Raw genomic sequence first — 58,151 nt, forward strand, 5'->3', positions numbered from 1 at the left:
AGAGCCCATTTACTGCTGCACTGCACTGCACTCTCTCTTTCTGCATTTAGAGAGACCTCTCTATCTTCTTCATTCAGAGAAGGAGCATTAACATTGTCCTGCTGGCAACGTTCAGAGAAAATTCGAAACCCTTCTCTCACCACAGTGTTTATAGCAGCTTCCTAACACTGTGTCCTAACACTGTTGATCCAGTCGAAACACAAAGTGCTTTCTGTAAACACACAGCAGTATTCATTTTTGCGTTTCCATTTCTGCAAATTAAACTACTATACTTAACACACTAGCTGGGGTGAATGCATGGTGCAAAGTCATGCATGTAGCCCAGCAAGTGGCGTCCTCTTTTTCTACAAAGTGAGTGGGAACACAACCCAGACACCTTGGGCACGTGCTGCAAGTCACACAAGGAGCAGTGTAGGGTTAGCAGCATGTAAAGCGGTATGTGCGTAGCACAGCAGATCGGAGCTTGCTCTGCATCCAAAACTATCCCCCTCTATATATTACAATAAAAAGTTTGTGAATGTTTATTCAAAACTTGCCAAAAAAGTCCAGTTCATTTTGTTGCTTCTTCAAATATTTCATAAAAGGTTCCCATTCGTCTTTGAAGTCACAGTTATCCTTATCACGTAGTTTGTGTGTCAGTTTTGCCAATTCTGCATAGTCCATCAGTTTTTCTTGCCACAGTTCTTTCGTCAGGATTTCCTCATTCTTCCATCCTTGTGCTATTAAGACTCTTGCTGCCGTTGTCGCATACATAAAAATATTTTTTAATTTCTTTGGCAGGTCTTTCCCCACTATCCCTAATAAGAAAGCTTCAGGCTTTTTCACAAATGTTAAATGGAACATTTTCTTTAGCTCATTGTATATCATTTCCCAAAACATGTTGATTTTACTGCAACCCCACCACATATGGTAAAAAGTCCCTTCTTTTTCCTTGCATTTCCAGCATAAGTTTGAGCCAGTTTTGTACATTTTCCTTAATTGTACTGGTGTTATGTACCATCTATACATCATTTTCATGTAATTTTCTCTCAATAGAGAACAATCTGTAAATTTTAAATCAATTTTCCATAACCTTTCCCAATCTTCCAGCAAAATATTGTGCCAGCCTTAACAATCTTGATAGCAGATTCACCAGTGTGCTGGGGACGGCGGTTCGCTGTTTTATGAAACTCAAACAGCCTTTGAGGTTCCAATTTCTGCTTCTGTCCCCATGATGCAGCTTTTTATTGGAGACATGTGTGAGCTGGATGGAAGCTGTAAAGCTGACTGTGCAGGTCGGTCCAGCCCCCTGCTCTGCTGTGTGGGGCAATGAACTTGCATTTAGGGTGCTTAATTCTCTTCCACTAAAATAAGTGTGACTTCAAAGCCTCAACTGTATCACACTCAGCGAAATTATAAAATGATTGGGATTTAAGCGGTTTAAGGGAAAGGACCTGCCTACTATCTTCATTCAGTAAAAAGGTAAAAGTAAAGGACCACTGACAGTTAAGTCCAGTTGCGAATGACTCTGGGGTTGTGGCGCTCATCCCCATGGCCGAGGGAGCTGATGTTTGTCCACAGACAGTTTTTCTGGGTCGTGTGGCCAGCATGACTAAGCCGCTTCTGGCGAAACCAGAGCAGTGCACGGAAACGCTGTTTACCTTCCCGCCGGAGCGGTACCTATTTATCTACTTGCACTTTGACGTGCTTTCGAACTGCTAGGTTGGCAGGAGCAGGGACTGAGCAATGGGAGCTCACCCCATCGTGGGGATTTGAACTGCCGACCTTCCGATTGGCAAGCCCAAGGCTCAGTGGTATAGACCACAGCACCACCTGCATCCCTCTTCATTCAGTATTTGGTGCTTAATGCTTTGATTCCATTCCAGCAAGGGGGAAGGTGGATCCATGTGGGGCTTGCATGGATGCATCCCATCTGAATAGGGACCCCCACAGCACTGGTGGAGGAAGGGGGTGCGGTGAGTGTGAACCGCCCCAGGTGTCATCCTTGAGGGGGGTGACATCGCCGTCCTGCCCCTGGGACGCTTACCCTGCCCCCGGGTGCACAGCATGTGCACCGCTCCGGGTGCCAGAGCAGCTAGCTCCACCTCTGCCCCACAGGTACCAATGGGTACAAGTGGGGTTCCCTTCTCCAACTCTGCAGCCAGATCTGTGCAACCCCACATTTTAAAAAAGAAAGAAAGCTAGTCTCCTGCTTTTGAAGGAGAGCTGGGAGTACAGATCTAATCCCCATTCCCCACCAGTTGCCTGACTGGTAGGATTTTCCCTGTCGCGTATGAGCATGTCTCCAGGCTTTCTCTGCAGCCTGCCAGTTTGAGCAGATATGAGGCCATTCCTTTTGCGGCCGCTAAGCTGTGCTATTCCTCACCCACAGAGTTGACCTGGCACCGTCACTGTACAATGGAACCTCTACTTACAGACGTAATCCATTCCGGAGGTCCGTCCGTAAGTTGATCCGGGTTGCTGGTAGAAGCGTCGTTGTGCGCAGGCACATTCGTTGGCAGCGCGCTTCTGCGCATGTGCGCAAATGGCAGAAGCTGCTTCTGCGCGTGCGTGAATCATGGCAAACCCTGCGTTTACTTCTGGGTTGGCCACGGTCGCAACTTGGATCGGGCCCAAGTAGAGGTGCTCGTAAGTAGAGGTTCTACTGTATAGCTTTTATCTTATGCTGAAGACACACCTCAGATAAGATATATTTTAGGACCCACACTATTCTTCCGATTGTAAATTGTTTAAACCTATTTTAGTATGTACTGTGTTTTTTACACACGGGTGGTGCTGTGGTCTAAACCACAGAGCCTAGGGCTTGCCGATCAGAAGGTTGGCAGTTCGAATCCCCCGTGATGGGGTGAGCTCCCGTTGCTTGGCCCCTGCTCCTGCCCACCTAGCAGTTCAAAAGCACGTCAAAGTGCAAGTAGATAAATACCTTCCTCTGGCGGGAAGGTAAACAGTGTTTCCATGCACTGCTCTGGTTCGCCAAAAGCGGCTTAGTCATGCTGGCCACATGACCCAGAAGCTGTACGCCTGCTTCCTCGGCCAGTAAAGCGAGATGAGCGCAGCAACCCCAGAGTCGGCCACGACTGGGACCTAAGGATCAGGGGTCCTTTACCTTTACCTTTAACCTGCCCTGGGACCTTACAGCTAAGAGTGGGAAATAAATCTTATAAATAGTAGTGGTAGTAGTAGTAACAATGTATTCTCTCTCTCTCTTGTTTACTTTGAAAAGACGTGGAGTGAGAAGGCTGCTGCTAGTGCTAAAAAATACGCTTCGAAATGTCAATTTAGAAACAGTCCCCAAGAGGACCGAAAATTGGGTGGTAAGTCAACTAGACATCTCTTTTATACTTTCTAAATAAAAAGTCTATGGAGTTTTCTTGGCAGGGATCCTGGAGTGGCTTGCCGGTTCCTGTTCCAGGTGGATCACGTTTAGTCAAAACTCTCCACTATGACCTGTCCGTTTTGGGTGGCGCTTCATGGCCTAGCTCATAGCTTCTCTGAGTTATTCAAGCCCCTTTGCCACAACAAGGCAGTGATCCATGAAGGAGTGCTCTGGTCCATGGGGTCACGAAGAGCTGGACACGACTAAACAACAAATAAAAAGTGTGCTAGCCACCAAGGGGAAACAGTTCTTTGGAGGGGGGGATTTTGAGCAGAAAATGGCCTGAGGGAGAAAGGGGAAGCAACCCCCTCACAATAGCTCTTCAATGGCAGGCAGTTACATATCTCCTCACAAGTCACATAGAGTTTCATCCTATGTTCAGGAGGGAGACAAGGGCTGTGTCCCCACTGGGTGTTAATGCATACTGGGCAGGGGACAGATCTGGTTTTTGCACGATTTTGTGCACCTCCCTCCACACATGAGCATTTTCAGTGTTATGCCTCTAAAATAAATCCCAGTGTTCGATCTCCTCAATTCCAGTGACTACTCCCTGCCCCCCAGAAGTTCCAGAAATCTGGATCCAAACATAGGCATGTTTGCTAATGAGACATTTGGACTTCTAGTTTGGTCCTCAGTAGCAAAGAAATGAGCTTCTAGCTTCTGGTGTTCTGATCAATGGATGCCGAGACATTGGAAAGATTGAGAAGAACTTGGGTAATGGCATCCCCTCCCACACATAATTGTATTTTTAATGGCATTTAATCAAACATGTGGCCGCAGTTTAAATACATTGGGTTACTATTTATTAGGTGTGTACACAGGGGGAAAAATCAGTTTGGTTCCAGTCTCAGTACTTTAGAAAGGAGTCCAATTCCTCTTAGATGGATTCAGGGAACAATTTCGGATTGAGTCAAAGGCTTGCTTTGGTGAAACTTTGGGGCAGCTATCAAGTGGCCGGGAAACAATCAAGACAACATGATATCCCATTAAATAGCTAGAGAGACTCCAAGTTTGCTCAGCTTGGGTGGGTGCACTCTCCTCCCATCAGCTGCTCTGATGGTGCAACCTTGACTTTTGAATCTCTGAAACACTCTCAAGCTGTGTGTCCAGCCAGCTCCACTTTGGATCATTTTGGGGAGGACCAGCACCATTTGGGGGGAGGTTCAAATACCGCCAAAGCAGGCGGCTGCAATTTGGTATTTGGGCTTTATCCAAAGTGGATGCATATCTCTACAACAAACTTAGTTGGTCTCTAAGGTGCTACTGGACAATTTTTTATTATTATTTTGTCTACAATATATGTAACTTTTGGCTATGGTCTATGGCTGTGTGTGCATTGAAACACAGCTAGCTCATTCTTTCAGTTCAGATTGAAGTCAGTTGGGGGGGGGGACACACATCAAAATGCAGTATTTCATAAATGCAGCAGGATAAATATGGATTGCAGTCATGTGTATAAAGGTAAAGGTAAAGGTACCCCTGACCATTAGTCCAGTCGTGACTGACTCTGGGGTTGCGGCGCTCATCTCGCTTTATTGGCTGAGGGAGCCGGCGTACAGCTTCTGGGTCATGTGGCCAGCATGACTAAGCCGCTTCTGGCAAACCAGAGCAGCGCACAGAAACGCTGTTTACCTTCCCGCTGGAGCGGTACCTATTTATCTACTTGCACTTTGACGTGCTTTCGAACTGCTAGGTTGGCAGGAGCAGGGACCGAGCAACGGGAGCTCACCCTGTCATGGGGATTCGAACCGCCAACCTTCTGATCAGCAAGTCCTAGGCTCTGTGGTTTAACCCACAGCGCCACCCGCATCCCAGTCATGTGTATACCCCTTCCCAAACCAGGGATGCAAATGCACTGGAATCAGAGTAAACGGTGGGTGGGTGGATGGGTGTGCGTGCGCGTGTGCACACACACACAACCAAAATGTCTGTACATGTCCAAATTCTAGGGTCAGTTTTGTGGCTAATCTTAACGAATCTGCGCCAAGCAAAACAGAGGGCTCACCCAGACTTGGGCTTATCATGTGCCTAGAAAGCTGGATCCAAGCATTTTCCTGCTTGTCCTTTCTAAGCATGGGCTCAAGCGGTTTTGCCATTGCCCCAGGAAAACTCCCACTTTAGCAATAAATAAGAGAAAATCCGATTGATGTTTGCTCTGATTCAGCGGTAAAGATCAGGTGAGGGGCGGGGTGGGGGTGCACGGGCAAGCCTGGATGAGCCCAGAGTTTGCAACGACATTCCTTCTTCTTGCAGATGTGACCTGCAGTGAGACTCTGTCGCAAACAGAGACCGCCATGCCCTGGGGAGACATGATTGAAGCCTGGGCCAGCACACAGCAGTACTTCAAGTTCGGCAGTTTGCCAACTGATAGGGAAGGAATCATTCGTAGCTATACTCAGGTACAAACAGAAACACCCAATGAATCTAGGATGCAAGACGGTCTTTTGGGAATAAAAATAATGTACAGAATATTTGTTGTTTGAGTAATGATTCTGTTATTCTACCTGTGTGAAGCTTTGGTAATATGCGTAGGCTGTGAACTATGTTCTGTTCGTGCTGTGCCATTCGGCCCTCTCTGTGGGGGGCACAGGGGGGCAGGAGGGCTCTGAGAGCCAGGCCACCAGCAGAAGCAGCAGGCTGATTTCCTACACTTTGCTTCATAATAATAATAATAATAATTTATTTATACCCCACGCATCTGGCTGAGTTTCTCAAGCCACTCTGGGCGGCTCCCAATCAAGTGTTAAAAACAATACAGCATTAAATATAAAAAGTTTCCCTGAACAGGGCTGCCTTCAGATGTCTTTTGAAGATAGGATAGCTGCTTATTTCCTTCACATCTGAAGGGAGGGTGTTCCACAGGGTGGGCGCCACTACCGAGAAGGCCCTCTGTCTGGTTCCCTGTAACCTCACTTCTCGCAATGAGGGAACTGCCAGAAGGCCCTCGGCGCTGGACCTCCGTGTCCAGGCAGAACGACGGGGGTGGAGATGCTCCTTCAGGTATACAGGACTGAGGCCATTTAGGGCTTTAAAGGTCAGCACCAACACTTTGAACTGTGCTTGGAAACGTACTGGGAGCCAGTGTAGGTCTTTCAGGACTGGTGTCTTCTCCCCTGAGACTAATACATTTTTAAAGTTTTGCTTTACATGCTCTTCCATATCAGTGATTGGGTGACCTTGTTCCATTTCCCCCTCTTCTGTGTTTGATGCAGTTCCCTGCTTTGTTCTAGCTCTGCTCTTTCTGCCTAGGGTATATCATTATTCTGCCCTTTACCGACAATCGTGGTGTTCCCATCCACGTTCACCCAGCCACCACTGCTTAAGCACGCTGCATGCTTCTCCCTCCCCTTTTATGTGTCCTCACAGAATTGTAGAGTTGGAAGGGACACTGAGGGTCATCTAGTCAATCTCAACAAAAGCACCCATGGCAGATGGCCATTCAACCTTGCCTTATGCAAGATTTATTTTTAGTCATGATTTATTCATTTTTCCAAATCTTTGGTCTTTTCTCTCAAACTGCAACATATCACAGTTACGGCATGTTGGATTTTTCATCTTTCAAATTCCAAAAATGAGGTGTGCTAAAAAGTTGTATCGTGACTTGGGAATTCAAAAGATATTTGGGTTAAATTAAGATAATTTAGTTTTGATTGGGAAGTAAAATGTGTGTGAAATTGCATAGAAATTGTTAAAAAAAAGATTGCCTGCTTGCAGTTATTATTCCTATATTCTCTCTCTCATTCATAGATAGATAGATAGATAGATAGATAGATACACACACACACACACACACACACTTATTTTTATTATTTAGCATTACTTGACATTTTCAGAACATAAAATTAAAATCTCTTGGTTTTTCAAAAACAATTTATGTGCTTCTTCATCAAATGTAGACTTACCAAGCTAAATGTTGTCCAATAAGAAAAATAATAGCAACTTTGAATTCCTCACACCCAAAAACATATTTTTAAGATCCCTCACTGAATAAATTTGCAAAAAGTAAGTTTCATCCCATAAAACAAGGCACCCTAAATTTTCATATGACTGCCAACTCCCATCAAATCACCACCTTTCCTTCCTTCCTTCCTTCCTTTTTGTCTCAACAAGGAAACATTACTTAATATTTTAAACCCTATATATCCGAGACTTTAATGGCAAGGGTATTTTCTTCCTTGCAGAATGGATTTGGCAGTTGAGAATCAGATGTGTTGCTCTGTTGTGTATCTAAAGAAGTGTGATAGTTTTATATGTACGCAGAGATGGAAACAGTGTAAATGTTTAGGGCTGAAAATGCATATTTTCTAGGGCTGCCAAATTTGCTGCAATTTTACTCTAGAAAATGGTCTCCGGGCAGAAAAAATGGCTCCCTTTGTAAACATCCGGGAAAACCCGGGCGTATGGAACCCATATTGGAAATGGGGTTTTTTGCCTTTTCTTTTTAAGTGCAGAAAGTTAATCTTTTCATATCTTAAAGTGCTCAGTGTTCAAATGTAATTCTATATGGTTTCCTGGTTTGATGTGTTTCCCCTCTTATGCCCATAGCTCATTTGGTACAGCTCACATGAAGTTGGATGTGCCCTTGTTCACTGCCCAGAAAGTGCCTCCCCTTATTTCTACCTGTGCCATTTCTGCCCTGGGTAACTATTAGTTTTGAATACAGTGTTCTTAATTTTCCCTCCATGAGAGCCCACATTTCATGCTCTGACTATGGCTCTGTGATTTCAGAGGGAACATAGAAGGCAAACTAGCAGAACCCTACAAAGAAGGCCCATCGTGCGAAGCGTGCCCTGGCAACTGTGAGGATAAACTGTGCAGTAAGTTACTTATATAAAGCAATTTCTCTGGACCCTGAAATTTGTGTTAGATATAGTTAAGTGCTCCAAAAACTTTTGTGAATGGGATGCTAGTGGTCTTTCTAAGAGGCATCTATAGCTGTCTCACCACCCGGTGCTGAGAGCTGCCCTGGGGAGTGAATCCCAGCATTTATTTACTGCCACAAATAAGGCTTTATTCGGAATAGACTTTGCAGGGGAGCAGAACTCTAAGCAAGGCCCTTTGGGAGATCATTGCAAATGACCAAATTTCCTAAAATAAACTGGGCCTCTTGACCAGTTAATAAAATAATAATAATAATAATAATAATAATAATAATAATAATAATAATAAAAAATAACAATAATTTATACCCCGCCCATCTGTCTGGGTTTCCCCACCCACTCTAGGCAGCTTCCAGCAGAATATTAAAATACAATGATTCATCAAATATTAAAAGTTTCCCTAAACAGGGCTGCCTTCAGATGTCTTTTAAAAATAGGATATTTGCCTATTTCCTTGACATCTGATGGGAGGGCGTTCCACAGGGCCGGCACCACTACCAAGAAGGCCCTCTGTCTGGTTCCCTGTAACCTCACTCCTCGCAGTGAGGGAACCAGCAGAAGACCCTCAGCGCTGGACCTCAGTGTCCGGGCTGAACGATGGAGGTTAAGACTTCTTTAGGTAATTAGTGACCGTCAGTGCTAACGCTGACATAAAATAGTTTGCATGAAAAAACGATAAATCACTTGGACTGTTGCAAGACTGAAGTCACAGAGTCAAGAGATAGGTAAATGGCAGATAAAAGGAGGTGTGTTTTGCTTTCTGTTTCTCCTTTTGCATCTAACTTTTCTTTCTGTTTGATCTATTTCAGCCAACCCATGAAGGCATGTTGATTTTTACGACCGCTGTAAGGAAATGCTAAAACACTTCAAATGTAGTGGGGGAATATTGGCTGAATATTGCCAAGCTAGTTGTCACTGCCAGACAGAAATTATTTAACATGTGCACATGAGTACCACAAGGTTAATTTTCAGAGGGTCATTCTTTCATTCTTCACCGAAAAGCATGAAAACTCAGCATTAAAAAGAAACTCTCCCCTCTAAAACTGGTGCATTTGCATGCTATTGATTTTTTTAAAAGAGCATTTGCAAGAATTGTTTGCAAAAAGAGTGACGGAAATATGTCCACCTCTGTGTCCACTTTGGGTTTAGCTTTATTTTATTTTTTAAAAAAACTATTATTATGTTTTAGAGAATGCTTCAAATACTTCAAAGCTAAATGTTTAAATATTGCAAATATTGCAAATATTGCACATATATCTCTACCCATCACATTCTAACATTGCTTTATATTTCAGTTCCACACAAACCACTGTTTAGAATATTGTTCAGTAAGCTAGAAATTTGTTGTATAACTGCTTCAGATTGTGATTGTAATCATCAGGTGGTATGTTGTGGAACTCAACTTAAGTATAGCATTCCTATTTATTTTATGTTTAAAATTAGAAAGTGGCTGCAATAAACTTTTAAACAAACTATTAGACATTCATTATTAAGTTTAATTTCCTTCTATCATAGCTTTTCATCGGCTGTAAAAAATGATAGTAATCTTGCAAAATAAATGCATTCTCAAACTTCACTAATGGCTGTCAATGATCACTCTTAATTCCCTACTTTTTAAGAACAAAGAATCAAGCATGGGTAAAATCCTGCAGCTAATTAAATGCCAAGCGATGGTATGAGTTATTAGGAGCATAGGGTAAAGGTAAAGGGACCCCTGACCATTAGGTCCAGTCGTAGCCGACTCTGGGGTTGAGGTGCTCATCTTGCTTTACTGGCCGAGGGAGCTGGCGTTCAGCTTCCGGGTCATGTGGCCAGCATGACTAAGCCGCTTGTGGTGAACCAGATCAGCGCACGGAAACACCGTTTACCTTCCCGCCGGAGTGGTACCTATTTATCTAATTGTACTTTGATGTGCTTTTGAACTGCTAGGTTGGCAGGAGCGGGGACCAAGCAACGGGAGCTCACCCCATCGCGGGGATTTGAACCGCTGACCTTCTGATCAGCAAGTCCTAGGCTCTGTGGTTTAACCCACAGCGTCACCCGCATCCCTTATTAGGAGCATGCTGAGTGCCAAATCAAAGAAAAATGGGCCAGAATGGGGCACCATTGCAGCATTTCTTTAGGGGCTAGGACTTACTGTCAATGGCTTGGTGCTTATGACCCCAGGCTCAACTGGAACTCAGACAGGAAGAAAGAAACCACATGAAACTCATGGTGGGATGCAAACAAGCCATAAATATTATTGGCTACAACTTCCTAACTGACAAATTACAAACACAAATCATCAGGTCCAGATTGCATTGACCTGAGAACTCAGGTTTGAAATGGTTGATCGTCTAACAAAAATATGTAACTGGTCCCTAACATCCATCTCCGTACCTGAGGATTGGAAAGTGGTCAATGTAACACCAATTATTAGAGCAAATGTGGGACGTGTGTGGATCCTGGAAATCATGGCAGTTAGCCATGTCCTGTGGAAACTAGTGGAGAGTATTGTTAAGAACAAAAGAACCCAAGCATATAGAAGAGCAAGCCTTGCTGAAGTAGAACCAAGGTCTTACTGACCTTTTAGAGTTGTTTGAGAGTGTCAAGACAGAGGTGATCCACTTAGCATTGTGTATTTAGCCTTCAAAAAAGCTTTCAACAAAAGTACCTCACCAAAGACTCCTGAGTAAGCTTAGCAGTCATGGGATAAGAGGCAAAGTGGCCCAGGAACGTCCTAAGTAACATGAAGCAGAGAGCAGGAACAATGGCACATGTCTCCCAGGGAAGGGATGTGGAAAGCAGAGCCCTCCAAAAGTTGGCACTGGGACCTGTGCTTCTTAACTTGTTTGTTAATGTTCTTGAATTAGAACAGGCATCCCCAACCTGCTGCCCTCCAGATGTTCTTGCCTACAACTCCCATGATCCCTAGCTAACAGGTCCAGTGGTCAGGGATGATGGGAATTATAGTCCAAAACATCTGGAGGGCCAAAGGTTGGGGATGCCTGAGTTACAAGTTACCAGTGAGGTGGACAACTTTGCTTTCCAGTTTAGAAAAATGTAAGGAAGGTAGTGGCTGATAACATTTTGGCTTGGTAGGGTTGCAGTTTTTAACCTTGATTTTTTCATTACAAAAGGATTTGTGTACCCAGGCACAGAAATCTCCACACAACCTGACTTTATTATTAAGGAATACACAAAACCCAAAACTGTTGGCCAAATGTTATACCATAATGTTATTGATTACAGATGCAAGAGGTTTGGCATGGGCATTGGGTACAATCATTAATGGCCAACCTGTCTGCTGGCAGTGCCTGAAGTGCTTGACCTTTTGTGAGGAGGTCCTATGACATACAGTGGTACCTCTGGATACACACAGCTCTGTTGCGTATCCTTCGGTTTACGCATGTGGCAAACCCAGAGGTATTTTTCTGGGTTTCGCTGCGCGCGCATGCACAGAAGCACTCTATCGCGCCATGCGCATGTGCAGAACAGGCACCTCTGGTTGCGAATCCCTTGGGATCTGACCGGAGCTCCGGAATGGATCCCGTGCACAACTGGAGGTACCAATGTATATCAAATAGGATCGTCCTGATGGGATTGCTGATGTGAGACCATTGGCCCAGCCCCCACCTGGGTGTCCAGACAGAAGCCCCTCCTCCCAGACACTTAACAGGATACACCTTTCTTTGGAGGGGCAGGCAGAGTCCACAGTCTCCCTTCCAACCAACCAACCAACCAACCAACCAACCCACCCACCCTAAGGTCAACCTAATGCCAAAGCTGAAACAATTGCTATGAGGTTGGCAAAATCCCCAGGTTGGGCCAATTTAGTCTAGTCCTGTGACCAATGACGTCACTAGCAAAGTCAACTCAATACAAGCAAGGCAATATGGAAAGAAAGGGAGATTTGACAAGGAACTGCTGCAGAGGGTGGAGGGGGCTGGGGGGGGATGGCCCTGGGCACATTTTTTGAGAGGGCTCAACGAGGGCGCCCACAACAGGCTCCCTCATCAAGGCCAGAGCTGCAGGGAGGGAAGCCGTGCCTGAGCTGAGCCTTTGGGGCCTAGCGCCAGCATGCGAAGGAGCCATGAAGGCCTCTTCCTCACCCAACACTGCCAGCTGGCTGCAGTGCCAGTCCCAGGTCAGGCCATCATTTTGACATCACACAAATATTGACTAAAACACACTTGTGAGAGATTAAAAATGCCTTATCCAGAAAGCAACATTTCGGCAGGACAGGGGAATCTCCTGATTATGCAGAGACTTTTCTTTTCTCTTTGTGAACCGGCTTTGTTTCCATAATTGTGTGCCCAGGCAGAGACCCCCCCCCCCGGCCCCAAGAGACCACCAGAAGGAATAATGACTCGTAACAGTGTGTTATGGAATTAAAAATTGGCCACAACTTTATTAAACCTTTCAGATGTAGGAAGACCTTGGCTTAGGCATTGGGTATGTATCCCTCCCAGCCCCCCAGCCGGGGGAACTGGGGCTCCTCAGGGTGAATGGGATATGGGAGGGTGCACAGCAAGACGCTTGTGTATGCTGGCAGCCCACCCCATATTCCTGCAACGCAGGGGAGTTCACTGACAACCTTTCAGTATATGGCCAGTAACTCCCATATACAAACCCCTTTAAGAGGGGACCCTGGAATCGCCACCACGTGGGGGTGGGGTGAGTCACCACTTCACGCTCCTCCCCTATTTAGGGAAGATAGACTAAAGGATTCCACCCAAGGCCTAAAACCGCCACCCGAGACCGCAAAATCAGCGTCTCGCCACCAAGACTACCTACATCTGAAAAAAGAAAAGAAAACCCTCTAGCAAACCAACAACCAATCCTGTAGGTCACGCCTGATGTTGTCCAGCCAATGTTTATTTCCCAGAGTGGTGTGGTGCACTCCATCAGGTCTGAAAAGTTCCAGTCTATTGGTTTTAATGTCCAGATGCTTCACAACGTGGCCTCTGAGGCGCAAGATTGCCGAGTGAATGGCCCTGTTAAGTTTTTCCACTGCATAATTCAGTCTGGATAAAGGCCAATGCAAACGTGGAAGGAGTTCCAACGATAGGATGGTGATGTTAGGGTGCATGGCATGGAGTTGTTCCAAGTCCACGATTGCTGATTTTACCAGCACAATACCCTTGCACATGACCAAGTCGCTTTCACCCAGGTGGAACAAGACGGCATCTGGCAGACCATGCAACGCAAATTCCTGAAGCAATCTTGGTAGGACGGCATCCCATCACATTCCACAGTGGCCAAACCAGGTGATGTGAACCTTTGGTTGGAGGCCCAAATGTTCTCCCAAGGAACTGGTGGCTGCCTGAGCAGCTGCCCAATTATTGATACTGCGGCCGAAAATCCACATCCACTTGGGGGTGGTACCTAGGAGACAATTATTACAGAGAATCAGTTAGTGCTTGCTGACCCTGTTGAATGTATCCCTTATATGCAGTAGAATGCCATCAACCCATTGCATTAATGCACTCAGGAGGGAGACCACCCACTGCCACTGAGGTTGCAGCACCAATGCGGAAGGAGCGCCCAGCAAAATGGGTTGGGCTGCCCCCACATGCCTCAATGGCTTTATGCAACACAGCTGTGAACTGGCGTTTAGTCAAGGGGCGGCTGGACGCATAAATAAAAAGTTGTCTAGACCCCCCAAGGCAGACTCTCATGAATTTACGTGTGTCTGAAACAGGGCAAGGTCCAGGTTAAGAGAAGGGAACAGAAAGTAAAGAGGTGCTCTTGCGTACCTGATCAGTTTTAGATGCATGAACTCGATGAGTTGCAAGTTGCAATCAGAAAAGCTTAAATCCGTGACCGCAAAGGCCTTGACACACTAACCAATCCAAAGTGCCCCCAAGAAGGCTAACGACATGGTTGCTGCTGGCTCCGCCTCCTATTTAAGCAGCTGGCCCCACCTCCCTGTAGGGCTGATTGGCTAACTGAGGTTTGGCGGGAACCTCCAATGACTAGCACAGGGAGGCAGGCCAGTCCTATGGGGCCACGGTGCTGTGCGCGGTCCCGCAAAGGGCGCCCACAAGGAAGGTGTGAGCGCTCATTGCCGCCATAATTAATTCCATAATAACTGCGTATCAGAGGCCATGGCAGGGATCTACACTAAAGTTACCAGATTTTTTTCCAGTGAATCCAGGGACGCTTTTCAACTTCCTACTAAATAGATGGATTTTGTCAGGGGACTGATTTGTAAATCCTGGGACTGTTCCCAGGAAACGGGGACGTCTGGTAACCTTTTTCTACACAGAGCATATAAGGGTAGAATAAAGTTTTATTTCTAGACAGGGGAGGATACCAGCTAGTCATGAGTTTCTAAGATTGCAGTTAAAATTTCCTACTGTAACCATTATCTGAAACAAATGGAGTATGCATTGAACAAAGCACTTGTTATCTTTCTACTTCAGATTATGTATTTACTACCATTGTTCGCTTACCTTTCTAGGATGTGGATGCCTTAACTGACAAAATAAAACTACCTCAGAAAAACCCCTTTGGTGCCCCATGGCCTGACTCAGTAGAAGGCAGCTTATGTTGCCCGTGTGCTGCTGCCCTGGGAGCCATGAAGGGCAGTCAGGCAAGCCTCTCATTGCTTCTTAATACATCCTTTGTACGTCCAGTACATCCAGCAAATCCACCAACATTGGGAATGGAATGTTCAACTGAGCAACCATTTGCTGTTGATTTGTATTTAAAAAACAGCTTCAGCTTATCTTTCAAGGGCAATGGTGCCCAACCACAAATATTAAAAGTACTCTGCATGTCAGCCTTATACGTAGAGATTTATAAGACTGCACATGGTTTAGAGCAAGTAGATAGTGACAAGTTTTTCTCCCTTTCTCATAATACTGGAAGTGTCCAATGAAACTCCACACAGAGCACAGCTAAGCTAGGGGATACAGTGGTGCCCCGCAAGACGAATGCCTCGCAAGACGGAAAACTCGCTAGACGAAAGGGTTTTCCGTTTTTTGAGCTGCTTCGTAAGAGGAATTTCCCTATGGGCTGAAAGAGCAACCCAGTCTATCAGACAGGTTATTTACTGAGGGAGGCAAAAGCTGATTGCTTAGACCTGCCTTTGGTGTTGCAGCAAAATGTCAGTTAGTTCCACTGGCTCAATGTTAATGGGCAGGATGTGCAAGAGTAAGCTTCCAATAATGACTAACTTATTACTCCCTAATATACCTACTAATATACATAAGGAACTTCAGATAATTTGGGACAGACTAAAACATTTGTATGTTTGTGCAGCAAAGTCACTCAAGGCCCTGGCAAAAAACGAAATTTCGTACGGATGGATTCTAATGATTCTTTTTCTTTTGATTTGCAAACTAGCGTCTTCATTACTGGGGTGGAAACAACTACCATGTCTTGGTTCATGGCTCTGTGGGTTTGTGCACAGGGCTACTAAAATTACTAAAATCAGAGGGAACGATAGGGATCTAAATGGTGATGTATATGAGCAGGATGAGGCTTTATTACGGAAGAAGGAAGATCACGACTTAATTCTAGTAATGAATGTCTAAGATAGCATTTCTAATAACCTACTATAGCAGGAACAAATGATGGAGCTTTGGTTGAACAAAGTTACTAAAAGTTATGCGCTTTCCAACATGGTACACAGTGCTTTTTCCCCATGTACCCACTTTATAAACTTCTTTCATTTCTGCGTAACAAATGTGAACAACCTGAATGACAAAAAGAGCACCATGAACCATAAAGAGCATACAATGTTGTCAGGAAATGTTTTCAAGTGTTGTGTTACTCACTAAGTATTACTTTATGTACCCAGTTTGTCCAATAAATTACCAACATGGAAAACTAAATGTCCAACTTTCACCTATGTTTCTTTTCCTTATCAAATTTGGGCTTTACCAAACCTTCCAAGGCTGGACATCAACACCTGGGAAAATTCAAACGATACAGCATCTGGCAAAGCAGAACTAAATATGCTTTCTTACAGTAATCAAGCATCGCAACTCCAGTTCTACGAAGGTGACATGTACCATTGATCCACAGAGAGGTGCGTAAGTGGAAGGTTCAAGCTGACTTCATAGTGGCCTTTGGGTTGTGTGTGTGTGCGCGTGCACGCACCTGTGCATGTGTTTCCATTTCCTGGGAATTGTTCTGACAGCAAATCTTTTCATTGTGTTAAATAGCTGTAAACTAGCTCAAGTCACTTTCAGGAGAATGGAAAGGTAGCACAATCAGAATTGTGATGCCTCCCGGTCAGACTAATCAGCAATCCGTCATTCTGACCTTGAACCTAAGGCACTGTAGAACTCTTGAAATTGTTTCATGATTGTACAAGAATACATTCATGTTGTAAGAATGTATTAAAAGGAATATAAAGAATAACTCAATAATAACTTATTCATTACTAGAATAAGGCTATATACTGGGAAATGATAGGAAGTCCAACTATACATTTTTCTTTTTTCGCCTGGTTTTTTCTTTCTTTAACTCATGTTAATAAATAGATAAAACAACAAAAGATAGTAAAAATATGAATCAGTTTAATTTATGTAAGTAAACAGGATACTACTTGTATATGGTTTTTGCGTACACGGATTATATATATGTTTACTCAAGAAGATGTATATGTATATGTTATATGAGATATGCTATATGAAATGTGTCATATGATATAAGAGACTGTTAATAAAGCAAAAAAAGGGGGGAGATCTCAGGACCCCTTGTTCCCAGAGGGAGTGAGAGGCTTAGAACCATTTTATAACATATTACTTTCCTCCCAAACTGAGTTGCCACTCTGGTAGGCAAGCTAGAAAATATTTGTCCAAGCTGGCCTCCCACTAAAAAAAGAAGAGATCTTGGTTTAACCTTCCAAATACAGCTGTTCTTAAATCTTTCACGTAAGATAGGTATTGAAGGCTGGACCACTCACAAGACTGGGATACATATGGATATCTGCTGTAAGATGCATTTAAATAATCAATTTATGGTGAAGAAGAAGAAGAAGAAGAGTTTGGATTTGATATCCCGCCTTTCACTCCCTTTAAGGAGTCTCAAAGCGGCTAGCATTCTCCTTTCCCTTCCTCCCCCACAACAAACACTCTGTGAGGTGAGTGGGGCTGAGAGACTTCAAAGAAGTGTGACTAGCCCAAGGTCACCCAGCAGCTGCATGTAGAGGAGCGGGGAAGCGAACCCGGTACACCAGATTACGAGACTACCGCTCTTAACCACTACACCACACTGGCTACTGGCGGGAAAAGTGCTTGTGTAAATCAAGTGCTTGTGTAACCCTGAATTCGAGATGCTAGAACATTGTCCAGTGGCACCTTAGAGACCAACTAAGTTTGTTATGGTGCATATGTGCTGCAGTTCTGGAATTTGTGGTTTAGGAATTATTCCGGTTCACCCAGAATTCAGGAAGAGTGGGATGTAGGAATGCTCTGGCACCAACCAGAAGAACAGCTGTATATAGCTTTGGGACTTCCTTAGTGGGAAGCAATGCACAAATCTAACAAACCTATACAATGAAAAGCTGTAATGGCCTCCCTAAACTAACCATTTCTCTTTACCTGTCGCCTCTTTTCAAATGAAACCTATCTATTCCAGATTCTCAATATAGTGTGTCTAACAAAATGATTTTTAAAGTCCACATTCACTTCGACCTTGTCATACGACATATATCCATGTCATCCAAACCTCAAATCATGACATTCTAGTTCCAAAACCCTCCTGTTTCTTAAGATCAACCAGTACTTCCTCCACGCTCAGCAACAGGCTGCAAAATACAGTTTCAAATCAGGCAGTTCCTTCACATCTCGCAGTACTTTCATTTTAACTCATGGTTTTTTACATTGCCACAAAACTTAGATGAATCCTTTTTGCCATTCTCTAAACAGTAAATCAGTCATAATAGCTATTGTTTGAAATAAAGAGATGGTTCTAGGCAAAACATTCATTTTTATTACTGAAATTTTGACATAATTATTTGACAACATCATGTCATCAGCAAATGCTCTTAGCTTGTATTTTTTCTTTTTAAATCTTTCTTCCCATAATTCTTTCCTTTAATATCTCACAGCAACACTTCTAGGACCAGAATAAAAAGTAACAGGGATAGCGGACATCTTTGCCTTGTCCCCTTCTGTATATCACGGGGTTTAGTCATACCTCCATCAACCACCATCTGTGTGACCTTTTGAAGGGCATATTCTCAGTGTATTTATCTGCAAACCATAGGAGCCGACTCCTAGGGGCTGAGGGGTCTTCAGCGTCCACTAAAACCTTTGAGGGGGCTCCCCCCCCCAGTTTGTGGGCATTGCAATTCAAATGGTGTGTGTGGACCACATCACGTGTTCTATTATGCAGGCCAGGCCTTACCTGCCGCCCCCCCATTTTGTTCAAGTTGGCACCCCCGCTGCCAAAACTTTCAACTCCCTCTCCTCTGCTGTTTGGTTGCTCAGATACAGGTTCAAGCCAGGGGTGTCAGCTCACATCACAATCCTACATGAAGGGATTTTGGTTGATGTGAATCAACAGGAAAAGGGGTAAGATGCTAGGTGAACAAATTGGATGTTATGTGATTTAATTTAGGCCACAACTTTATTGATTCCAGGTGTAGGTTGGATTTGGCTTGGGCCATGCAAGACCCAGGCCATGTTTTAATACAGCATCTCTCCTTCCCCCACCCAATTTAGGTGATGCTACAGGAGGACAGAAAGACTGAAGATGGCACCTACGTGTGTGCCATCTTTGAATCCATTGCTGGCAGAAGCACCACTGGCCAATCCACCAGTTACGTGGGCTTTTTGGAGATCAGTTCTCATTTCCCCCAGATCAAGAAGGGCACAGTTGTGCTTTGCCGGCACATCACCTAAATGATTGGGGACACATGTCTGCGCTGTCTAATGAAAAAGTGCGGCTACAGCCAACACCCCTATTTTAAAAAAGGACTTTATTGATTCCAGGTGTAGGTTGGATTTGGCTTGGGCCACAATTCAAAGAAAGAGATGGTGGGAAAGCTGGCTACTCCAAGTGGCTGGCACCGGAATTCCCCAGCTGCCGGCCGCCTAGTCGCAGCCTTCTTTCCTGGGGGTCAGAGCCTGGCACGATGGGTAAGCTGTGTCTGGGTAAGCTGCCATTCTCTCTGGCCACCTCCTTGTTAATGTTTTGTGGGAGGGAGATTTAGGTGGGTGGAGTTAAAGTGGATGAAAGTGCTCTGTCATCCAGCATTCTCAATCTTCATCTGCTCTTTTTTTAAAATAGATGACGGTGTGCAGTCTGCAGATGATGCTGTGGCTGCAGGGTCTGTTTCTACTGGCCACGGAGTGGACCAAAGCCAGGGAAAGAAATGGATCCCACCACAATCTGACAAAGAACAACCAGTTTCCGGAAAGAGGTCTGTTTAAACACATATACTTATGCAAATTTAAACAATTGGCTTTTTTATGCATCATGAACATCATATCTCCAGTATGGGCACTGAATTGTTTTGTAATAGGTCCCAGAGCTTAAGAAAGGAGCTGATCATCCTGAACACCAGGGATGGGGAACTCCAGCTCCCATAAGCCCCAAGCAGAAGGACCTGGGATTATTTAGGCAGTTATTTAATTTATACCCCACCCTTCAACCTGAAGGATCCCAGGGTTGTATGCAACAATTCATAAAACTGTGCATGCCTCTGCTTAAAGACCTCCAAAGAAGCAGACTCCACCACACTCCTTGGCAGCAAATTCCACTGTCAAACAGCTCTTACTGTCAGGAAGTTCTTCCTAATGTTTAGGTGGAATCTTCTTTCTTGTAGTTTGGATCCATTGCTCCGTGTCCGCTTCTCTGGAGCAGCAGAAAACAACCTTTCTCCCTCCTCTATGTGACATCCTTTTATATATTTGAACATGGCTATCATATCACCCCTTAACCTCCTCTTCTCCAGGCTAAACATGCCCAGCTCCCTTAGCTGTTCCTCATAAGGCATCGTTTCCAGGCCTTTGACCATTTTGGTTGCCCTCCTCTGGACACGTTCCAGTTTGTCAATGTCCTTCTTGAACTGTGGTGCCCAGAACTGGACACAGTACTCCAGGTGAGGTCTGACCAGAGCAGAATACAGTGGCACTATTACTTCCCTTGATCTAGATGCTATACTCCTATTGATGCAGCCCAGAATTGCATTGGCTTTTTTAGCTGCTGCGTCACACTGTTGGCTCATGTCAAGTTTGTGGTCAACCAAGACTCCTAGATCCTTTTCACATGTACTGCTCTCAAGCCAGGTGTCACCCATCTTGTATTTGTGCCTCTCATTTTTTTTGCCCAAGTGCAATACTTTACATTTCTCCCTGTTAAAATTCATCTTGTTTGTTTTGGCCCAGTTCTCTAATCTGTCAAGGTCGTTTTGAAGTGTGATCCTGTCCTCTGGGGTGTTAGCCACCCCTCCCAATTTGGTGTCATCTGCAAATTTGATCAGGATGCCCTTGAGTCCATCATCCAAGTCGTTGATAAAGATGTTGAATAAGACCGGGCCCAAGACAGAACCCTGTGGCACCCCACTAGTCACTCTTCTCCAGGATGAAGAGGAACCATTGATGACCACCCTTTGGGTTCGGTCAGTCAGCCAGTTACAAATCCACTGAGTGGTAGCATAGTCAAGACCACATTTTACCAGCTTCTTTACAAGAATATCATGAGGCACCTTGTCAAATGCCTTGCTGAAATCAAGGTAGGCTACATCCACTGCGTTCCCTTCATCTACCAGGCTTGTAATTCTGTCAAAAAACGAGATCAGGTTAGTCTGACATGACTTATTTTTCAGAAATCCATGCTGACTATTGGTGATCACAGCATTCCTTTCTAGGTGCTCACAGACTGTTTGCTTAATGATCTGCTCCAGAATCTTCCCTGGTATTGATGTCAGACTGACTGGGCGGTAATTATTTGGGTCCTCTCTTTTCCCCTTTTTGAAAATAGGGACAACATTTGCCCTCCTCCAGTCTGCCGGGACTTCGCCCGTTCTCCAGGAATTCTCAAAGATGACTGCCAGTGGTTCTGAGATCACATCTGCCAGTTCTTTTAATACTCTTGGATGCAGTTCATCTGGCCCTGGAGACTTGAATATATCTAAACTAGCCAAGTATTCTTGTACTATCTCCTTAGTTATTCTGGGCTGTGTTTCCTTTGCTGAATCATTTGCTCCAAATTCTTCAGGTCGGGCATTGTTTTCTTTATCGGAGAAGACTGAGGCAAAGAAGGCATTGAGGAGTTCAGCCCTTTCTGTGTCCCCTGTTTGCATTTCACCATCTTCTCCTCTGAGTGACCCCACTGTTTCTTTGTTCTTCCTTTTGCTACTGACATACCCATAAAAGCCTTTTTTGTTGCTTTTAACCTCTCTAGCAAGCCTGAGTTCATTCTGTGCTTTAGCTTTTCTGACTTTGTGTCTACACGTGCTGGCTATTTGTTTGAATTCCTCTTTGGTGGTTTCCCCCCTTTTCCATTTTTTGTACACATCCTTTTTAAATCTTAACTCAGTTAAAAGTTCTTTAGATAGCCACCCTGGCTTCTTTAGGCACCTTCCATGTTTCTGTCTCATTGGTATTGCCTGACGTTGTGCTTTTAGTATCTCCCTCTTAACAAACTCCCAGCCATCATGAACTCCCTTTCTTTTTAGTATTACTGTCCATGGGATCTCACCCAGCACTTCCCTAAGTTTTATGAAGTCAGCTTTCTTAAAGTCAAGAAATTGAGTCCTAGTATGCTTGGCTGCTCCTTTCCGCTGTATAGTAAACTTCAGAAGAGCATGATCACTCGCGCCTAATGATCCTTCCACTTCTACCCCACTAACCAGGTCATCAACATTGGTTAGGACCAGATCTAAAATGGCTGTTCCTCTTGTTGCTTCTCCCACTTTCTGGACAATGAAGTTGTCTGCAAGGCCAGTGAGGAATCTGTTTGACCTTATGCTCTTGGCTGAGTTTGACATCCAACAAATATCCGGGTAATTGAAGTCCCCCATTACTACTATCTCCCTTCCTTTTGCATGCTTGGCCATCTGTTCCAGGAAGGCATCATCTATGTCCTCCGTTTGGCTTGGGGATCTATAGTAAACTCCCACAATGAGGTCACTGTTATTCTTCTCTCCCTTAATTTTGACCCAAATGCTCTCACTTTGGCTTTGAGGTTCTAAATCTTGGATCTCTTCACAGGTATACACATCCCTGACATATAACGCCACTCCTCCTCCTTTCTTGTCTGGTCTGTTTCTCTGAAATAGATTGTATCCCCCCATTATTACATTCCAATCGTGGGACTTATCCCACCAGGTTTCAGTGATGCCTATTATGTCATATTTAGTTTGCTGTACCAAGAGCTCAAGCTCATCTTGTTTATTTCCCATGCTTTGCGCATTAGTGTACAGACATTGAAGTCCATTAATCATTCCCCCGTGTCTCTTATTTAAGGATTTTTTCCTCCCACCATTAGGTCTGTGTGCTGTTTGCTCCATTTGGTCTATGACATTTGGATGATCATCTTCATCAATTGATAGACTCCTACCTTCAGGAGCACTGTCTCCCTCCCCCACATTAGTCAGTTTAAAGCCCTCCTGATGAGGTTTCTGAGATTTTTGGCAAAAACATTTCTCCCAACCGTTGTGAGGTGCAGCCCATCGCTTGCCAGAAGTCCATCTTCAAGAAACTGCAGTCCGTGATCTAAGAATCCAAACCTTTCCTGTTTACACCATTTGCGAAGCCAGCTGTTCACTTCCACTATTTTCCCCTCTCTCCCTGGGCCACGTTGTTCAACTGGGAGGACAGATGAGATCACAATTTGTGCATTTAATTGCTTCAATTTCCTGCCCAGAGCCTCGTAGTCTCTTTTGATCTTCTGGAGGCTATTGCTTGCAGTGTCATTGGTTCCCACATGAACCAAGAGGAAGGGGTATTTGTCAGTGGGTTTTATGATTCCTTGCAGTCGTTCAGTTACATCTTGGATCTTAGCCCCGGGGAGACAGCACACTTCCCGAGACATCTTGTCAGGCCCACAGATCACTGCTTCTGTTCCCCTCAGTAGGGAATCCCCTATCACCACTACACGCCTCCTCTTAGGTTTGGTCGGGGTTCTTCCGTGAGCTGTCCGCTCCAAGGTCGCCTGCACATTCCCTGAGGACTGACTTTGCTGCTCGTCTTCATATACCTGATCGACTGTAGTGCAGTGATGCAGATTTTTCTACTTTCAAATGTGCAAGATGTGCTTGATTTGAATTGAGAAACCGAGAGAAATCAAACTTGCCAGAGTCATCCCAATCCTATGCAGGGCCTTCTCAGTGGTTGCGCCCAGACTCTCTCTAGAGAAGTTACATTGGCTCCCTTCTTACTGTCCTTCCACAGTCAGGTGAACACCTTTTTGTTCCAATCTGCTTTGGGCAACTGACTGCTTTTAATGAAAGGGCTGGTGCCATGCTGTTTTTACTGTAATGATTTGTATGGGTTTAAAAGATATTTGTGTGTGTGTGTGTGTGTGTGCAAGACCCAGGCCATGTTTTAATACAGCATCTCTCCTTCCCCCACCCAATTTAGGTGATGCTACTGGAGGACAGCAAGACTGAAGATGGAGCCTATGTGTGTGCCATCTTTGAATCCATTGCTGGCAGAGGCACCACTGGCCAATCCACCAGTTACGTGGTCTCCTTGGAGATCAGTTCTCATTTCCTCCAGATCAAGAAGGGCACAGTTGCGCTTTGCCGCCGCATCACCTAAGTTGGGGGACACATGCCTGCGATGTCCGATCAAAAAGCTCAGCTACAGCCAACACCCCTATTTAAAAAAAGGAAGCCTTAAGGCCTGGACTACAATCATCGCCTTCAAAAATAAAATAAACCTTAAGGCTTGAGCAACTTGTTTTACTGCACATTCATTCTGATTTGTTTCCAGGGAGGTTAGATGGCAGTTGCATCTACACCATATATTGATGCATGCATGTATGCATTTCATACAAGTTTATATGCTGTTTGATTCTTAAAAAAACACAAAAACCCTCAAAGGGGTTTATACAAAGAATACAACAATAAAGTTATTAGTAAAAACAATTAAAACATTCAGAAAAGTGTGGGAGGGGTCAGAGGTCTTAAATACAGGGCTTGCAGCCTGGGGCTTTCTCTTGGGCTGCGTGCACCAGATCACCCGCCCACCCTCCCTGAAGGGGGGGGGGTTCGTTGTCCTCTGACCTTGCTATGCCTGTCATGGTGTCGTCTGCTTTTGGGGCAGGGGCCTGGTAGGAATTTTGTCCATTTGGCTGATTGGCTGGTGCCATTTGGTTTTTGCCTACTGCATAGTAAATCGTCACAACTTGCAAGGTTGGCGGTTAGGCATTGGTTAAAATTGGTTGGTGGAGGGGTAAGTGCCTACCCCTCCAATGGTGGTGCGGAAAGGGAATTCTGTTAAAGGAATCCAGGGGCTTGCCATTGTTTTTGTCCTTGTTCCTGGCATCAGACTTGTGCCGTGCAAGCCACCAGGAGCATGAGGGTGAGAAGTGAGGGACTGAGGCCCAGCTTCATTTTCTCCCCAAAATTGTTTCCCTCACTGGCTTCCGCTGGAATCCGGAAGTCAGTTCTGTCCCTGGGGCAAGGACAGATAATCGTAACCAATGCCTAAGCAACCACTCACGTGTGTGTATTTAAATAAATCAAGGTAATCGTCACCAGTGCTACTGGTTCCACAACCAGATTCTGTCCAAACTCCAATCCTAGAATGATGACTTTCTGATTTAGAAACTGCTGGGGGTTATCCACAATATCCAGCATCAGAGTTGAAACTTGAAAAAAGAAAGATGCAGCCTTGCATCCCAGCTAACTAAAGTTGCAATCCTCAAGCCAGTGAGGTCTCTGCCATGTGTTTGCTCCCCTCCAGTATTTTCCTCACTTCAATCCTGGCATAGACAATATGTTTGGAAACATTCACCAGTGCCTTTTATTTAAAACAAAGCTGTTAACATTCATCCAAATGGACGGAAGTATAATGGCAGCCATGTTCTGGCAGCCAAATTAGAAGCTCTTTACCTGCTGTCAGATGAACTTCTCTGACCTGAATATTTGTTTTAAATGTAATTTTTAACGTTTCTCTCCTCCCTCTGCCCCCGCAATCTCCATAGCCCATTTGGTATAATTCATACAAGGTTGGATGTGGATTTGCCTACTGCCCAGAGTTAGTTTGGCCTTACAATCATGTCTGCCATTATTGCCCTGTGTAAGTATCAGTTTTGAGTACAGTGGTGCCTCGCAAGACGAAATTAATTCGTTCTGCGAGTTTTTTCGTCTTGCGAATTTTTCGTCTTCCGTAGCACGGTTTTAACGGTATTAACGGTTTTAAGAAAAAGGAAACAAACTCGCAAGATGTTTTCATCTTGCGAAGCAAGCCCATAGGGAAATTCGTCTTGCGAAGCAACTCAAAAAACGAAAAACTCTTTCGTCTTGCGAGTTTTTCGTCTTGCGAGGCATTCGTCTTGCGAGGTACCACTGTACCGTGTTCTAAACTCACACTGGTTGATCCAAATGTTTTGTCCCCCTGAATTACTCCACATTTGGGAGCTTTGGAGTAGAGTGAGGAAGCCCTCCAAAGATTGGGAACAGGAGCAGACCATTGAGTGGGAGGGGGCAAATACCGGGTGGGGGGAAAGCTTTTGAAGTGGTACTTATTTAAAGTCCAAGGAACAAGATGACTAGAGAGGTTCTTTATCTGCCCCCGTTTCCTAACATTTAATAGCAGAGCGTGTGTGCTGCAATATGACTGAGCACTGTAGCCCTAACATGTTTGAAAGAGAGACTGCAGAGGCCCCAGGGAGGTGGCTCAGAGATGGTTTTGCATAGTTCCCAGGGAATTGCACACACACAGAAAATCTGGTTCTTCCAACCTCCCCTCTTCCCACAACTGGGCTAAAATTCCTGACTTTCTGCTCTAGCCAGCTACCCAGCCAGGCATGAGCTCAAGGCAGATTTGAGGATGTTATATCCTATAGCCTGCAGTGTCCTCTATATGGCAATACTAGGCTGATATTCTTCAGGTTTCTCCTTTACATATGAGATGGTTCGCTGGAGGAAGAAGTAATTTCTAGCCTGCTTGCTGATAGCCAGTGTGGTGTAGGGGCTAGAGTGCAGGGAGACTGGGGTTCAAATCTCCACTCAGCCGTGTACCTCACTGGGTGACCTTGGACGAGTCACTGCCTCTCAGCCTACCCTACCTCAAAGGGTTGTTGTGGGGATAAAATTGGGGAGAGAGAGAACCATGTAACCACTTCAAGTTTGTTGGAAGAAACATGGAATATAAATATACAGTGGTACCTCGGGTTAAGAACTTAATACGTTCTGGAGGTCAGTTCTTAACCAGAGGTACCACTTTAGTTAATGGGGCCTCCCGCTGCCACCGCCACGTGATTTCTGTTATCAACCTGAAGCAAAGTTCTTAACCAGAGGTACTATTTCTGGGTTAGCGGAGTCTGTAACCTGAAGCGTCTGTAACCCAAGGTACCACTGTAATACATAATCACAATAAATGACACACCAAAGATACATTAGGGGGCATATTTTGCCATAGCTGCTAGAAAGCTGTGCTAATACTATGTGTTTGAGCCAGCAATTAATTGCGTAGTGGGCGATTTGTTTTAAACATTTGTTTGTCTGAAATTTTATGAATATATTTTTAGTTCTTCTGTCTTATGTGTGTAATTTGTCATGGCATGCGCTGTATACAATAAATCTTTGAGTGAGTCAATAACCAACCGCCATCAGACCTGCCACACAATGTAAGCTGCAAAAGTCATTCTGTGTAGCACCTTTGATGCAATGCATATTCTATAAGGTAAAGATAAAGGGACCCCTGACAATTAGGTCCAGTCGCGGAAGACTCTGGGGTTGTAGTCACATCAGCAGAAGTCCTGACAAGTTATTCTATATTAAAAGTGATCGCATCCGACTCGTCCAATGAAAAGCCAGCAAGTCTTGTCTTCTGGCTGAAAAAATGGACCTGCAATAGACTTTTGACCCTATAACTGAAATGTTGCGTTTTTTGAAGATGCAATATAACAACAACAACACAGCAGCTGATATGTTGATCTAAATTCAGTTAATGAGTTTGTGTGTTAGAACCTGTTCTACTATGATTATCTTCAACCAGGCAGATTGTGTCCAATATTTTATTAACAAATTTCAAATATTTGTACATAGGAAAGAATAATATATCAAATAATTACATAAATAGAAGAGTGTTGTTGTATGAATTGGTGGCAAACAAAGTTAAAAGAATGGAAAATTAAACACTAATCCAGTGGTGGAATAAACAAAATTATGAAAAGTAGCAACAAGCTAGACAGAGCAAGGGCAACTATGGATGGACGGAAAATGCCAGGAGCAATGCTGGGATTCCATTCCATGGATGGCAGCAGTCTTCAAAATCCTCTATGGACGAGGTGAACCAGACCTTTAGCTGATACATCTGGGCTCAGCTTGTAACTGCCGGAACTGACTTAGCTGCCTCTCCAGTGCCTGGTTGCGGGAGTACATCTCCACATACCTGGCCTGCATCTCCCGCTGATAGCGCAGGACTATTTTCTTCTCCTCTTCCCAAGTTTTCCGCTCCTGCTCAAAGTTTGCCTCTTGCAGCTGGGCCTGGCGCCTCTCGCGCAGCAATTCTCCCCTTAGCCATTCAGCGCCCTCTGCACTCTCCCCCTGCATCCCCCTACTTTTAGAGCCATCTGTTTCACAAGCCGAAACGTCCTGGCATGCTTGCATGGGAGAGTCCCGTGGAGGAACAGGGGAGCCACGCTCTGGCAAGGTTTGGGAAGAGTCCCCCAACTGTTCCTGTCGGTGCTGCAGCTCCTTGCACTGCCTCTGCTGCAGGTCCAGGTCTTCTAGCAGCCGTTTCTCTAGCTGCTGAGCTTTGTAGAGCTGCAGCTGAATTTCCTGCTTCAGTTCATCCAGCTCATCTATCCACAAACACCATTTGTCCTCAAATATCTGAGTGAAGGGATCATCATTCTCACTCAGATTTCTCTCCAAGCCCTTCTCAGTCAGCTGGTCCTCGAGCTGCTTCATCACATCTTCCAAGGAGTTTGGGGGTTCATTCGGAGGCTGTGGTTCCCCAGAGCTCTGCAGGGGACTCAGGCTCTTGCAAGACGGAGGTGTTTTGTCTACAGCCAAGGGGTCCCGTGGCCACCGGGAAGCCCTGTCTAAGGAGTCACCAGTGTGGTTGTTGTGGCCTACAGAAGCACTGAGCTGGGCTGGAGCAAGTTTGAAACGTGGAGTGCTGGTGGGGAAGCTTTGGATATCATTTGTGCTCCCGTCCAGGCTGATGGTGTGCAGCAGGTGACTGCGGAGAGGGCTGCGTTGCGAGGAGCTGCTGGTGCTGTTCTGGGCCAAGCTCCTGTTGCTCTTGGAGAGCTTCTGGCCTTTGGCTGATGACCGCCTCGGCATGCACAACAGGCTCTTCCATGATACCACCTTGAAAGCAGAGGGTCTGATCCGACACCTGTTGAAGCATCCATGTTCAGGCAATGAGCTCTTGGAGAAATCAGCTGCCTGTTGATGGTCCCGGAAATACCGCTCGGGGGACTGGTTCTCCTGGTCACACTCATAGTCCCTTTGAAAGCCACCTCCAGATGACTGGTGCTTCTTCTCAGCCCGGGTGTCCCGCTTGCCACAATGGAAGTAGCCAAAAACTCCATGCTGTGATGTTCCTTTCTGGAGCAGTCCGTCTGGCTGACGCATGCCACGCAGACCTCCTGGAGAAGTCGGCAAGAAATCCCGTTTCTCTACTCGGCTGCCCACGTTGCCCATGCTGCCGTCGTTGTCAGCCTCAGAATCCAGAGTGAAGGTATCAAACAGACAATGGCAGGGGTTAACGGCCACATGAGAGGCCTGTTCTGTTGCTATGGAGTTTTAAACACAAGCGGAATGCCAGCACATGATGGCTGCCTGCAGCCTGATCCCCGGCTAGACTGGGCTGGACTCCATTCCGCGACCTCCTCCTCCTCCTCCTCCTGCAGCCCCTTGGTTGGCTCCATAATCCTTGTCTTCCCATCCATTTACATATTCATTCTTTGCACTCTTATTTAGTTGCTAACAACATACCATATTTTCCCATATATTAGAGGATTTAGTCAAAATTTGGGGGTCGTTTTATACACGGTTGGTGAATGCTCAGGGGTTCCGGCTCTGGCTCTGGTGTGGGCGGCCCAAGCTCTGACTTGGACTTGGGTTTGGTTTGGGCTTTGACACGGGTGCGGGCGGTGCGGGTTTGGGCTCTGGCCCGATTTCTTAATTTTGGGTTCAAAAAAATAAGGGTCGTCTTATACATGGGGGCATCTTATACAGTGGTACCTCGGGTTCCATACGCTTCAGGTTCCATACGCTTCAGGTTACATACTCCGCTAACCCAGAAATAGTGCTCCAGGTTAAGAACTTTGTTTCAGGATAAGAACAGAAATTGTGCTTCAGAGGCGCAGCACCCATTAGCTAAAGTGGTGCTTCAGGTTAAGAACAGTTTCAGGTTACATACGGACCTCCAGAACAAATTAAGTTCTTAACCCGAGTTACCACTGTACACTGAAAAATATGATATCCTTTCATTGTTTTGTGTGTGTTAATGAAAAAAAACCATTTGCAATTTTTCCCACTTGGGCTTATAAGTAGGAAAAGGTGGGTTTATTACACCTTTAGACAGCGAGGTTGCAGATACCTGGGCAGCAAATAAACAAGTGTCTCTATTTTCCTGGGACAGTTCCGGATTTACAGAAGCTGTCCCAGTTTCTGATTTGATCCCGGAATGCCCCTCTTTTCCTTAGGACCTTCCTATTTTCATCAGATAAATGTTGGAGGGTCTGTAATCATTAGGTGCATCAACACACCTTGATTCTAAAAAGTAAAAGAGTCCCTAACTAGCCAAAGACTAAAAAAAGTGAAGATAGAGATGTGCTACAGTACCCACACTAAAAGAGGGGTCAGTGGGCCATACCTGATATTGGAGCAAGCAAAGCACAAAGTCAGGGATTGGACGTCTATGCCTTCTGTGAGAATTAAGCTCTCCCTTTCAATATCCTATGTGAGCAAGGCAACAACACTCACTCTGTGGTCCAGTGAATTGTAGGGTTTATCCTGGAGATCCTTGAGGAGCAAAGTGGGTCTCCAGCTGCTTGCCAACCATTGGAAATCTGGGGTTTAAGTGTTATTTTATTTTAACTAACTTCTACGGAGAGTGGAGAGAGGCCTTCCTTGGTGAGTGAATAACAAAAGTCGTTTGTGCTTTCTAAGAGAAGTTCAAAGTGAAGAGGACACAACCTTAATTTTGGGAAAGACTTGTCTCTACAGTTCCTGAATCATACATTCATTGCCTGTGTTCCTGCTTACGGGAGGGTGATAATTAAGTCTGCTGGCAAATACAAAGATTAGTATGCTGATCTTTTCTGCAGCTATTAGGAGTTAGGGTGTTAATTATTCTTTCCAAGCCATGTCTGAGATAGGAGCTTGTACCAGGGTCACAGACAGTTTGTGAGGGGTATATTTTATATTAAACTCATGCAGACATCACAGATGCCATGATCCATAGAAATAAACCATGCAAAGAGTCCTGAGTAGGAGGAGAAGCTTCATCCTCTAGGGACAATTATGTCTACCTCAGAGCTGCCTGGAAATACACTTCCGGGTGGGGTGTGTTATGTACTGATGTTCTCACCCTCGGCCAGCAGGGGGATACTGTAGATAGTTATGCAAATAAGGGATTGAAAGTGACGTTCTGTGATTAGATAGTTTGTATGCAAATGAAGGATCGAAAAGTGACGTTCTGTGATTGGATAGTTTTAGAAAGTGCAACAGTTACAATTGTTCTGGAGCTCTATGTAAACAGGCTGACTGAGCTCCTCAGTTAGTTCTGTTCTGGCATCTGAATAAAGAAGAGCTGTTTGAAGAATCGCTGTGTCGTCTGATATGTTCACCCACAACTTAACAGGGTGTGCATAATTTTTCTGGGTTGTTGTATGCCATGTAAGGACAGCGGCAGCCTGAACATAATGCCCCCCCCCCCGCAACTCTCTTTGTTGCCCCATCACCAAAAGACGTATTTTTATAATATGTTGTAAAGTGCCTTGATCAGAAGACAGGGTATTTACTCTTTGAGATAAATAAAATCTGACCCAGAGGAGATTTCAAATTCTCCCCAACCCCCTTGCACCCACTTTCCTTCCTCGCTACTCTTGCTGTTGTTGAATATGGCAATTCCTTCCCTGTCTCTTCTGCTTGAGCTGTCTCTTCTGGCACCTGGCACGCTGCTCACTATCTTTGTTCCCACCCTAAGGACTAGTGTACTTATTCCCTTCAGTTTGTAAAGGTGCAGTGCTCCTGGGGCTTGGCTTGCAGTCATAGCAGCGTGACATCTTTGAGGAGTTCTTCAGAGGTCCAGAATATGGGAAGTCTGTGTGGAATTTAATAATAATTTGGAACAGAAACCCAAAATATTGGGTTGGATTGTTGCGATTGTTCTGAGCTAAACTGGGCCCATGCTGCAACCCACACATGTTATCAGAAATGTGACGCTGTGCAGCCCCTCTCTGAACTCCCTGTTGAGTCCTACAACCCCCCACCCCCGCTAACTTCCCTCCCTCTCTATCTGGCTTGCTGTTCCAGTAGCAGCAGCGGCAGAATTCCCAAAGGGAAGGAAGGTTCCCTCCCTCTTCTCAAAGATGTCACGCTGCTATGACTGCAAGCCAAGCCCCACTTCCCTCTACAGCTTGCTCATACACCACATTCTTGAGAACAACTGTTGGAAAAACACTGCCAAGGCACCTGTAAATGTACAACATTCTTGAGATAACTATTCTTAATTTAAGATAGAACTACAGCATTAAAAGTAAATAATCTTTGACTTTTTCTTTCAAAAACTGGTTAAAAATGTACATTATTGGCACCAGGAATATTTCCCGAAGACCAGCTCTTGGAGGTGATGGCAAAGTCCAAAGTCCAGCTATTGAGGTTGATGTTATTTGTGTGGTTAGGGCTTCCTCCTTGGGAATAAGCTCCTTCACTGTAAACGTGGAGCACAAACAAATTAAAATTAACTTTATACTTTATAACATAAGACTACATGACTTTAACTGCTTAATGATGTCAAATTACGTAATGGGTAGAATTACAAAAGGGCAATGCATGTGCCACAGATCACGTGCGCACGTGAGGGTTGGGAGAGGCAAATAGCACAATGTAAAGTAAATAACACTAAACAGAAATAAAATTTAAAGAAACCACATTATCTGCTGCTGCTGAGGCTGAACTGTGAGTAGCAAAGAATGCTATTTTTTTATTAGATGCATAGGATTGAAGATCAGCAGGCAAAAAGGGAAGGACAAAGGGGGAAGGAATTTGATGTAATTTGGAGGAAAATATACAAAAAGCTACCTATCTGCTACAGAAGGTGCTGTCAGAATTATTTTAATTATTGTTATTTTACACATATATATCTGGACCATCAGAAAATGAGCCCAGGGCGCCTTATACAACCCCATAGTTTATCACATGGAGTAAAGGGCAGGTAATGTGTGGTGTAGTGGTTAAGAGCAGTAGTCACGTAATCTGGGGAACCGGGTTCGCGTCTCCACTCCTCCACCTGCAGCTACTGGGTGACCTTGGGCCAGTCACACTTCTTTGAAGTCTCTCAGCCCCACTCACCTCACAGAGTGTTTGTTGTGGGGGAGGAAGGGAAAGGAGAATGTTAGCCGCTTTGAGACTCCTTAAAGGGAGTGAAAGGCGGGATATCAAATCCAAACTCTTCTTCTTCTTCTTCTTCTAATGTGTGTGTTTTTCCAGCATCTCCAAGAAAAATGCACAAAAGTGGTGCAAATCTGCTTGCCTCAACCTCCCAACCAACATGTACAGAGAAATGAGCACCCCACAAATAATAACAATACTGACAATCATTGACATATACTCAGAGTCAAGTGTGGATTTCGTGCTCTTTATTCAGCTCATAGTAGCGAGGAATGAAAGTTTCCCCAAAATATCTGCTTTATATACATTATTTACACAATGGGCTGCAAGTGATTGGCTAATTCCAGGATTCTCCTGTAGGCCAATCAGGTTGCGGGTTCACTTCCACCTGGAGCTGGATTGGGTGGCTCCTGTGGACCAATCATACTGCTGCATTGTTCTAGGACCAATCATACTGCTGCATTCTGAATCCTGTTGTTCTAGGACCAATCAGACGGCTGCATTTTGGTTCCTATTCAACTCAGTACATAACAATCATCATCATCACCACCATCATCAACAATCCACATCAAAAAGAACCTGTATTTTTGTGGTTGAGAAAGTGATGAAGAAATGCATTGAGAAATGGGAAAGATAGACTAAGATCAAACAAATCTGCCTGTCGGCAAAGCTGGGAAGCCAACATCCATGAAGGGGTAGGTACCGTATTTTTCGCCCTATAGGACGCACTTTTCCCCCTCCAAAAATGAAGGGGAAATGTGTGTGCGTCCTATGGGGCGAATGCAGGCTTTCGCTGATGCCTGGAGAGCGAGAGGCGTCGGTGCGCACCGACCCCTCTTGCTCTCTAGGCTTCAGGAAGCTATCCGCAACCCTCGCGTGCCCGGCGGGAGGGCGGCAGCCTGCAGCCCGAAGCAGGGGGCCAGCTGCGGAGCCCGCCCCCTGCTTCGGGCCGATGTCTGCAAGCCTCGAGCGCCCTGCAGGAGGTCCCACCGGGCGCGCAAGGCTTGGGGCGGCAGCCTGTTCTGGGGGCTGGGGTCAGGGGAAGCTCAGGCTTCCCCCGCGCCAGCCCCCGCGACTGGGGGGGGGGGGAAATAATTTTTTCCCTTTATTTCCCCCCAAAAAAACTAGGTGCGTCCTATGGGGCGGTGCATCCTATGGGGCGAAAAATACGGCACCTGACAGAAAAAGAAGACATTTGCAGGCCTTTCAGAGACCATGTTGTTCTGCAGCATGCATTGGTTCTTATTTATTTAATTATTAAAATTATTTATATCCTGCTTCTCACAGGGAATTAAAATGTAAGAGCTGCTGTGACTCAGTGGCTAAGAAACTGAGCTATGAGTTGTCGGAATCTCCACTCGGCCAAGCTGATGAAGCTCATATTCCTGCCAAGTCCTTCAGAATCGCCCTCCGACGAATAATTAACGACCTGAGCCTTTGATAAAGTCTCAGGCACGTTCCCCCATTCAGCAGAGTTTCAAAGAAGCAGAAGTGATGAGATTTATGGCTACATGCTATGCTTTATTACTAAGCTGCGCAGAGAGCAAAGAAAAATACATCCTCTCCCTGTGAGAGCAGAGAGCAATGAAACAAACAAAGGAACAAAGGAACAGGAAACCACTAACGTCACATCCCGTCTCCCGTCTCCCGTGAGACTTTGGAGGAAAAATGGAGCCTGGAAGGTCTCAGGAATGTAAACAGAGCCTTGTGACTCCAAGCAGCTGCACAGTGGCACAAACAGAAACCAACATCAGTGAAGGACGCGGCTCTGCTGTGAATCTCGACTCTTCTCAGTTGGAGGTGGGAGGTGGGATGGATGGGATGGCCTCCAGTGGTGGACCCCAAACTTTGCCTAGGCAGGTGATAAAGTGCCACTGGCTGTAGTCATTGGGAGTCCCCAAAATGGGACACTTGGCTGTACAGGGGGGTACTGACATCTTTGGATCCTCTGGAACTAACAGGGGAGAAAACAAGAAAGAACAACAAGCTGACTGGTGTAAGCCAGCAGAGTTTCTGATGCAAAAGTGGACTTGCAGCTCTATCACAGCTGTCAACTTTTCCCTTTTCTTGCGAGGAATCCTATTCGGAATAAGGGAATTTCCCTTAAAAAAAGGAAAAAGTTGACAGCTATGAGCTCTAAGCCTGCCTGGCCACTTGTTGGGACTCATCTAACTGCTGAAAGCACTATACAAAAGTGCCGTCATCATCATTAATAACAGCAAAAAACTGAAAGGCAGCATCATTAAACAAGTGCCCCATAGCAATAATAAATTGTAGATTGCCTTCTGGAGTAAAAATGTTTTCAGTACTCATCACCGACAGAGTTCCAGAACTGTGGCATGAGAAACCCTTTGCCTTTGCCACTCACCATTCTGAAGCGCACCGAGGGGTCCTGACGTGCGCACAATGTTCCATGAGGGCCTGACATTTCTCTGCACCCGGCTCCAAAAATAAAGGAATGCCAACCTTAAAAAAACCCCACTGAAGGTCCTCCAGAGCCTTGGCCACCTAGAGCCGGCGCCTATGCTTCTCAATCAAGTATCTGCTACTGGCAGATTTTAAGATCAGGTTCTTCTTCGCTGATATCATGCGTTTGGCTTTCTTTAGCAATCTTGTGGGACCCAACTCTCCTTTCCCTTCACCAGGGGCATAGGAAGGGAGTGGGGGGGGGGCATCCCAGGTGCCATCATGGAGGGGGGGTGACAAATTATCAAGGAACAATTACTGCCCTACTAGGGTGGTTCATAAAAAGCTTTTTGTTGAAAATGCCTGCTCCAAAGGTCTTATCTTACTACACTAGGGATTATATAGCTATATCTGAAATTTCATGCATGTCAGTTAATATCTTGACCTCCTTCACAAAAATAACTGTTTACTTGGCCGTGTATGTCGTGAAGGCTGAAATTTCAATTCAGTGGAGCCAAAACACAATCCATCCTGTAGATTTAAGTATCTGTCCACAGTCGCTTACTTGTTATCAGAGGCCCAGAATCCACATTCCTTTGTAAGAAAATATGAAATAAGGTAAAACCATTTTTGCAGGCAAAAAATCAAATAAAAATCATTGTGGGGGGGGGGGGGGTTGACAAGAAATTTTACGCACCAGGTACCACCTGACCTTCCTACACCTCTGCCCTCCACATGAATGTCCTTGGGGAACAATGCAGTGTTGGTGTCCTGCCAGCACTAGTTCTGCAAAATTTTACAAGGTCTGGAGCGCTAATGCAGAAACAAAGAAATGGGCGAAGGGGGGAGTTTGCATTAAAAAACAAAATCCTCAAGTTTGATCTAGACTTTTGCTTCCGTTTTTCACTGTGGTAATAGGCTTGCAGCCTAGGCCCCTTTAAAGCCCTGGGTCCCCCTGACTAAAAATTATCTCCTCCCCACCAATGTGTTCACTACTTTGCACATTAATTGTTCCTAGCAGGGATTTTATTTTTTCCTTTCAGAACCAGAATTAACTATGATAAGGACGGCAACCATAGTGATACATGCAGTTCATTCTCACGTCCAGATGCAACCTTTTGATTGACTGGGAGGGGTCATAAACGAAACGGCTCGTCAAGGCAACTCCAGTTCTTTTCCACAGTGATATGCAAAAGCGCTTTTATCTCTATTCAACAGCTTGCTGTGGCCTGTCTGGTTAATCGTAAAGGGAACTTTACTTTCTGCTCTTGCATACATACATTTTGGTGATGTGCAGCAGAAGAACCAACCAACACATGCTAATCAAATAAAAATTTACCTCAGAAAGTGTTGATAAAGTCCCATTTGCCATAGATAACTGATCTGTTTGTCTGAGAGGCAAATACCATTCTTTCTAATGCTATAATGTTGGAGAGAATTGAGTGTGAACAAGCAGAGCTTAATACATTTCCAGATTGTCTGGTCTGCCGAACACTCTAAAGAAGATGTTCCCATTCCTGCCCCTTATGAACCACTTGAAAATTGCTGAGGGTCTTGGCAGACCATTTAATGATTCCCACCCACCATCTGTTATAGCAACTGTTATGCATTGTGTTAGATGCAGTGTGGATTTAAATTGCATTTTTATTGCTTCTTTTCTTTCTCATATTGCATAGGGTTCAAAGTGTATGTGTTCTTCACAGCAACACCACAGACCACCTGAATAAAGTTCATGGGTCACTGGTGGTCCATGGAATCAAGTTGGAGAACCCCTGCTCAAAGGCTGATTAAATGGAGTGGTTTTTGGCAGGGCCAGCCCACCCCTGAGGCAAGGTGAGACCACTGCCTCAGGCGGCAGGATCCATAGGGGCAGCAAATTCAAATTTACTGTAGCTATTCCCCTCCCCCTCCTTGTTCCCAATGTAGATTAAATAGAGAGATTAAAAAATTATAGAGCAGCCCACCTCTTTGTTTTGGACCTCTCCTTATTTTTCCTCTCGGGGTGGAATGGAGAGTTGACTGTAGAAATCAACAGAGAAATCCAGGATATTATTCTAGCTGCGATTAGACAGTTATGTGCCCATCCACCCAGGTGAGAAAATTTTTGTTTCGACTTTTGCCCAAGGTAGCAGCAAAAATGCAATTGTTCTGAGGGTGTTGTTAGGGGACTAGGGTGATCTGGATGTCATCTCAGGATTACTTCCAGCCCGTGGAGTCAAGGGACTGGGGGTCTGCAGAAGAGGCTGACTACTGAAATGGTCAGACTGTAGCTGGGTCTGGCAAGCATCTCCTTTGCTATGTAAGCTAGGGACAAAGTGTCACAGAAACAAAGTAGTTGGAGACACCTTAGGAAGGTGACAGCAGATGTGGCAAAAGAGGGCACCTCTTCCCTCCCCTGGCTGGAGGTGATGTCACTGAGGGGTCATCTGTGGGCAAAAACACCATAAAATGACCTCACTCAAAGGATATCAACCCAAAATATATTCTGGAATCCCTGAAACCTCACTGCTTGGAGACTGAGGCATGTACAGCAGTTTATCTGGTCACTTCAAATGACCTGCTTGTTGAACATCCATCCTGGTCTGTCTGCACAAAGTTTGTGGGCAAGTTAGATTAGCTGACCCTCTTGATTTCACCACTTACGCACTTGCAAACATCATTGGTAATGAACAGAGATGAGGTGAGAAATCAGATCTTGACTAAACAAATGCAACATATAAAATAAAATTGTGCTTAAATAGACCATCCCAATTAGTAGTTTATGTAGCCTGTACCTCACCTGCCCCTTTTCTCTAGTTGCCTCAGACCCCCTACAAAAAGGAAAATATCCTCACCTTGGAGAACCGGGAGGTGGACAGGCCCATTTGCCAAATGCATAACTTCTCACATCAAAATCCTCTCTTTCTCCCGCTTTAAAGAAAACGGAAAATGGTACTAAATAGTACCTGCAGAGACAATTCTGTTCTTTCAGTAAGAACAATACACCTCTGATTGTCAGTAATATGGAGAAGGTAGAAGGAGCAAAGGGGGGGGGGGGTTAATTTATTTTAACTCTTAAAACTTGAATTTTAATGGATTTTGATTCAAATTTGCTAGGGCCACTTGGGTACCAATGATATTGAGTTAGTCCTGATCTGGTGAATCTCTGGTCTGAAACTTAGGCAGTATGAATTTAACTGAACAACTTAATAAACAAAAAAAGTTCAGCCATTAGTAACTTAAAAACCTGCTTCATTTTTGAAGGAATAAAAATGTTAATATAAATAATGAAATGTAAAATAAACAACCATTTAATAACAAAGTTGTTTCACTTAATATAAAACATTATTCGCGTTAGACAGAATGATGAACTTCCTTCCTTATAAAAAGGGGATTGTTTGCCCAGCTTTATTCTTTTGACTATATTCTCTAAAACATTATTTGCAGTAGACACATACCACAGAATGATGAACTTTAATCCCTATAAAAAGATAATTGTTTACCCACCTTTATACTGCTGGGGGTTATAATCCCATACACACTTCGCAGGAGTAGGCACCAGCACATTGAACTAAATGGGGCTTATTTCTGAGTAGATATGTATAAGATTGTTCTGGAGAACACAAATAAGGTATTTAAAGCAAAATAAGGCAGTCACCTTTATTAAAATGAGCATTTATTATGGCAAAATATTGTTGGTATCTCTCTTAGTAGAATTTTTTAATTTTAAAAATCTGTTTTATCTGTGGAAAAATACAGTTGTGGGTTGTATTTCCTTCTTTATTTGATTTCTCATTCACCCTTCACCGCAAGGTCACAGGATGGGTTAGAACAATATACCATATTTTTTCCGTGTATAACATGCCCCCGTGTATAAGATGACCCTTATTTTTTTGGACCGCAACAGAAAAATGGGGGGGGGGGAGATTGCCCACAGTTGTTGAGCTTTTTTTTTGGGGGGGGGGAGATTGCCCAGAGTTATTTAGCTTTGGGAGGGGGGGGCACCGCCTTTCCACCAATACAAATTGCACACATCGCCACGGCCGCCAATCATATGCACACTCACAACAAAAAGTCGACCTCCTCCTCCTGCTTTTCTCAACATTCATTGAAATGCCAATATTCAGTGGCAGAGCATATGCTATCGCCACTCTGGGATGGGGCACGGAGGGGTCCCGCTTGCGTGCCACAGTCCAGCCAGGGAGAGGGGCGCTGTGGCCAAGTCTCCTCCTCCTCTCCGCCGCTGAGTCAGGCGTGACCAAGGAGCAGAACTGCGGCTGGACACAAGGAAGCTGCCTAGGCAGGTTCCTCACACACTGCAGTCCAGGAGAGAGGGAGGCAGCGTTGCTGCCCACTCTCCTCTTTCTGCCCCCCCACCACTACCAATATTTCTGTTCCTCCTTGCCTCCCCTTTCCCTCGGTTTGCTTAAAAAGGGAATCCCCTCTTTCTTTCTCCCAGTTCTTACCCTCCTTCCCATTCCCCAGCCCTGCTTCTTCCTTTCTCCACTTCCTCTAGCCCAGGGGTCATCAAACTACGGCCCGTGGGCCAGATCCAGCCCACCAGGGTCCTGAACCCACCCTGCCTGGCAATTGCAGAACCCTCCTTCCCGTTGCCCACAGCCAACGCGAGCTTCCTTCCCTCCATCCCTCCGAACCCCTATGTGATGGCCTGGGACTCGGGCTCGGACTCGGAACTGAAGGAGTCTCGGTCCGCACCAGTTCCTCTGCCTCAGGCGGCATCTGAACTGAGTCTGGGGCCTGATTCTGAAGAGTCCCAGTCTGCACAGGTTCCCCTGCAACAAGCACGAGCTGGGCCGAGTCAGGGGCCTGAGCCTGCCCTGGCTCCAGATGCAGGGATTACCTTGCTGCCCTCTGGGCATTCAAGTACAGCTGCTCCACTACCAGTTGGGCCAGGAGAAGCTGAAGCAGCCTCTGGGTCTACCCACTGACATCTCCCGAGCTGCAGAGACTCAGGTCTGAGAGAAGGAGAGACCTGAGTACTCGCAGGAGGAGACAGGGAGGTGTGTCACCGGGGGATCAGGACCAGCCGTTACCCCGATAGAGATAAAAGGCTGTCAGGCCCGCCCCAGGTTGCAGGAGCAACACTGCTGCTTCCTGGAACCTGCCTGAGACCCGGTGCCCAACCTAGCCTGGTTTCCTGCTTTGAGACTTGCCTTGGCCCTGTTGGACTGACTCCTCACAGAATCCTTGGATCCGGGACCAGACCTGGACTGCGTTGCTTGGGTTAACCCCCGGGCCAGCATACCCTACTCCTGCAAGTGGCTGGGTCCAATCCCTTCCAGCTTCTCCTCAGACCACACTCTCCAGCCCCATCCCACTCGGCCGCCCATCAATCCCATCACAATCCCAGGCACATCGGTGCGCCAGGGAGGGGTGTGTGTGCATGTGTGTGAGAGAGTGAGATGTTGCCGGTGTTAGTGTTAGTGGGAAGGGACCACCGGTTCGGCGGTGACTGCAGTCCCACCCAGCTTCTCCTTCTCCACACATGCACCTCCTCCTCAGTTGCCGGGCGAAGCGGGTCTGAAGGGGGAGGGACCGGCCCATGGAGCCAAGCCCGGAGGAGCCGTCACCATCACTGAGAAAGGCTTGTGGAAATGTGGGCATAGCACGAAGGCGCAGCAGGGCACCGGGTCTCTCGCTGGAGGGCAATGAGGGAGGAGCAGCCAGATGTTGCCACTGCTGCCCAGAGCCTGAGGTGGCGCCTCTTTCCTCCCTCTTACTCAGTCGCCCTCCTCTCTCTCTCTCTCTCTCTCTCTCTCTCTCTCTCTCTCACACACACACCCATTGAAATACTTCCAAGTTTATGTTGATTAAAATTGTTCTTCATTGTAAGTATTTTATTGTTTTTCCTGTTTTTTGTGCACTACAAATAAAATATGTGCAGTGTGCATAGGAAATCATTCATATTTTTTCCCTAAACTATAGTCCGGCCCCCAACAGTATCTGAGGGACAGTGAACTGGCCTCCTGTTTGAGGACCCTGCTCTAGCCCTTTCTCTCCCCAAACATAAGAACACCAAAGTGTGCTAATAGTAATAATAACGATAATTCTTTATACCAAGCCCATCTTGGGTTGCCCCAGCTACTCTGGGTGGCTTCCAACACATAAAAAGATCAAACATTAATAGTAACAATCTGATCCAATATAAAGGATCACAATAACTTCAAAATAAACAACTTATATCAAACAAAGCAACATTAAACAATCCATCAGAATCTAATAGTAAACAGTAAAATTAAACGCCAGCAAATAAAAATTAAACAGTTTACACTAATCAACCACAATAAAGAATTACCAATCTATAATCAATAAAAATAACAGCAAATCACAATGCATAAAATACCACAAAGCATACAAAACCATGTAAAAGGGTCAAATTGAGAAACAAGGACAGGCAAATTATAAAACTATTAAAACTTCTCTCTTCTCAGCTGCTGCTGCGGCTGCTGTTCTCAAACTCATGGTCTGGGAAACACCATTGCATGACGAGGAACCGAAAGTCTCCCCGCACAGTTCTTCCTCTGTAGCAGCTGTAGTAGTAATAATAGTCTCCTGGATGTGGATATTTGAGAAAAAAAATGAAAAAGTGCTGGTACTGTGTACCGCTGAGTACTGTCTGAAAAAAAGCACTGGTTCTGGGCACCTATTATCTATATCTATATATCTGTATCTATCTCATGTATAAAACCATTACAGTTCCACAATTTAGGGGCTGCCACAGAGAAGGCCCTCTCCTGGAGTGCCATTACCAACTTAAGGGTGGTTACCTTAATACCTGAGAAGGCTACTAGGGATAGATGGAGTCTTGCAGATATTTGGGGCCTAAGGCACCTGAGGCTTTAAACCACCTTGAGTTGGACCCAGAAACAATTCTGGCAACCAAATTGGGAAATACCATGCAGAGTTATTTGAACTTTGTACTACAAACCATTTCCGACAGATTATAGCCTCAGTGGCTATTTTTATACCTTTTAAACAATATGCGCGGGGGGGGGGGGGACAGTTAGAAATAATAATAAAAAGTGTTCCGAAACCATATAAACGTGAGTCATAATTTCATGACATTTCCATCCTTGCCATGACTTAGTGCTGCTTTGGTTACAAGCCTATATATCCCACAGAATATTGCCTCCCTGTTGTTGTTTTTTTTGTTTTTTTTTTTGAAGAGCAGCATATAAAAATAACAATAATTGTAAAGTCTGAGACAGGAGACTTTTGTGAAGTCCTCCTTTCAGTGAGCTTGACATGGGCAAGGGCAAGTTTTTGCCATGTCATTCTGTTGTAACCCAAAGGAGTATAAACATTCAGCCTCTCTCTCTCATTATCACTCGTCCGCAGACTGCTGCAAGGCTGGCCAACACAGATCCATCTTCCTTCACAACCATGAGGATCAAATTCCCCATACTTGCCATTTTCTTGGAGGTGGTCATTATAATTTTATTTGGAGTATTTGTAAAATATGACACAGTGGACAGGAGACAAGTATACCCACGTGAGTGTTTTCTATTTGTTACCTTTGTATACTGCCCGTCTCATCAAGTTCTTGAAGAAGCCTGCTTTGTTGGTTCGTAAACTTGCTTTCTGGTACAGCGAGGTGCTATTTGCATTGCTGCACCATGGTGCACAAGTACAGACTAATGTTGGAGAGCTTCTTGGTTTGTCTCCTGGTGAGCATGTTGCACACCTTAAACTAGTAGCATATCAAATGGCCGTAAAGGTGCTGAAGGCTCTATCTCACTTCTGCTGCACATTGCTTCTAGAAAGCAGACTTTTGTGGTGATAATGTGAGACTCCTGTTCCTGCTGCACCCATCAAAGTTGTCATTTAAAGTTTTGTTTCTGTTTAGGTCTCACTCCATCTAACCGCTTTGCAGAATTTGGGAATTCAAAGTGTCTTAGGCCTTGTGCATCTGAAATCTTCTGGCTTCAGAGACGACACAGAGGATTCTCATTTACCATTTTGAACTCCTATCTCGTTTTCCTGCCCGCTCTCACACCCCAAGGGCTGAATGCTAGATTAAAACAGCCAGGCAATATAGGAATGACTATCTTCTAACCCTTTGGCTTGAATACTTTTCCTCCTGAAACTACGAAGTCACTGGGTTTGGGGGCTTTAACTGATGCTGAAAGAAACTTACTGTCCTTTAGCCAGGCATAGCTTTTGTCATGTTACTGCAGTTCATCATCTATTCTGCAGAAGCCTTTAAATAGGATTCAGTAGATATGCATTCAATTGAGTTAATTTTAAGAATGGTCTGTCCCATAAACAATTAAACCAGGATTAATTTGCTAAAGTGTCTGTTTATTTAAGGTGGCATAAAATAAGTGTTATTACAAAGGTACCAAGTACTCATGTAGCGCTCAGCCATTTCACAAGTTATAATATGTAAACTTGTTTAATTAATTAATTACAATTAATCAATTCCTCAGCTCTGTTTGAAAAGTTTTGGAGACCACATACCCTTACGTAAGGTCACAAACAGCCGTGGAAGGATCAGGTCCCCCACTCCTATCCTCAAAAAGAAAATACCGTATTTTTCACTCTATAAGACGCACCAGACCACAAGACGCACCTAGTTTTTGGAGGAGGAAAACAAGAAAAAAAATATTCTGAATCTCAGAAGCCAGAACAGCAAGAGGGATCGCTGCGCAGTGAAAGCAGCAATCCCTCTTGCTGTTCTGGCTTCTGGGATAGCTGCACAGCCTGCATTTGCTCCATAAGACGCACACACATTTCCCCTTACTTTTTAGGAAGGAAAAAGTGAGTCTTATAGAGCAAAAAATACAGTAGGTGGAATTTTAAACATATCAACGCAACTGTTATTTTTAAAAATATATCTGTTAATTCTTTTTATAAAATATATTGCAATATATTCCCAGAAATATGCACCTTGTTACACTCCTGAGTTTGGGAATTTATTTTCCATATTTGAGAATATTCTACCCATGTGCCTGTTGCTTGTCGAGGACCCCATAGCCACCCTCAGATAAAGACACAATTCACACAGAATTTTTGTTAAAGGTTTTGGGCATAATTTTTGGACGCAACTTTATTGATTACAGCATGTGAGTGGTTGCTTAGGCATTGGTTTGCGACTATCTGTTCCAGCCTAGAGGTAGGAACAAAACTGACATCCGCAAGCCTGCGAAAGTCAGTAAGGGAAAACATTTTGGGGAGAGCATAGAGCCGGGCGCCAGGCTCTCACCTCTCCCCAAATGCTCCCAGGGGCTCTTGCGTGGCCCTAGCCCCTTGACAGGGGTTTGGACAAGAGCATGGTGAGCACCTGGATTTAATGGAATATCCTTGCAGCAGCAGCATTGGAGGGGCAGGCACAGCCAACCATACCCCCTCCACCAATGCCTAACCGCAACCTTACAAGTTGTGATGATTTGCTACGCAGTAGGCAAAAACCAAATGGGGCCAGCCAATCAGCCAAATGGCAAAATTCCTACCAGGCCCCTGCCCCAAAAGCAGATGACCCCATGACAGGCATAGCAAGGTCAATGCGAACAGCCCTAAATATAAGGAGGGTGGGCGGGTGATCCAATGCGTGCAGCGAAAAGAGGAAGCTCAACGCTGAGTGCAGGGAATAAATAGCCCCTCATCAGTCAATCATAAAATTGCTACACAAATTCTCTCCAACGACTGAGGGGTTCCCAATCAGAATCGTAGCCCTCTATACTAACCCGCCTAGCAACAGAGGGATGTCTTGGTTGCCCCCACTGCAACACGTGCTCTCCAGGAAGGAGAACCCGCTTTCTCAGAAATGATTGACTGCACTTGTTTTAAAAATATGCTCTGTGGGAAAAGAGAGGGTTCTTCATGGTGGGTAACTGGGAATAAGTTGCCATTATTAGCTTTCAATTTATGCAACCCATCATAGGCCCAACACATTGTCTTCCTTTTCCTTCCAGTCTTTCAGGATGTTCATGTGATGATATTTGTTGGGTTTGGTTTCCTGATGACTTTCCTGAAGAAATATGGCTTCAGCAGTGTTGGCATAAACTTCCTTGTTGCAGCCTTGGGTCTCCAGTGGGGCATCCTGCTGCAAGGATTCTGGCATATGCACTCAAATGAAATCCACATCAACATTGGCAGGTAAGGGGGGCATCCTGAGAAGCCCCTGTCACTTAACAGACACCACTGTCACTGGAAAGCCCACAGGAATTCATAAAAGAGTCCCGTGGCTCCTTAAAGGCTGAAAATAGGATTGTGCTGTAAGCTTTTGCAAACTCGAAAACTAAAGCTCACTTCATCCGATCAGGTGTCCATGCTTAAACCAATGCTGTCTCCCACATCAACTTGCCCAAACGTTAAGATCTGCTGTAGAAGCCTGTCCCTGTCCCATCAGAGGCAAGGCATGCGGGGGGAAAGGAGAAGGTGAGCCCCCCCCAAAAAACACTGTTGCTGCTTACTCTTATCTTTGGGGCATGAAGTGAAACTGAAGAATAAAAAATGCAAAAACAAAAACATTCTCCCATTCTCCTGTTTGTTTAATATCCCTCTGATATTGTATAGGACAACTCTGGTATTTTAACTATTTTTGTTGCCTTGCTGTTGTCTTTGCTGTTTTGTAGTTATTTTCTTTTTAATAAATTTCACTTATGTGCATTATCAAAGGCAGTAGAGCAATACCCTAAATAAATAAACGTGCCAAAATAAAACACGAGTTTATGCATCTGATGAAGAGGGTTCTACATGAATAAACTTTGTGTTGGAATACATTTGTTAGGCTTTAAGGCACCACAAGACTCTTGGGATTCTTTCCTATCCATGCCCCTCCCTGACAGAAGGCTCTTGGGAAGTGGCTGGAAAACCCTCTGCCCAGTTTCATGGCCCTCTGAAAATAAGGAGATGGGTCAGTCCAACACTTCTGGGAGGTGATTCTGAGCTATGCAGCCTCTTTTCCATGCTTCTGGGAACTGCCAGAATGGTGGCCGAATGCACAATCTGGCCAATGAGCCAAACGTGCATCCAGGAATTGGTGATCTAAAATCAGGCTTACCTTGGATTTGAAGGCTGAATGTAATGTTGGTTTCTAGAAAGTAGTCATGCTGGGTGTTATATTGGGGTGGATGAGTTGAATAATGTTTATATTCCCTTCTTTTCTTTTCCCTTCATTTCCTCTGGATTTTTAACATTTAGTTTGGACAAAAAAATAAAATAAAATCAGGCTTACCCATGCATCCTCTTTTTGAAGTTTCAATGCGACTTCCAAAGCCATCTTTACCCATCTGGTACTAGAACTGAATTTTATGCAGAAATAAAATCAAGCAAAAATTGATTTCAATAGAACTGCTTAGTTACTATCATTTCCCCATAGTGCTGGAGAAACCCAGCCAGATGGGCGGGGCATTATTATTATTATTATTATTATTATTATTATCATTATCACAACCACCCTCCCAATAGCATTGTCAAGTATATTGTAAAAGTCATGAAGTCAATAAATGAGACTTTTACACTTATATGAAAGTGTAAAATGAAGCAAATACAGTTAAAATGAGTTTCACTTGGAGCATATATTTTAACACAATTCGTAGAGCCTCTCCAGGTTATTGCAGTTTTCATGCAAAACTACACAGCTCATAGTCAGCTGCTGCAATGAATTAATGTATCTTCCCTCAAGGTGGTGCTCTTGCAAATGAGTTCTTTGCATCTTTGCTCAGCGCATTTTCCCAGTGTCAAAATGCAGAGGGTTATCGTTTAACGAAATACAATTTGCCGCCAGCAGCTCCACTGCTATAAATGTCATAGGCACCTATTAGTGACAGGTCTGCCCGTGACATTGCTACTGGCAAGTGGCAAAACCTCATCTCTCATGCGCACACCGTTTCCAACACTTTCCTGCTGCAATGTTGTGATGTGCATTTCCCATGAATGCAAAAAGCTGGATGCATTTCCGCTCCCCACTTTTTACCTGAGACAAAGGAAACAGAAGACAAACTCAGCCAGGCACTCTCCTGGTCTTTTTCCTGCCATGGTCCCAGAAAGGAATTTGTAAGAGGATTGAACCAAAGGGGAAATGTGAGGTTAAAGTACATTTTTGTAGGGTAAGGCCTCGGAGTCTCAATTCAGTGATCAATTCAATAAACATCAGGCTATTTTTTCAAATTAATTGCATTTATTCCTTCAAATGGTTTGGGTCCAAACTAGACGTTCTAAGGCATACACTCACCCTTGCCTTTTCTCCCTCTCCTCTCCTTCTTACACAGAATAGGAAGGGACAATGGTTCTCCCTGACATTAGCAGCCAACATTGTGAGCTGCAAGTGCAAGGAGATGCCCTAACAATGATGTCTGGTTGTGATGTTTTATAAAGAAGAAAAAGATGGACAAGAAACACTGAGTGGGGGCAGTCATGTGGTACTTTTAATATCTGGGTTGGCCCTCAGGGTGTTAACACCGTATATTGTTCCTAGTACTGTTGTTGTTTTAGAGTTTACCTGGAGGCCATTTTTTATTTTTTTGAAGCACTAGGAGCTGTTGGGCCCTGCTCCGGAATCTGCTCCTGATGCAGACTGGGCGTACATTGTGCACTAGAAGACCATGACTGCTTGTTCTTCAAACAAAAAATGGCCTTAAACTTAAGTGCACTAACCATGAAGGGTGTAACTGGTAGCTGAGATCTTTCATACAGTCCCAGTACAGCTTTCAAAGCCACATCTGCTTAGGCATAGGATAGCATCATCATGCCACTTCATCCTGGTCTCTGAACCCTCATACATCTATGACATCATACCTGACTTTGGTTTTTATTCTCCCTGTTCCCTTCCCATTGAAAGCATGATCAATGCAGACTTCAGCACAGCAGCTGTCCTGATTTCCTTTGGAGCTGTCCTGGGAAGAACAAGTCCAATCCAGATGCTGATCATGGCCATTTTTGAAATCACCATCTTTGCCTGCAACGAACACCTCGTCGTGTCAGTATTACAGGTAGGAATTTTCTGTGACATATATGAAGCGAGAAAAGTTGTTCACTTACCATATTTTTCGCTCCATAAGACACACTTTTCCCCTCCTAAAAAGTAAGGGGAAATGTGTGTGCGTCTTATGGAGCGAATGGAGGCAGGTGGCTCTGCTCAGCGCTCCCTTTAAAGAGCCGTGTGGAGTGTGTGTGCGACTCTTGCTGGCTTTTCCCCAAGGAGGGAGAAGGGACTGACGGGCTGCCCTCTGTCCCTTCCCACACCTCCCAGAAAAGCCAGCAAGAGCCGCTGCCAGGCTCTGCTCAGGGCTCCCTTGTAAGGGCTCCCTTTCGTCCCTCATCCTGCTTTGCTGGGAAGCCAGCAGAAGAAGAGGCGCTGCGCAGCTATCGCTCTTGCTCTGCTGGCTTCTCAGTGAAGCAGGAGGAGGGACGGAAGGGTTTAAAGCAAGAAAAGTGAGAGCCGCTTACATGCTCTGCGCAGAATATTTTTTTTCTTGCTTTCCCCCTCTAAAAACTAGCTGCGTCTTATGGTTGGGTGCGTCTTATGGAGCGAAAAATACTGTATATTCTGCCCATACTTTATAGTGGAAACATATCCTATCTCTGTTTAGTTTGATGTGCCTCAAGGCTTTGTGCTTACACTTGTTCTGTTTCATCTTCGCTGAAGCTTAATTCATCCAGTAGTGTCTAGTAGGGTGGGGTGACTCCAGGGTCAGGAAGGCAGTTCCACCCCAACACATCAGCTGCCCCTGAATTCAAGAAGAACAGCAACATTTGACCGCCATTTAATGATCGCTCCTTCAGGGACCTTGCATTGATGCTGCCATGCCAAAAGATCCCCTGCAATCTGTCCTTTAAAGAGAGAGAGAGAATATAATGAATAATGAATGTTTAAAATGATTTGAAATAGTGTTGCATGGAAAACCCCTCTGGAAGGCAGTCCTGAGAGCTGACATTCTTGCCACGCTCACTTTTACATTTTGATCCTGTCCACTTTCACATGGCTGAAATCACACCATGCAGGCAAAAGCACAGCCCTGCACCTTGCATGTGCCAATGTTGACCTGGCTTGCTAGGGCTGGCAAAACACACTTCCTCTTTAGAAAGAAAATGGTGCATTTTCCTCACCCATCTCTATCTGCCCATCAGTTTCTAACTCCAAGAGCCTGATATAGTAGAAGTAATAGTAATAAACCTAACAGCTGTTTCTCCTCCAGCTTTAGGAGAGAGGAGTAGAGGGATGCATCTCAACAAGCCAACCAACGTCCCCATCTCAACCCTCCTCTTCTACGTAGCCACCAGACATTGTCTATGGACAAGGAGGGAGGGAGGGAGCCTTGCATACTTGTGCACTGGCACCAGAAACTTGAAATGAAAAGGATTCGTTTGGAAGATTCCCACGTATTCACAGTCATAGTTATCTGAAGTTTTCACCCTCTTATGATGGCAGTTGTTGCTTGGCTTTAAGACAGCAGTTCAGCATACTACATGGTTAGGATTAACAATTAATTGTTACAACTAATTATGCTGTTTTGCAGGCCACTGATACTGGTGCATCCATGACTATTCATGCTTTTGGAGCCTATTTTGGGCTGGCAGTAGCTCGGGTCATATACCGCCCTGCTTTGAAAAATGGACATAAAAATGAAGGTTCTGTTTACAATTCCGACATGTTTGCTATGATTGGTGAGTAGGAGGCTTCTTTCTGTTATGACTCAATTTTCATGATACTGTGGAGAAGAAACATATCATACCATGAGGGTGGCCAACAAAAGCTTTTTTCAAAAGCTATTTATCATATGATGCCTTGCCTGGCATTACTGCATGGTCAAGGGTTCTGAACCAGTTATGCCAGGAGACTCAGGTAATTGGGTCTGTATGAAAGAACCATGAGGGCCTGATGCCACAGACATTAGGGGCTTTTAATTCCAGCTTTTGGATTGATAGAAACAGTTGTCTCACTTCTCCAAGGGATGTGGAATTGTGAAATGTTTCTAAGGTATACAGCTGTACTAAGTCACCAAGTGATCTGGATGAAGTCCTAAGTGCTGCCCTGACACAATTTGCCAGGCATGATGGAACACCAGTATTGGTGTACCAGTTCAGGTGGTCACATTGGACCAAGCGTATGATAATTGGAGGGAAGAAAAGTATAGGAAGGTTCCATTCCCAGAATCACTGGTTAAGAGGATCAGGCAATAGAGGATGGGGAAGATCTCTCCCTGAGACTTTTGGGAGTCATCAGAGTTTTCTTTTCTTTTCTTTTTTTTTAATTTTTTTTTTATTTAAGATTTTCTTGATTTACAAAGGTATGTGCAATGTTTCTCTCTCTCATAACTTCTTTTTTTTTTTTACAAATCGGTTTCATTTGTTGAGACATTAGGAAGGATAGGGGGGAAGAGGTGGAGGGGAAAAAAGATGAGTGCGGTTGGGGTTGGGTGGTGATGTTTCTATTTTACTTTATATATGTGGGGTTTTGTGTCAGCACTGCTTGTGCAAGTTCTCTGCTGTTCACTTGTGTTCCTTTGGTGGTGAGAGAAGTTGGGGTTGGCCTAGGGTGTGGCTGTTCATTTGTGGTTGGCTGTGGTGGTCTTTGTTTTCATGTGTGAGTGGGGTGGGTGGGTGTTTTGGATCAGGCTAGCCATATTGATTTGTATGCTGTTGGTGGATTTTTGTCGTTGTCTTGTTGGGCTGTGTATGTGATAAAGGGGAGCCATACTGGGAGTCATCAGAGTTGAGAATACAGGGAGCTATCTGGGTCTGACCAGCTTCCAATGTCCTTCAAAGAAGACCAGAGGAGATTAATTAATGACATCCTGCATTTTTTTGTTATATTTATATAGGTACCCTTTTCCTCTGGCTGTTTTGGCCCAGTTTTAACTCAGCAATTGCAGCAACAGCAGATGCCCAGCAAAGAGCGATCATCAACACATACTTTGCTTTGGCAGCTGGCACACTCACAGCATTTGCCACCTCTATCCTGGTGGAAGGCAGAGGCAAACTTGACATGGTAAGCTTTGTCTTGAGCACGATGCATATCCATCACAGTTAACAACCACTCATTTATGTCGGGTTTTCTCATTTCTCTACTCTCTAAATTCAGTTCACCACATTCCCACATCTGTTTACAATTCAAGAAAGTCATCACAAAAATTCATCAGCATTTGGATTCTCTTAATACACAGATTTTTGTATGCAATTTTGCTTATTATGCACAATTCTTTACAAGCTAATATGATGGTTTTTAACACTTTCCCCCAATATATGCATTTTGCACATATGTTTTTGGCTGGAGGACTGCATCACAAAATTTGGAGAACCAAATTTCTTCCTTATCACTAGTATGGATTCAGTTGGGTTTCTCAGAATGTCAGTATACAGTTGTTGCCTCAGAGCCACCCAAATCAGGGATTGTTTTGTTTTGGCTAGAATGAATTTTTATAGACTTCATAAAGGTTTATGTCTTCTGGGGCTGTTCCTATCTGACACACTTTGCAGAACATGTTGGCAATCGCCTTTTTAAAAACATACCAGATTTTTACAAGATAGGACAAATCCAGATTAAATGGGGCAGGGAGACGATACAGACTGGGATTTTGCTGTCAATGCCATCATGTGGACACTTTGAAAAACCTGTGTCCACAAGGAGCACTCATCCTACAATAAACATCCATCAGGAAGACCCTTTGTTAAAAAGGTAATTAATTTTATGTAGGGATTGCAAAATGTGTCCATTTTGCTTTCTTTCCATTTCTCATTTTTACACTCTTAAATTCAGTTCTCCGCATTTCCAAATCACTTTGTAATATATATTTTTTAGTCCTCATGAAAATTCACCAGCATTTTAATGCAATTTTCTCCCAATATACACATTTTTGTTTGCAATTTTGTCTTATTACTCATTTTGCAAAGCAATTTCCTCTAATGTGATGCATTTCCTATGCCATTTTCACTAATGTATTCATTTGTATGCACATTTTTGTGTATTTCTGTACACATCACTTGAATAAAGAACTGTAGTTCAAAATTCAGAGAAGTGCAAACTTTCCGAAGGATGGCTGTTTCTAGTCACATATTTTCTTACAAATGCAAACTGGATCTAATTTCTCCTCCACCTCTAGTTTTAAGTCACCAGCTACAGTGAAAAGACCAATTTGTGGGGCTAGTGGTATGGGTGAGGGAAAGAGGATAACTCTGTGAACTACTTCCAGCCAGAATGCAATTCTGGTTAGCCTGCTGGTCACATATAATTTCTGCACTACAGGCAACTCCCCACTTACACAAAGGTTGCGGTCTGGGCCCCTGCACTCTTAAGTGAAATGTGCCCCTGGTCACGTGAGGATGCCAAGTCCGGCTTTAGCACAATTCTTTTTGCAACTGCTTTTCAAAACCATCTTTGCAAATTCCTTTGCAACTATCATGCACTACTAGTCAATTACAGGAAAGGCAAATGGTCTCTTGGTTTTATTGGTGTGATATAACATGTCAATATGTTGTGCCCCACACAGGTGCACATTCAAAATGCTACCTTGGCAGGAGGAGTTGCTGTGGGTTCCTGTGCTGACCTGAACATCTTACCTTTTGGTGCAATGTTAATTGGCAGCACAGCTGGATTCATCTCAGTTGCTGGATTCAAATACTTGACGGTGAGTGCTACTTCGTTCTTTTTAGATTTGTCCTACCTTTGATAAGGTAGGGACGCAGGTGGCGCTGTGGGTAAAACCTCAGCGCCTAGGACTTGCCGATCGTATGGTTGGCGGTTCGAATCCCCGCGGCAGGGTGAGCTCCCGTCTTTCGGTCCCAGCTCCTGCCCACCTAGCAGTTCGAAAGCACACTTAAGTGCAAGTAGATAAATAGGTACCGCTTTATAGCGGGAAGGTAAACGGCGTTTCCGTGTGCTGCGCTGGAGCTGGCTTGCCAGAGCAGCTTCGTCACGCTGGTCACATGACCCGGAAGTGTCTCCGGACAGCGCTGGCCCCCGGCCTCTTAAGTGAGATGGGCGCACAACCCTAGAGTCGGACACGACTGGCCCGCACGGGCAGGGGTACCTTTACCTTTACCTTTGATAAGAGAATTTGCACACTGCACTGAGTGGGCCGAAATCCAAGCTATGCTTGTTAGTTTACTTAACAGTTATTGCCGTGGCTCAAGTTGCCAGGATTCTGCCCCTTTCTGAGTGTGTTTTCAAAGCCAATCAAAGGGAGTAATGGGAAATTTCAATATAATCCTGACTTATTCTGGTATCTAGATAAATTTCCCTTGGTACATCAGGGCCTGCCGCAATTAAAGATTATGGTTGCTGTTGAGTGAATGTCCCATTCCATTGCCTTCAAGCAGGCCGGCTTCTCTCCTGAGCATCACACCATTCAGCACCTGGCGGCAATGGGAGTTCATGCCTCTGTCTGGTGCCCTTACACAATTTGAGCTCTCTCACATTCTTTCGAATGGCTGAAGACACTTTTTGTCAGACTGATTTCCACATTTGGAGCAGGAAAGAAAAAAGTTCCCCCGGTCATACTGGGAATTTGCCTTATTGCCAACATAGAGGTGTTCAACTGTTTTTTCTTACCATATGGGGAGACTTGTCCCGTCGGGTGGCAAGGAAAATTGTGTTGGCTTCTGAGTCAGTAGTCTTACTAAAGCCAGAAACAGCTTCCCATTCCACCATTACTCCTCCCTTGCATGGTCACAGCCTCAAATTCAGTTGTCCAAAGATGTTACTATGTTGTATCCTATCTAGGGAAATATTTTTGAGATTATTAATAAATCACAGAATGGGAAGGGACCTCAAGAGTCATCTAGTCTGACCCCCTGCAATGCAGGAATCTCAGCTAAAGCATCCATGACAGATGGCCATCCAGCCTCTGATTAAAAACTTCCAAGGAAGGAGAGTCCACAGCCTCCCGAGGGAGACCTTTCCAAAATGTAGATTATACTGCAGGATAAAATGGTGTCATTTTATGTTGTGCAAAGTTGCTCTTCGATCATGTAAGACAACCTGTGAAAATAAGGAAGAACAACATCCTTTCTAGATACCCTGTTTTACAGTGACTTGGAAATAACCTTTTGTTTCCTTACAGCCTTTCTTTGCCTCAAAGCTGAAGATTCAAGACACCTGTGGAGTCCATAACCTGCATGGCTTACCTGGCCTTTTGGGAGGCATTGCAAGTATCATTGCAGCTGCTTTACAAGTCGAGAACAAGTGAGTTGCATAGAATCAGGTCGTATCTGCTAGTAAAATAACATGCTTTAATTGGTTGCAAACTAAGTTTTGACAGGTGACAAAAATGGCCAAACTAAGAATGTATGAAATGTTGCTTTTAGATTGCCTTCTTGGGATGCAGTCGCTTTGCAGTGTGAGCAGTGTTAGAGCACAGATCTAATCTAGAGCATAGATTCGAATCATAGAATTGTAGAGTCGGAAGGGAACCCCAGGGTCATCTAGTCCAACCCCCTGCAATGCAGGAATCTCAACAGACCACAAGGCCAGCATAGTATAGAAGAACAGAATGTTTCAGTTCCACTTTCTCTCATTTTCTCATTTCCCCCCAATCTTAAGATCTGCTCTCTACATTCCACGTCGCTTTTCAATTTACTTGTTTTAAAGTCCTTATGAAAATTGCCCAGAACTTTATAATGTGTTTTTCTCTCTTTGTATATTCTTGCAAGCAATTTTCTCTTACATACTGTATTTCATGTTATTTTCACCAGTATATGAATTCTTATGTGCACTTTCTCCTAATATATTATTTGGCTGGAGAACTTTGAAATGTAAATTTAACATTGAGCCTCCTCCTTCCAGTCCTGAAGGCAGGGGCATTGGAGAAGTCAAGAGGACGACACTGGCAGCTAGGGGACCACTGAATATTGGACTGTCACATTATTTTTAAAAAAGCTACATGTGTTTTATGTCCCAAAGAACACACCTAACAAATTCCACTCATCGTGGGTGAAGGTGATGCAATATGTATTTTATCTCCTCATCCTACAGTTTATCGAGTGGTATGCAGGCTGCTGCTCTGGGATGCTCCATTGCAATTGCTTTGATAGGAGGAGCTTTTACAGGTCAGTAAAATACAGACCCTTATTGGCGCCGTCTCAGGCTGCTTTCAGACGGGTGTTTGTTGTGGGACGGGTGCACCCCCTTTATCTGTTTAACAACATTAATATGTTGATCGGTTGTAATAAAACCTCTAAGCAGTTTGCAAGAAGTGTTGAAACGATTAATAAAAACAGTTAAAGACCACTAAAAATATTTAAGGAGAAAGAAGAATAAAAGTAAAAAACGCTAAAACGTGTCTGCTTCTATGTGTCTGGATAGGTTTGAAAGATGTTTGAAACAGGTGCTGAAAGAGTGCGTGGAAAACCCAAGGTTTGGGGTTTTTTTGAAAAACAACAACAAACATATTTACAATATTAAACCACAATCTGGAAACCTCCTTACAAGTGTGTCTGTTTTACTGTGTAGAACCTAGTGTGAAATATAATTGCACTAGCAAGAAAACAGAAGACCCCTCAACATTCTATTGCTTCAAGTTGAATTAAAATACACAAAGCTAATGTTAAGCCTAAATTTTACTTTGGGGGGCACAAATCGATGAGATAATAGACTAATGAGGTTTCTGTGGCATTTCTCCAATATTCCGTCTTACTTATTGTTATAGACAATCTGTTATGGGATGTTTTTAACTACGGCTGTGTTTCCCCCCCTCCCCCTCCCCAATGCAGGGTTGATTCTACATTTGCCTTTCTGGGAGCAACCACCTGATCAGAACTGCTATGATGACTCCGTGTATTGGGAGGTAGGACAGAATAATACAACCGAGTGCATAAAAATAGCATTTTTCTTTCATGGTATCAGCACGATTAGATAGCCAGTGCCAATATCTCTTTCTGGTCCATCCTTCCAATTTCTTAATAAATGGCTCCACTTTGCAGCGCTCTTTTCCAGATCACATTTGCCTAATTGGGATTTCCAGGGCATAGAAGGATGTGCTGTGAGCTGTGCTGTAGTTTCTTCAACCCAGAGTTTTAGAAATATCACAGGATAGTTCCCCCCACCTTTTATTGTTAGACTTTATTGTGCAGGGATTGTTTGATTTTCAATTAGTTTTTATTAAAGTATTTTTAAAAACAGATAAAGGGGAAGATCTCCACTGCTGTCTCCACTTTCAATTTCTAGACTAGCTGAACTTTAGTGTGAAGCCTGGTGTTCTGCTTTTGAGAGCCATTACTGCATTCCTAAGTTAACCATGGGGAAACTTTTCGTGTTACAATTATAACAGTATTTTCCATTACCCTGTTCTCTATTAACCTCCCATAGAGCTCCTTTGTATCCTTTCTCTGGACTCCATAGTGTAGGCACCAGCCCATCAGAACCCCATAGCTCACCCACCCCCTGCTTTGCCCTTGTTTTCCCACCCCACAGGTCTCTCTGAATTCCCTTTCCTCCCTCGGCACCTTAGAGAGCATAGCAGTCTCTCTGCACCCCAGCCATCGCCTTAAACCTCTTCATCTTTCTGACCTCACAGTTCTCTCTGCAACCAGTTCTCAGTCATTTTCCTTTTCCTCTTCAGCCTTTCCCTCTCAGAGCTAAAATGCACATCACTAGTAAATGCATGGTCACATTTAACATATGGGGTTTTTTTGTTTTGTTTTTAAAACAGCAGCAAATGGCAGATTCAGAACAGCAGAATGTTCATCACTGTGAAGCTGTGATTTTTTAAGCAATATTTTTAAATTGGTTTCACTCCCGTTTTTAATGGACTTGGACAGGCAACTGATGTTCTTTCCACAAATGTGCAAGTTAACTGGTATCTCTTGCTGAAGATTCAGTAAAAAGACATGTCCCCATAGACAGGTAGAAAAGGACCACATCTTTTGAATTTCTCAAGGGAGGCTTAAAACGTTAGGCAGAAGACTGCCTTTGACCCACTTTTAAAGGAAGAACTCTTCTGCATGTTACCTTGTACAGCAGGAAACTGACAGAAATGGCAAATCGCGTTTTTAAAAAATGGGATTATCCCTGTACAAGGAGTTTGAAGAATGCAGCTAAATCCCTCTGCAAGTTGTTTGCTGACTTTGAATTGGGTTTGTCTTTTGAAGTGAACTCACTGTTGGAAACTAGTAGAAGTCTGGAGGCAGTGGATTAAAATCCCAGCTCTGGAACTTTCTGAATAGATCAACCATCTATCATTGCTGCAACCATCCAGTTTACAGTCTTCAGCACTAGCTAACCTGCATAAAAACATAACAGTCTGATCTTGTTTATCACAATGGTTTAAGGGATTACAAAAAAGATATTGAACTCGCTTTAGATTTTGGTATGTGTGGTGTAACTTCCTTCGGCTACCAACTAAATTCTGTCTACTCAAACATCTTGTCTGGTTTCCTTCTAGGTTCCCCTTGAAGAGCCATCATACGAGAGCAGTTTTCATTTACCCAGAGAGCCACAGCAAGCTCAGCACTGAAGCACAGAAGGAACTATACATATTTAGCTATTTTCCCAAAGGTGTTTTCTGTTTCTGGTGAAATAACTGGACCATGCATTGTTTTTTTCAGTTTATATCTGCTTTAATTTACTGCAAAAATAAAACCAGAGCAAAATGTTTTTCTGGACTAGTATTAATATTATGCACATTCACGCATTACAGCACTACCCACTCAACGCTTGTGTTTCTAATGTATTCAGAACCTGGCAGCAAAATAATTTGAGAGAATGCTTACTGATAAAATAAATACGCAAAGTGACAAGTGACTTCACACCCAAGCTGCAATCTACTGGAGTTGATCAGACAGACCCTAAAATGAAACCAGATGCTATAATTTAGTGCCTCTTTTCATAGATACTGCATTTAACTCAACTCTTTCC

At 44.4% G+C, this 58,151-nt stretch overlaps 2 protein-coding genes and 1 pseudogene across 3 annotated transcripts in view; 2 read left to right on the plus strand and 1 right to left on the minus strand.

Moving 5' to 3' along the window:
• LOC308473028 (cysteine-rich venom protein TEL1-like) overlaps nucleotides 1-9,737 on the plus strand; it is a gene marked incomplete at its 5' end in the record, with an annotated part of 15,163 nt that extends 5,426 nt beyond the window's left edge. The window contains 5 exons of the mRNA XM_080998277.1: nucleotides 3,224-3,314; nucleotides 5,630-5,775; nucleotides 7,922-8,016; nucleotides 8,105-8,193; nucleotides 9,066-9,737. Coding sequence (XP_080854403.1) covers nucleotides 3,224-3,314; nucleotides 5,630-5,775; nucleotides 7,922-8,016; nucleotides 8,105-8,193; nucleotides 9,066-9,076 — 432 coding nt within the window. The 3' untranslated portion in view covers nucleotides 9,077-9,737. The remainder of the gene's footprint in view (nucleotides 1-3,223; nucleotides 3,315-5,629; nucleotides 5,776-7,921; nucleotides 8,017-8,104; nucleotides 8,194-9,065) is intronic.
• A 17,642-nt stretch (nucleotides 9,738-27,379) lies between these two features.
• Nucleotides 27,380-29,749, minus strand: LOC308473528 (NEDD4-binding protein 3 homolog pseudogene; annotated as a pseudogene). The gene has a single exon. The product of its transcript is annotated as an NEDD4-binding protein 3 homolog pseudogene (transcript).
• Nucleotides 29,750-42,673: 12,924 nt separating this feature from the next.
• Nucleotides 42,674-57,890, plus strand: RHAG (Rh associated glycoprotein). Its single transcript, XM_080999224.1, has 10 exons — nucleotides 42,674-42,848; nucleotides 45,271-45,454; nucleotides 48,141-48,291; nucleotides 49,819-49,966; nucleotides 51,124-51,290; nucleotides 52,789-52,926; nucleotides 54,361-54,482; nucleotides 55,272-55,345; nucleotides 56,009-56,082; nucleotides 57,679-57,890. The coding sequence occupies exons 1-10, from the start codon at nucleotides 42,740-42,742 to the stop codon at nucleotides 57,748-57,750; spliced, it is 1,239 nt and encodes a 412-aa protein (XP_080855350.1). The 5' UTR covers nucleotides 42,674-42,739; the 3' UTR covers nucleotides 57,751-57,890.
• The last annotated feature ends 261 nt before the right edge of the window (nucleotides 57,891-58,151 follow it).

Source organism: Podarcis pityusensis (genome assembly GCF_964106645.2).
Source record: "Podarcis pityusensis genome assembly, chromosome: 3".
Lineage (NCBI taxonomy): Eukaryota > Metazoa > Chordata > Lepidosauria > Squamata > Lacertidae > Podarcis > Podarcis pityusensis.

What these genes read in the sequence shown, in the direction of transcription:
- RHAG (XM_080999224.1), top strand. Translation starts at nt 42,740, where the DNA reads ATGAGGATCAAATTCCCCATACTTGCCATTTTCTTGGAGGTGGTCATT. An exon ending in ATCCACATCAACATTGGCAG is followed by an intron (nt 45,455 to 48,140) that starts GTAAGGGGGGCA and finishes TCCCATTGAAAG; the next exon opens with CATGATCAATGCAGACTTCA. An exon ending in TCGTCGTGTCAGTATTACAG is followed by an intron (nt 48,292 to 49,818) that starts GTAGGAATTTTC and finishes GCTGTTTTGCAG; the next exon opens with GCCACTGATACTGGTGCATC.